The following is a 72,089-nucleotide window of genomic DNA, read 5'->3' as shown; positions in this document are numbered from 1 at the left end:
TTTTGATTCTGACAAGAACCATTGTCCTTCTCCTCCACCATATCTAGAAACTAGAATTAGTTGCTCATCACCAACAGATGGCTCTGTCTTTAGAAACAGCGCATCACCTCTCACATTTTATCCGCCTTCTCCTCGGATAAGCAATGCCTCAGCATCTCTTCGTTCTTCTCCTGTTTTCGATTCTAGTTCTACATCTTCAACTGCAGAGAAAGCAGCTGAAGCTGCCACTAGTTATCCTCGTAAAAGTCTGACTCATTTAGCCCCCTCGTATACGTGGTCAGGAGCTTACAACAGACACATGTTTGCTGAGCCGTATCGTTCACCAATCAAAAAACACTGTGTCACTAATTCCCCTCCCCCTCGACGTAAAATGGGCAGTGCCTTAGTTCTTCCAATATTCTCATCTCCTACAATCCGTCGTTCCCCTTCACCTCAGCCATCAAATTCTGGTACTATTGAACCATTAATAGAAGTTCCTTCTCCCCAAAACGATGAAGAATTTGATGAATCTGTCGAAGATACTCTCTCCTCAACCACAGAAACAGAAACTCCTACAATTTCCCAAACGACTGTCATTGCCGAAGAGAACGAACCTTTGTCTGCAGACAGCTGTGACTCACCCACAGAAAATTCAGTAGAGGAGCATCCAGTAACATCACCCATTAGTAACCCACCAAACGAAACTTTAGAGGAGAAAGTTGATCATTCTGCAAATGATCAATCCTCATCAAAACCTTCTAATACACCTTTACCTCCTGCAATTCTTCAAGACAGCAATGCTCCTATTAAAGATGATGCTAATTGCTTTTCTTGCAAAACATCTGATAAGCACAAATTCTTTTCTCCTGGCAGTTCTCTGCCCTGTCTTAGTAATCATTCTTCTGATAGTTTCCATTTGTCAGTTCCAGCTTGTAAAAGTAATTCCAGTAGTTTGAGCAGATTAAATGAAGTAGATTTAAAGCGGTTTAATTCTTTGCAAAATTGTTCGGCAATGAATTTTGATAGACAAGTCAAACATCCTAACTTAAAACTTGAACGCAATTTGAGTTTAGCTTCCTTACTCGATAACCAGCATGACCTCAAGAATCAGAGAAACCAAAGAAAGAAATACGAACGCTGGAATTCACTCAATGCTCTTCATAACCCTACATCGTTGAATACACCAGACATTTCATTGTGGCAACGACAAGAGCAAGATGATGTTTTTGAGAAGTCTTCTGGATCTCATGGAAACCTCAATGATTTGTCTGGTAAAGAATTAAAGAGAGATCTGTGTTTGACACCATCGGATTCAGCTCTTTCAATGCAAAGTGAAAATCTTGGGCAAGTTTCAAAGAACCAAGATCATTTCTCCATCAACCGACACAGTACTTCTGAGTGTTCTTCTCTTTCTTTAGACACTCTTGATTCCACTGACATGTGTAGGGACTCTGCAATTTATTGTGATATTGAACTGGAAGCAAGCCCTGTCCTGGAGTGTCCATTACCACCAAAATCTTCCATTAAAGAGTATGTTCAGTATTTAGAAGAAAAAAATAAAACTGACAGTTCCCCTAAGGTGAAAGGAATGAGAAAAAGAGCGCCAAGCCAGATGATTCGGCAGCGTCTGCACAGTCTGCAAGAGAATTCCAAGTACAAGACTTCTCGAGCCAAAAAAGAACCAGAAGAATTTAAGGAACTCTCAAAAGTAAGTGTATCTGTGACGGAGAACAAACTTTTGCTAAGCTCTAAGAAGCCGACTTGTGTAAAGGATGATAGTTGCAAAGAACTTTATAAAATTTGTTCCCGTTTACCAATGGATTCCGACATGGGCCGAGGTGCACATTCGTTAGGTAGCCTTGATCAACTCAAATGTAATTCCAATTACCAATTAAATTCAAGAGGGTGGGTCAAAAAGCTAGTAATCAAATTCCAAGCTGACCAATAATAGAGTCCAGATGTGATAAACCTAAATAAGTCTTTTTTTTTTTTTTGAAACCCTGCCCACCCCTTTCCCAATAACGGAGCACTTCCGGGTGCTGAGCTTGTATGTTAAACCTGTTCTGTTGATTTTAGATGTACTTTATAAAAAAATAAAGATGGAAACTTGTTTTTTTTTTTTTAATGTGAACCAGTCTATGTCTTTGGTTGAAAATATAATGCTTCTTTGTTACAACTGATGTTGCCACAAAATTAAATTGTTTTAAACTTGTTATCTAAAATAGTTGTTGTAACCATATTCCAGCAACATTATTTGTAGAAGACCTTGTAAAGATCCCAGCTTGCTGGTTTGGGTATTCAGAGACTAAAAATTAAGCTGAACTTATCTTCCAATAGAGTAGAATGTATTAATTAATAGTTGTTGCATTTTATAGTTGGAACTAGGATTTATTTAATACAAAGTTTTCATTTTTGTCTATTAAGAAGGAAACAATAATATCGACTCATTGGTTCATAGTGTTAAAACCTAAATACATTTACTCACCCTTACACTCTGTAGATAAATTCTGGATGTGTGTTGTGGTTGAGGTCCCAGTTTGGCCATGATTGAGCAGGGCAAAAGCAGTTTAGCCTCAACAACAGAATCTTTATTTCAGGTATTGTATGTTAGATATTACATTATCCAGTATAGTATTAAGGTGAAATTTAATGAAATTTGACTGCTATTTCTAGCAGCTTGATTGACTATGCACAGGTGCTGTTGTTGATTTTGTATGCTCAGAATTATAAGGAAGTGTAACTAAATATTCAAACCTTTTCCATCGGTTGTATTTCTAAATATTGACTAATACACAATTATGTTTAATTTGTTACCAAGAATTTTTAATTTGAAGAATTTACCTTTTTTTTTTATTGCAATTTAATTTATTAGATTGCTTTTGTGTTTCCAATATTTTATCAAATTTTTTAGTTAAGATTTCATAAATATTGACGTAAAATATCTGGTGGTATGCAACACCTTTGTTAAGAATTTCATTTATTATTTAATAACAGTTTCATTTGCTCCACAAAGTCTTGTGGGTGTGTAGGACAGGTTTATCTCATCAGCTGCTAGGTGAAGAGTTGTCTCCTTCAACCTAATGAAATGGACTGGCCTACACTTCTATGAAACTTTAAGTCATGTGGAGTTGAGTCAAACTGTTATTAAATAATATATATGACTATATATACATGAAGGCACATGATCTAGTAGTTAGGGTATTGCATTCATGATGGCTAGATTGTGGGTTCAGTTTCTGGACTGGGCAGCATGTTGTGTTCTTGTGCAACACAATTCTTTTGACATTGCTCCAGTTCATTCATCTGTTATTGGGTAATGCTGCAATAGACGAACCAGCAGGGTACCATCAACTAAAAGCTAAAACTATGCCACATGCATTGTGATCAGCAACGTATGACAACATCAGATAGTCTTGTCGGTCATGTAATACATATGTATATTGTGTACATGCATGGACAGACTCAGGCCTGACCGAGCGCTTAAGAAATTCATTCCACAATCAATAACTGGATCCAGTCTTACCATATACAGCATCTTTAGCAAGTTCGTTTTTACCAAACCCCGCTGGTTGATCTAAGTCTTGTGAGTTGGGGTTGCGGAAACCTGTAGAAGCCCATAGAATGGGTGGATTGTGTATATGATTTAAAGAACCAGCAGCTTGAGCATAGATTAGTTCATGTTGAGAATCTGCTAAAGGTTCAAAGGTTTGTGTCTGAGGGGTGCTCAGCAATTTTGACTATAACAAAATAAGTGGTCCACTAAACAACTGAAACACTTAGCATTGAAATCAACTGCAATTCATATATACATATATATATATATATATATATATATATATATATATATATATATATATATACACACATACATACATACATATAAATATACATACATACATATATATATATATATATATAATGTATACACACACACACATACTCACAACTGTGTCTGTACATTTTGTACATGTGTGTGTGAGTGTCTGGTAGGGACACCGTATTTCCTTATGCAACCACGATATACTATTAAGTATATTGAAGACTTATAAGTCAATAGTGTGCCCTACCTGTGTTAGCAGTGCAATTAAGTCTCTTTTTATAAAGTTATCTCTTCTGATTTTCTGTAGAAATTAGAGCCAACATGAAAGTCTCGATGTTTCATTTATGTAAACAGTGCAATCGAAGATAAACTTCATAACTTCCAGTGCTGGTTCTGATTTCTATAGAAAACCTATAAAAATAACTTTAAAAAATTGATATATGTATATATGATGTAAGATAAGTTAGAGTTGGGTAAACATCTCTGTGTATTCCTTAAACAGCACTCAATACAAACTCCGGTCTGTCAACACTTTAAAACTGGTATTTAAACAAGTCCATTGGTGCAGGAACTCCAAGTACTTAGCACTGATGTAATTAGTATGTAAATATTGCGTAGAGTAATATGGGAAACAATGAAGAAGATGAAGATAATAATATGGCATTGGTTTAATGGTTATGGCCGTTGCAGTACAATTCCACTTCAAAGCACATTATATATAAATGATTATATGCGATTGGTTACACAAAACTTGTATAAATTTATCCATAGTTGAATATTGTGAAGTGGCACCTCGTCATACACTTACGCTGAAATCTTACTGTTGTACAGGATATCATACGTAATCATTTATACGTAATGTGATTTGAAGTGAAATGCGGCCGAAGCACTTGTAACAGATATCGAACCCATGCCATATTGATATCTTCTTTCTTGTCATATATATATATATATATATATATATATATATACTTTATTTAAAGCAGCAGAAAATTCAACAAAACCTGTTACTCTGAGTTTCCCGTTGCCGTTCATCGGACAGTTTTTGCTAGAAAACTGTCCAATGAACGGCAACGGAAAACTCAGAGTAACAGGTTTTGTTGAATTTTCTGCTGCTTTAAATAAAGCATATTACTCTACCACTGGTATTTGAGTACTCTTTTTTCCACCTTGTTTCACATTTATGTGTTTACTCCGGTATATATGTATATATATATATATATATATATGTATGTGTGTGTATGTATAAAATACAAGGTATAAGTAATGGACATTGTATATTCCTATATTGCAGTAAAATTCGACTTATAGTTGTTTCTGATAATCATTATAGGTTTCTCCATTGATTGGTTTACTTAATCGGTCTGAGAAAAAATGAATGACCTTAAAGAACTAATACTATCCCCACCAAAATCAGAATATATATATATGTATGTAAGTAAAAAAAATTAACACTATATATTTTAGCAAATGGCTACTTCATATGTATACTACCACCTTCTGTTAAATGATGATATAATTATGAAAATATTTTCTTCAAAATGTCTTTATTGTGCTGCTGTATATTAATTGTTGGTTTTTTTTTTTTTTATGAATTAAACTCCTCAACTTAATTCTCCTGAAATTAACAATTATTTCTGAAGAAGCTGAGAAATCTCTTTCTTAAAGACCCCCCATCGCCGTCACACCGTCTCTCTCTCTCTAGCTGGTACTCTTGTTATTTTCCTCTTTTCACAAGTAGTTAGTTAATGAAGTATCATTCATGCCATCTTGTATCAACCAGTTTTGACACTTGCCTCTTAGTGACTCACTCCAGTTTTGTGATGAACAGGGATCACTGAATGTGTTGGTGGTACAAACAACAGCTGTGGCTGTACGTACATTGTGGTTGGTGACTTGTTTTGATAGTTTGTAATCCTGAGTTCAATCTTATAACCCTGGATCACAACTGAATTAATTTAATCTCTAGCTTCCATTTCAACCATTTCTGTTAATACTACTTAAATATTTTTTTTTTTGAAAGTAGACAAAAAAAATGAATCAGTATTATTTGTGAATTGATAAAATGTCAGCATGACAGTCTCTATTTAAACAATATTTTGGAATGTTAAAATGCCATCTTCATCTTCTTCGGCTTTTCTAAACCTCTCTTCTATGTCTTCTCTTGATACCAAATGATTCCTCTCCTTTTCGGTTGATGTCTTACCAAGCAATCTATATATTTTCAGTGTCATTGCTGACGATGTTGTTTAGCTCCAGTTTAACCCTGATTAAGCAGACCTATGATCAAAGGTATTCAAGATGTGACCGGACTGTCTTTTTGCTATATATGTAGAACTATATTCTTCTGTTTCTTTAACTTCTTCTGTTACCATTTTTCTGTTGAAACTAATGAAGAATTAAAATATGTTTGTCTTAAGTAAACTGGAGTTTTGGATTTTAAACTAAGAAACTTTGGATGTAAGATTTTAATTTAGATCACTTTAAAAAAGAGTTTATATGTCTTAGAAGTAGGAACTGTTTCAGGAAAGTTGATAATGAAAGCTTTTAGATGGTAGGGGCTGATTTGTTGCTGTTTCTAGCAAGTTGATTGACCACATAGAAGCTCTGTCTATGACTCGTTTTCAGCAAAGTGTTGTATAAAATACAAGAAATTCATTCGACTCAATGTGTATGAGTTTCAATCAGTGAAATTGAAATATTACAGAGGAACATTTAACACCTTTACACACAAACCTCCTCTTGTTGGTTACAAAAAAAAAAACAAAAAAAAACAATATATTATGTTTGGGTGTAGAAATAGCAGAGAAAAAAGAAAAGGATATTTGTAGTAGTTAGTGAAGGGATTAAGCTGCTTGTTCACTCCATCACTTTCTGTGAATGACCCTGCTTTTGTAGAAGTCATTCAGATGATAAAAATGGGCAAGAATCCGAATAAGAAATAATGGTGTGGATCATCAACAAAGAAATATGTATTCCTTTTGCTGGATTCAGTCATTGGATTGCAGTCATGCTTCAGTAACCACCTTCAAGCACTTTTTATAGTTGACAATAGTGACACTAGTAGTTGGATTGTTTTGGTGGTCTTGCAAGACAAATATTGCAACCAGAGCCTGAAGGGAGGCGACTGAGATGCAGGGGGGGGGGCACACGGAAGTCATTTGCATTTGGTAGGGTTTTGTTTGCCATCTGGCACTTCGTCTGATTATATATGAAAAAATAGGTGTAGGTATGGCTGTGGTTCAGAAGTTTGCTCCCAGCCATGTGTTTTGGGTTCACTTTCACTGCAGGGGCAAGTGTCTTCTTCTATCGCTCTCGGCTGACCAAAGCCTTGTGAGTGAATCTGACAAATGGAAACTGAAAAAAGCCCACCATTTATGTGTGTTTGTGTGTATCCTTGTCTTGACATCACAGGATGGTTGTAAATGAGCATCACCATTATAAAAGTGGTGTGGTTTGCTTCCAGTCTTCCATGGAAAATGCATCCGGCTATGAGATGCAAACACGGAAAAGTGGATGTAAAATCATGGTACACACAGACACATTCACTGGTTTTAGTCATTCAACCATGACATTAAATGAAGCACTACCTTCAAAGGTTTTAGCCAAAACAGTCCCTGTACTTATTTCATGAAAATAATGTGGTCTGATGGTCGAGGTGCTGTGCTCACAATCGCAAGGTAGTAGTTTTGATTTTCAGACCAGGCAGTTGTATTCTTGAGCAAAACGCTTCATCTCACCATGTTCTACATCTGGTATGTGGCCGTGCCCCTGTCTGTAGGGGCAATGCTGACCGAATGGAGGAAGTGAGTGAATGTACAGCAGAAGCGTTTGATCACTGTAAGCAAAACGTGTGTAGGTTGTTCGGCAGGAATTTGCTGAGCCCTTGTCCATCGTCTCTAACAGAAGAGTCCACAATACGTACATTGGAAATCATTTTGCAGTATCAGCCACCAGAGTATCCTATATTGGACATTAAACCATCGAATCCTTGTTAATCTAAACCTTGATTTTCTTAGTCTTTTCGAACAATTTCCCGATATGTTTAGATTGCAGGAAGATACTCTGATGCACGTTCAGTTTTGAATTCTTTCAGTTTCTAGAAACCAGAAACCAGCTTTATTGTTTGTGATGGGAAATAATACTTGTAATGGTTGGCAGAATTGGTGGAGAATCACATTAAAATGTCTTGTTTTATTTAGTTACATTCTAAGTTCAAATCCCAGCAAAACCTGCTCATCTTTTTGAAGCAGATAAAAATAGATACCAGTCATATAATGAGTCAGTATAGCACAGTCTTGATGATATTTCTAATTAAATACAATGATGGAGATTCTTCCTTGATGTCTGCTGTGGCATTTGGCAAATGTCTTTAAATTTTAGTTTAGAATACAAAATGACTTTGGAGAGTAACAGCCAACAGCAACTTTAATCTTAGTCTTTCTTTAAGTAACATCTTTGTTTGTAAAGACATGCTTAAGGGATGAGAAAATTACAAATGAACTAATGAGGGAATATGTTGTGTGGAAGCTTGACCACAAGAAATAGGAGTCAAATTGCTCTCATGGAAGGACACAGATAATATAGTTGAATAGATCCACTATGTCTGAATAAAAGATGACATGGCCTCATCTGGAATGTCTTTTGATCATAGGTCTGTTCTATCAGGACTGACCTGAAGCTAAACATCAATAACCCAAACAAGGAGGTCGCTATGTGGCTGCTCAAATTGCTAGAAATAGCAACCTAATCTTACCATCTTTTAAAAGGGAAGGAAGATATATTAGATAATGAAGTCCTTTTATGCACAATGTCTGTATACATCAGAATGTTCATAGTTAGAACATCCCTTTGATAATAGGGATAATCTTCACCACCACCACCATCACAGCAGCATTCATTCCTGAAGCAATATTAGTGGATGTCAAAGAGAACCGATTTGAATCAAGAGGTTATATATTTAAGAGATGAGGAATTATGTACATTATTTACATTTGATGGATATTTATCTTCATCTTGTTTGTTGTTAACACAACATTTCGGCTGATATACCTTCCAGCCTTCATCAGGTGTCTTGGGGAAATTTCGAACCTGGGTTCTCACTCCTAAGGTATTTTTCCAATGTTGTTGTTATTATCATTCAGGTCACTGCCTGGAATTGAACTCAGAATCTTGGAGTAAGTGCACAGGCTACTAACCCCAAGATTCCAAGTTTGATTCCAGGCAGTACACCTGAATAATAATAATAATAATAATGATGATGAAGATGACGACGACGATGACAGAAAAATACTTTAGGAATGAGAACCCAGGTTTGAAATTTCCCTAGGACGCCTGATGAGGGCTGGAGAGTACATCAGCCAAAACGTGTTAACAACAAACAAGATGAGGACAAATTTCCATCATGTGTAAATAATGTAGGTTATATATTGTATAAAATGACCAGAGTAAGATATTTAGGAAATAACATTTGTGATGGTTGGCAGAATTGGTAGAGCATCACATTAAAATGTCTTGTTTTATTTTGTTACATTCTAAGTTCAAATCCCAGCAAAACATGCTCATCTTTTTGAAGCTGATAAAAATAGATACCAGTCATATAATGAGGTATTTCATCTGTCTTCACATTCTGAGTTCAAATGCCGCCAGGGTCACCTTTGTCTTTCATCTGTTTGGAGTTGATAAATCAAGTACCAGTTATGCACTGGGGTCGATGTAATCAACTGATCCCCTCCCCCAAAATTTCAGGCCTTGTGCCTATAGTAGAAAAGGTTATTATTAGTATTAGTGTCACTATTATTGAAGGTGGAGAGCTGGCAGAATCGTTAGCACGCCAGGCGAAATGCTGAGCAGCATTTTGTCTATCTTTACATTCTGAGTTCAAATTCTGGTGAGGTCGACTCAGGGTTGATAAAATAAGTACCAGTTAAATACTGGGGGATCAATGTAATCGACTCATTCTCTCTCCCAAAATTGCTGCCTTTGTGGCAGAATTTGAAACTATTATTATTATTATTATCATTGAAGGCAGAGACCTGGCAAAATGCTTAACAGCATTTTTATCCATCTTTACGTTCTGAGTTCAAATTCCATCAAGGTTGATTTTACCTTTCATCCTTTCAGGGTTGATAAAATAATTACCAGTCAAATACTTGGGTCAATGTAATCAACATACACCCTCCTCCAAAATTTCAGGCCTTGTGCATATAGTAGAAAGGATTTATTATTATTATTATTATTATTATATGAAATTTAGACAGTGAACCGACAAAATGGTTAGTGGCATTTCATCCATCTTTTCATTCTGAATTTTACCCGAAGTTTTAGGCTGTGTGCTTAAAGTAGAAAGGTTATTTTTTTATATGAAAGTAATTAAAAATTTGGAGGAATTTAGTAAAAGAGCTAAATTTTTTTATTTGGCTCCTATTTGGAATGTAACTTAAAAAGGTTCTTACATTAAATTATGATGGATGAGTTTAAATATGAACAGCTTAAAACCTGCAAATGTGTTTCATAGAAGTAGAGATGGAGGAACCAAAGAGATTAACTGATTGTACAGCTCAGTTCAGTCACATTTCACATATGTTGGTTGTATCTGTGTGTATTGGTCAGTTATGGTGAGGTCTGACCATAAGCACTCAGGTAGAATTTGAACTTGGGAATCAAAGAGCCAGAACAGTTCCACAAGACATTGTATTTGATGAAGAACCAGCTCAACAAATTTATTATCTTGGGCTGATATTTTATTTCATAGACCCTAAAAAGATGAGAAGCAAAGTTGACCTTGGAGTACAGAGACACAACCAGAATGCTATTGCTTTAAACATTTCACAATAGTGATGTCCTATATTTTGAGTTCAAATCTTGCCTATATCTCTGCTTGGTTTATTTTTCCTTTTTGGGGGTTTGATGAAAGAGGCACCGGGTATATAGTCAATAGATATGACAAACTATAAACTCTTCGGGCGAGCTGGCTGAGACGTTAGCACGCCGGGCGAAATGCGTAGCCGTATTTTGTCTGCCGTTACGTTCTGAGTTCAAATTTCGCCGAGGTCGACTTTGCCTTTCATCCTTTCGGGGTCGATAAATTAAGTACCAGTTACGCTCTGGGGTCAATGCAATCGACTTAATCCCTTTGTCTGTCCTTGTTTGTCCTCTCTGTTTTTAGCCCCTTGTGGGCAATAAAGAAATATATAAACTCTTCCTTACAATAATTAACATCTTTCTTTAATTAGTCAAAAGAAATTAGAAAGTGTTAGTGATGAGGTGAATTTCAGTATTTAATTTGTTGTTGTTTGGCCCCATGGTCAGTCTTGATTTAAGTAGTACTATGACCATCCTGTCTTTTAGCCAGGTATTATAAATTCAATGTTACTGAAATTCAGTTCTAAATACCATTTTATTTAATATGTTACAGGACAGGAATTAAGGGAAATTTGGCTGCTATTTCTTGTAGATTGAGTGACCATGTAGAGATAGCTCTTGTTCGTTGTATTCTTGATCACCAGGATTAACTTTGTCTTTTGATGGTTAAATAATCTTAGATACACTAATTTGGGATTGTCATAGTTGGAATACCTTTGATCATGTTTGCTCAATCACAGCTAATTTAGAAACTGAAGGACAGAGATTCACCGACTTTTAGTTTTTGATCCCAACTTCATAATATTTTACAAGGACTCACCATATATTCCCTTAGGCCCCTTTTTATGTTTAAGCTATGAATTGGACAGAGATTGAACCCTTATCCCAGTTTTTGTTTCTGTAACATGAAGCAGATTAAAAGCAAATCTTTTTTTTAAATATGTTAAGTTCACATGATAACTTGGTAACAGTTTTAATTCTACCTTGGTTGACTTTATCTCTCTTTCTTCTGGGGACCAATAAAATAAAGTACCACTCAGGTATGAGGGTCAACTTGAAATTTCCCATATGCCTCCCTACAAAATACATAGCCTTAAGGCAAGGAATGTAATATGGTTTTTCCAAAGACATAATGGTTTTAATAGAAAAATGAACCAATGATGACAACAATAAATCAATCAGTCCGTTGATCACGTTAACTAAACATCAAAGACCAAATGAAGACAACATTTTCAACAACCTTTTCCAAAACAAGGTTGTGACAATTTAAAAATTCTTTTTCAATCAAAGAATTACTTTTTGGACATGACCAAAAAAAAAAAAAAAAAAAATCTAAATTTGTTGAGATTTTAATTTTTTTATTCTTTATAAAATAAAGACAGCTATTTCAACAGACAGAAACTTTTAATATCCATTCTGTAATTTATTTTCAAGTTTTATTTCAATGGAAATATTGAAATATTGTATTTGTGTGTATATGCCTATGGGCATCTTATGTTGAAGCGCGACAGGAAAATATGGTGTAAGTAGAAACAGATCCCATGTCGAGCTTGTTTGGTTTCTTCATTTATAAAATGAGATGATCTACTTTCTTTAATCGGAACATTTTTTCAGAACATTTATAAAAATAACAAAAGAAAAAAAAATATATATATATATAAAAAAAAAAGACAATCTGTTGAGTTTGAATGACTTTTCCACACCAACAACAATTGTTTTAATGACTTTTGATGAAATATGTTATTTTCTATATCTGTATCATTAAAATATCAAATATATATGCGAGACCCTGTTTGGGTTTTTATTTTCATAACTTTTGTTTTTAAATTTGAAGCCATTTGGTCATGACATGTTTTTTAAAATCACTCCATGGACATCCATTGTGTTATACTTTCCGTTCATGCTGACGAGTATTGAGTTAATTAATCTCATGCTGCCTGTTTCAAAGTGCAGGGTTGTCATTACTACTAAATAATAATAATGATATTATAGGCGCAGGAGTGGCTGTGTGGTAAGTAGCTTGCTAACTAACCACATGGTTCCGGGTTCAGTCCCACTGCGTGGCACCTTGGGCAAGTGTCTTCTGCTATAGCCCCGGGCCGACCAATGCCTTGTGAATGGATTTGGTAGACGGAAACTGAAAGAAGCCTGTCGTATACATGTATATATATATAAGTGTGTGTGTATATGTTTGTGTGTCTATGTTTGTCCCCCTAGCATTGCTTGACAACCGATGCTGGTGTGTTTACGTCCCCGTCACTTAGCGGTTTGGCAAAAGAGACCGATAGAATAAGAACTGGGCTTAGAAAGAATAAGTCCCGGGGTCGATTTGTTCGACTAAAGGCGGTGCTCCAGCATGGCCGCAGTCAAATGACTGAAACAAGTAAAAGAGTAAAAAAGACTATATACAAAAACATGAGATTGTCACTGCTTGAATACTTTTTGATCATAGGTCCTGATCAAGCCTAACCTAGGGTTAAACAACGACTGCTAAGACTGATTTTAGGGAGATTTGCCAGCTGTTTTTAGCAGGTCAAGCATAGAGCCTCCTCTAGAAAGAGACATTGAACTGATGTTTATATACAAAAAAAAAAAAAAAAAAAGTGGGAATGGTCACTAATGGATTGCCTTTGGTCATGTTTGCTTGATAAGAGCTAAACCAAGATAGCAATAAAACTCCAGCTAAAATTACCTTCGTTTTGTGTCTGTGTATGAAGGTGGGATAAAAACTACTGATGATGATATTGGAAAGATTTACTCTTGTATTTTCACCTTGGATTTCATCATCATCATCGTCGTTTAGCGTCCGCTTTCCATGCTGGCATGGGTTGGACGGTGCAACTGGGGTCTGGGAAGGCAGAAGGCTGCACCAGGCCCAGTCTGATCTGGCAATGTTTCTACGGCTGGATGCCCTTCCTAACGCCAACCACTCCATGAGTATAGTGGGTGCTTTTTATGTGCCACCGGCACAGGTGCCAGACGGGGCTGGCAAACGGCCACGATCGGATGGTGCTTTTTACGTGCCACCGGCATGGAGGCCAGGCGAGGCTGGCAACGGCCACGATCGGATGGTGCCCAGTCAGGGCGGCACTGGCAACGGCCACATTCGGATGGTTCTTTTATGTGCCACCAGCACTGGTATCACGGCTACAATTTCCATTCATGTTGATCGATTTTGATTTTTTGATTTTCACTTGCCTCAACAGGTCTTCACAAATAGGGTTTTGTGTCCCAAGAAGGAAAGCAATTCTAATATTATGATTGTTTTTAGGCGTAGGAGTGGCTCTATGGTAAGTAGCTTGCTTACCAACCACATGGTTCCGGGTTCAGTCCCACTGCGTAGCACCTTGGGCAAGTGTCTTCTAGTATAGCCTCGGGCCGACCAAAGCCTTGTGAGTGGATTTGGTTGACGGAAACTGAAAGAAGCCCGTCGTATATATATATGCGTAGGAGTGGCTGTGTGGTAAGTAGCTTGCTTACGAACCACATGGTTCCGGGTTCAGTCCCACTGCGTGGCACCTTGGGCAAGTGTCTTCTACTATAGCCTCGGGCCGACCAAAGCCTTGTGAGTGGATTTGGTAGACGGAAACTGAAAGAAGCCCGTCGTATATATGTATATATATATATATATATATATATATATATATATATGCATGTGTGTGTTTGTGTGTCTGTGTTTGTCCCCCTAGCATTGCTTGACAACCGATGCTGGTGTGTTTATGTCCCCGTCACTTAGCGGTTCGGCAAAAAGAGACCGATAGAATAAGTACTGGGCTTACAAAGAATAAGTCCCGGGGTCGAGTTGCTCGATTAAAGGCAGTGCTCCAGCATGGCCACAGTCAAATGACTGAAACAAGTAAAAGAGTAAAGGAGGGCGGCTTCTGACAAAAGTGTTCAAAGTAAAGAATGGGTGAGCCAAATTCCTGCAAATTTACCAGGTTTTCATTCAAGGAATTAACTCAGTGATCACACGATGATGATGATGATGATGATCACAAACAAAACACAAAAATAAATGGAAAAGAAAAAAAGAACTTGCAATGATGTTGTTTAACTCCAGGTCAGTCTCGATTGAACACACCTATAATCAAAGGCATTCCAGCCACGACCAACTTGCCTCTTTTGTTTTGTTTTTCTGGCAAAGTGTATCCAGTACCACATTTTCCAATGTTTCACACAAAATCACACCAAACTTTCATGAAACAAAAAAAGGGGGGGGGGGTACTGGCCCCTTGGAGACAATGTAGTTCTACAAAATGTTTGTCTTAAAAATAAATAAATAAAATACAGGATGGTCATGATTGGAATTCTTTAATAATAGGGCTGATCTGATGTGAAGCAACAATACATAGTTACTGCAAGAACTGGGGGGGGGGTGTATGTGCGTGAGAAGAATTTACAACCAAAACCAAGGAAAAAGATGCTTTTAAGGGGAAAACTGCTCCCAAATCTGTTGAAAGTTTCTGGACCAGCTCCCTATCTTGTTACTTGTCATAGAAACAGGTCACGGACACACTTGGTGTAAATAATTCAATTTTCAGATTTACTAAACTCATCAAACTCAGAGGCACTCAATTAGGGTCTCTATGAACCTTAAGGGTCCGCATAAGATTTCGTTAAAATTTTACATGCAATGAACTGGTGATACTTCTACAAAACAAAATATTAATTTTTTTTTTTGTACAATTCCTAATAATCTTTAATTATAAAAATAAAGTAAGATTTTTTTTAAATATATACATCAAACGATTATGGAAGTCCAGTTGAGTTAAATAGGGATCAAAAGGGTCCATTGGTAAAAAAATGGTTGAGCCACTGATTAAGCTCTACAGAAATGAACTTTAAAAAATTAAATATCAAAGCTATCTTCCCTGAAAACTTCATAACCTAGAAATCGATTGATACATGTTAATTAATTATGGCTAATCATGTTATTTTATTTTTTGTATAGATCTTTGATGCTTAATTTTAAAATTATATAAATGTGGTGCTAGGACTGTTAGAAACTGGTGAATCATCACAGCTGTTAATCCCCAAATTCGAGGACTAGATAAATATACTGGTAATGTGTAACCATGACCAGTTCTAAATTGGGTCGTTTGCTGGTTGTTGGGGTCACACAAATCTTTGATTGTTGTGAAGAACACCTTTTCTACCTGAAGAAGAAGAAAAAAAAGACACCAAAATAAAAGATCTTTGAATTCGTTTCTTTATTAAAAGTTACAGATTTTTTTGAAAAAAATGATTCAGTGGTTTTCCTATCAACACTAGTGTGTTACCAATCATATGACAGGTAACTTTGTATTTTTTTTATCACCATGGGTAATATCAAGTCAAATCAGACCACAATCAAATCAGACCACAATGCATGTAAAAAGCACCATCCAAATGTGGTCGATGCCAGCCCCCTCACCTCGACTGGCTCCTGTGCTGGTGGCATGTAAAAAGCATCATCTGAACATGGTCAATGCCATCGCCACTTGACTGGCTCCCTTGCCAGTGGCACATAAAATGCACCATCTGAATGTGGTTGATGCCAGCCCTCTTGCCCCATCTGGCTCCTGTGCGTGTGGCACATAAAAAGCACCCACTACACTCTTCTGGTGGTTGGTGTTAGGAAGGGCATCCAGCTGTAGAAACTCTGCCAGATAAGATTGGAGCCTGTTGCGGCCTCCTGGCTTGCCTGACCCCAGTCAAACCATCCAACCCATGCCAGCATGGAAAACGGACGTTAAACGATGATGATGATAATGATGACATACATACAATAATTATAATTAACTTTTATCTAAGTGCTTATACAAAATGATGAAATGAATGCTAATTCCCAAAAGAAAAATTTTTATTACCTTAAGATTAAAACGAATTTCATCTCATTTGTATATGTGCATTAAATATATGTTATTTTCCTAAATTTTACCAAAATAATCATATCACTCTCTTGCAAAATCTATCTCTACAAATTTCATTTTAAAAATGTGTATTTTTCAGTAAGTTATTTTCTAACAATTTTAAATATTTTCTAATAAATTATTTTTTATATTGTGACGTGATGCATATTTGCCATTTGAATCTGGCTAACCCATAAGGGTGGATGCTACTGTAGTTTGTAGCCCCAGGAAGATATCTCCTCCAGCTGGCTATAGACACACTATCTGTGTCCTCTCACAGTGTGTCTATAGCCAGCTGGAGGAGATATCTTCCTGGGGCTACAAACTACAGTAGCATCCACCCTTATGGGTTAGCCAGATTCAAATGGCAAATATGCGTCACGATGTGTTACCGCTACTGTTTATAACTCGCTCTGAGATTTATCATTATTTTTTATATTGATTACAGTAAAAGATGGAGAATGACAGGAACAAATCAAAATATAGAAACTGCTTGACCTTAACAAAGACAATATTCTAAGAAATACAATCAAGTAAAGAAAATACTAAAAATGTTTTAAAAGCGGCTTACTTCATTTGAATTTATGTGCAAAGAGTTCAAATTGATATCTCCACCAAATCCAACAACTGGCGTGACTTCTCTTGAAGCTGCCTATTATTTAAAATATAAAAGAAATAAATTAGGACATTTTTGGGTTCATGTCAGGGAGAAGCACCACTGATGCTATATTTCTGGTAAGACAGCTGCAGGAGAAATACCTAACCAAAGATAAACCTTTGTACCTGGCTTTCATTGACATGGAGAAATCCTTTGACAGAGTCCCCTGATCCCTTATCTGGTGGTCAATGTGGAAACTAGGGATAGATGAATGGTTAGTGAGAGCTGTGCAAGCCATATACAGGGATGCTGTTAGTAAGGCGAGGGTTGGCAATGAGTACAGTGAAGAATTTCGGGTGGAGGTAGGGGTCCACCAAGGTTCAGTCCCTTCCTATTTATCATAGTCCTCCAGGCAATAACAGAGGAATTCAAGACAGGATGCCCCTTGGAGCTCCTCTATGCTGATGACCTTGCTCTAATTGCTGAGTCACTATCAGAACTAGAGGAGAAGTTTCAGGTGTGGAAACAAGGATTAGAATCGAAAGGCCCTTAGAGTCAACGTAGCTAAAACCAAAGTCCTAATAAGTAGGAAGGCAGGCAAACCACAAATCCCTTCAGGTAGATGGCCCTGCTCAATCTGTAGAAAAGGCGTAATAAAATGTACCCAATGTAAGCATGGACACATAAGAGGTGCAACAATATCAAAGGAAAGCTAACTGGGAAGATAGTTTTTGCATGTGGCAGATGCTCAGGAGCAATAAACACTGAAAATGTGCAGAGAACAACTTCCACCACATTTCAGGGAGAAAAACTAGAAGTATTTGATAGCTACCGTTACCTAGGTGACCAAGTCAGTAGCAGGGGAGGGTGCACTGAAAGTGTAGCTGCTAGAATAAGAATAGCCTGGATAAAGTTCAGAGAGCTCTTACCTCTGCTGGTGACAAAGGGCCTCTCGCTCAGAGTAAAAGGTAGACTGTATGACGCATATGTTCGAATAGCCATGCCACATGGCAGTGAAACATGGGCCTTGACAACTGAGGACGTGTAAGCTCGCAAGGAATGAAGCCAGTACGATCCGATGGATGTGTAATGTCAGTGTGCATACTCGACAGAGTGTAAGTATCTTGAGAGAAAAGATGGACCTAAGAAACATCAGAAGTGGTGTGCAAGAGAGACGGCTGCACTGGTATAGTCATGTGGTGAGAATGGATGAGGATAGCTGTGCGACAAAGTGCCACACCCTAGCGGGTGAGAGAACCTGTGGAAGAGATAAATTTAGGAAGACCTGGGATGAGGTGATGCAGCACGACCTTCGAACACTAGGCTTCACCGAGGTGATGACTAGTGACCGAGACCTTTGGAAATATGGTGTGCTTGAGAAGACCCAGCAAACCAAGTGAGACCGTAACATTGTGGCCTATGCCAGGAGTGTAACCAGCCCACTTATGCGTACCTTTCCTTCATTGGACACTAAACTCTGCTTGTGAAGACCTGTTGAGGCAAGTGAAATCGAAATCAAATTCGATGACTGGCATCCGTGCTAGTGGAGCACTAAGAGCACCATCCGAGCGTGATCGTTGCCAGAGCAGCCAAATGACTTCCGTGCCGGTGGCACGTAAAAACCACCATTCGAGCGTGATCGTTACCAGCATCGCCTTACTGGCACTTGTGCCGGTGGCACATGAAAAAAACATTTAAGTGAAGTCTTTGCCAGTGCTGCTGGACTGACTCCTGCGCAGGTGGGATGTAAAAAAACACCATTTGAGCGCGTCTAATAATAATGTGTTCTCAAAAAGAGAACACATTATTATTAGACAAATCTTCAGTTTTAAAATAGTGGATGTTTACAACAAAGAAAATACGCAAATGTTTTTGAGTTTGTGTGTAATCGACGTTAAGTTAAGTTTAAAATCTTTATATATAAAAGTGAAGTTGTGTGTCTGTCTCCTACGATGCAGTTTAACCAAAACCGGGTATCTTATAGTCGTGATTCATATCGAGCCCTTCTGGGTATTAGTGCGCGTCTACGATGGGTCTACGATTTAAAAAAAAATTTACCATCATTTTTTTCCATTTTAATGCATTTTTTCGCTATTATATAAGGGAAGTAACTCTCTAAAAATGTCTACGATGAGTCAACGATTTAAAAAAAAATTTACCGTAATTTTTTTCCCATTTTTAATGCATTTTTTTGCTATTATTTGGCTATAACTCTCTAAAAATGCTTATATAGTTATTGCCCTTACAAATCCGAGCAACGCCGGGCGATACTGCTAGTATATTATAAATTGGTTACAGCAAGTATTTCTTTACGTAAAGGGACATAAATCATCGACTTAGCATATTGCCTATACAAACGCAATTATCTCCCTTACATTCTTACTTTCGCATGTTATCTACGATTCAAAGAGAAATTACGTTACATTTTAGTTTACTTCTCAATTTCTAAATTTTTAAAATAAATTCTGTTGTACATACTTAGCATTGTAAATGTATTTTATCAAACTTTTTTCTATTTTAATACTAATAAAACCATGTTTCATTTATGCCTTGAATAATAAGAAACCAGGATTCATCAAAACTTCCATGGTTTCTGAGATTCGCCATCACTACACCTGATTTTTTTTCCCCTCCATACACACGCAAGCATGTAACCGACTCGTACACTCTTTTACTCTTTTACTTGTTTCAGTCATTTGACTGCGGCCATGCTGGAGCACCGCCTTTAGTCGAGCAAATCGACCCTGGGACTTATTCTTTGTAAGCCCAGTACTTATCCTATCGGTCTCTTTTGCCAAACCGCTAAGTGACGGGGACGTAAACACACCAGCATCGGTTGTCAAGCAATTCTAGGGGGACAAACACAGACACACAAACACATACACATATATATATATACATATATACGACAGGCTTCTTTCAGTTTCCGCCTACCAAATCCACTCACAAGGCATTGGTCGGCCCGGGGTTATAGCAGAAGGCACTTGCCCACTGTTCACTTCCCAGACATTTGTACATTACTGCATATGCTTTATACGCACTTTTGACAAGTTGTGGTGCACCTGAGCACTGTATACAATAATTTCATTATTATTATCATCATCAATCCAGTGTTTTAAATCCAGGTTTTGTCTCCATTAACGAAGGTGGCTGATCTACCTCAATGCCATAGCAACCGAGGTAGGCAGGTGCAGCCCACCCCAACCTTTGGGCTGGCCAGTGCCCATTCTCCTCTGCTATCATGAGGCTTTTTTGGAGCTGAATTTTCTACGGGGTGCATGTCCTTGCTTACCTCCAACCTGTTTCTAGATATGAGTGGTTCCAAGACCAAGGCCTCTACCACGATTTTTAAGAAATGTGGTGGAAAAATAAGCGTGTAGATCACACAAGTTTGGCAGCTGTGAGTTTTGCAACAGAAAGTTAGCAGAATTTCACCGTTTTCCCCTTTTCTTCAAGCTTCCTTCATTTCTCCACCAAAACAATTACACAGGACAATATCTTCTTCATCATCTAAAAGACCATTTTTTCATAAAAATGCATCTTGTCACTAATTACATTGCTAAAATATTTAGCTAACGTAGGCACAGGAGTGGCTGCGTGGTAAGTAGCTTGCCTACCAACCACATGGTTCTGGGTTCAGTCCTGCTGCATGGCACCTTGGGCAAGTGTCTTCTACTATAGCCTCAGGCTGACCAAAGCCTTGTGAGTGGATTTGGTAGACGGAAACTGAAAGAAGCCCATCGTATATATATATATATATATATATATTCATACATATATATATATATATGTTTGTTTGCCTGTGTTTGTCCCCCATCATCGCTAGACAACTGACGTTGGTGTGTTTACGTCCCTGTAACTTAGTGGTTACGATAGAATAAGTACTAGGCTTACAAAGAATAAGTCCCAGGGTCAATTTGTTCGACTAAAAATGGTGGTGCTCCAGCATGGCAGCAGTCAAAAAACAAACAAATAAAAGAATAACATCCTAAGGTTTTCAGAAATTAAAAAGTCAACTAAAAAGTAATCTAAAGTAATCTCCCTTTAAATTGTAGATCACATGCCAAAGTAGCACCTAAACTTGTTCCCCATCCCCAAAAAGGGGGATTAAAAAGGGAATGATGCTGTTGAGGTAAACAAATTAAAAGAGATTCCTTTAGACAACATTCACCACTGTTGTTGTTGATGTTAAACCCCAGGTCACAGCTGACAGAGGAGACTTATGCAACCTTTGATCATCTCATCCCAACAGTCACAAAGTATCTAGGATTATAATGTCCAATGTCTCTTTCATTTTACAAAATTGCATGGTATTTTTAAGGGGGGAATTAGCTGCTATTTCTAGAGGACGACTGTATAAATACTGTTTTGTAGATTCATAGATTTTGTCATAGAGACAAAACATGTCCATGATGACACTTCCAATCAATTAAGATCAGAAGCCATGGGAGCCATTGCTTGGTATTGCATCAGAGCATTTATTATTATTATTATTATTATCATCATCATTATTATTGTTAAGGTGGCAAGCTGGCAGAATCGTTAGCATGCTGGGCCAAATGCTTAGTGACATTTTGTCTGCCTGCACGTTCTGAGTTCAAATTCCACTGAGGTCGACTTTGCTTTCATCCTTCCAGGGTCAATAAATTAAGTACCAGTGAAACACTGGAGTCAATGTAATTGACTAGTCCCCGACCACAAAATTTCAGGCCTTGTGCCTATTGTAGAAATAATAATTATTATCATTGTTGTTGTTGTTGTTACGTGGCAAGAAGTAAGACAGAAAACATAATGGAAAATTTTCAGAAGTTGAAAGATACACATGAAAAAAACCGATAAGGAAGCAAGTCTAATTTCAGAATAATTTATACACATACTCAACTAAATCAATAATTATAAGCTATATTTAAATTACTCAAGAAAAAAAAAATAATAAATAGGAAAATTATTTACCGAGTTTGAAAGAGGATGCATGGTACCCCAGACATCAATCAGTTTTGGATCAAGGCCAATTTCTTCATGTGTTTCTCTAAGAGCTGTGACTGTTAAATCAGCATCACTTCTGTCCATCATTCCTCCAGGAAAACTAGAAATTAATAAGGAAAAAAAAAAAAGAAGAAAAACGAAAGGCATTGGAAGGGTGATGCATACCCTGCATACACAAATTATAGTGTAGCTTACAATGAGTTGCTTACCCATACTTTTTAATTGAACTGAATTAATTTTTAAAAAATTTCACCAGAGTAGGAGTGTAGAAGTGGAGTAGGAGTGGCTACAAGGTAAGTAGCTTGCTTATTAACCACATGGTTCTGAGTTCAGTCCCACTGCGTGGCACCTTGGGCAAGTGTTTTCTTCTATAGCCTCGGGCCGACCAAAGCCTTGTGAGTGGATTTGGTAGAGGGGAAACTGATAGAAGCCTGTCGTATATATGTATATATATATATAATAAAGCCTGTCTTTGTATGAAACAATTGTACTAAAAACTAATCCATTCTTGTTGCTTCTTTCTCGTTTATAATCACCCCACATTACAGAATGGTTAACACCATATAGTTTTTTCTGGTGCATCTAAGTTAAGTACCACATTCAAGTAAATTCATTGGAATTGACTTGAATCTTAATTGCTTTTATATATATATACGTATATATATGTATGTATGTATGTGTGTGTATATGTTTGTGTGTCTGTGTTTGTCCCCCCAACATCACTTGACAACAGATGCTGGTGTGTTTATGTCCCCGTAACTTAGCAGTTCGGCAAAAATAAACCGATAGAATAAGTACTAGGCTTACAAAGAATAAGTCCTGGGGTCGATGTGCTCGACTAAAGGCGGTGCTCCAGCATGACCACAGTCAAATGACTGAAACAAGTAAAAGACAGAGTATAATGGTGATACTTAAGAAATCAACTTATAAATAAATGAAATCCTCGAATTCATCGCTGTACACACACATACATACATGCATATCTATGTATGTATTTATTGCATGTTTGAAGATAATCAAACCAAATTTTTCATCATTTTGAAACTCTCACCCAATGAGTATTTCTGACAAATTTGGTGAAAATCCGTTCAGCCATTTTCCAGGTATTTTGCAAACACACAGACGAAGATGAATGATTACAGTACCTTGCTTTTGCTTATGCATGCAGGGTAATGATAATAATAATAATAATAATAATAATAATAATAATAATAATAATATGATGGTTTCAAATTCTGGGACAAGGTCAGCAATTTTGGGGGCGGGATTAAGTCAATTACCCCAGTATGCAACTGGTACTTATTTTATCAACTCCGAAAGGATGAAAGGCAAAGTTAACCTCAGCAGAATTTGAACTCAGAATGTAAAAAACAGACAAAATGCTGCTAAGCATTTTACCCAGATTCTGACAGCTCACTGCCTTAATAATAACAGCAACAACAACAACAACAACAATAATAATAATAATAATAATAATAATAACAACAACAACAATAACAATGCTTTTCTTATTAGCCACAAAGACTTCACAGAAACACTGTGGACAATGTAGCATAGAATTATATGAGGGAGTGTGTACAAAGAGAAGAACCGTACCAATAAATTCCCCCAAACAGGGAAACTTCTGAAGGCCAATGGAAACCCCACAAAATCAAAACCACCCTGACCACTAAGGCATGTATCTTCTCCCTGTTTTCTTCCCTCATATGCTCAGAGTAGGCTCATTCACTCTATGTTCATGATGTTTGTTCACCTTTCAACAAAATTCCTAAAAGCAGCACTTTCCTCTCGACCCTTACTTTCTTTTTCAAGTGAAACTTGAAAAAAGTTAGTGAGAGCATGGCCAAAGAGGAATGTATATGTCTACAGCCCTTTCTATCTGGTCCACTACACAACCTCTTTCGCTAAGGCCACTGACCTTCCCAATCCAAAAAAGGTGGCAGGATAATCTCCACAATGGACTCAGCTGATAGCCCTATCCATCATCCTATATATGACAGTAGGGGTTCAACATAACTCCACAAGTCAGCAACACTCAGGCACTGGACAAGTGTACAGAACAGTTTCATCACTCGACATTCCTCTCAGGCACGTTCTGCTGATGGCACTGCCATACCTGTATAGTTCATCTTCAACAGGTAATACCTCCCACCTATGGCACTGCCAGGCTAAGGATTTTTGGAAATGATCCCTGGTCGTCAGCCTGAAAATCCTCTCAAACAGCCCAGCTAACTGATTTCCATTGATACTCAGAGTTCTCCCTCAAAACATCGCCCTTGCCTGCCATAAACCCTCTATAGAATGTCATACAAGAATTTCCACCAACCACACTGCCCAACAGGTAGAGGGCCAGGAGTGCTTGATAACGTTCCAGATATCAAGGACCCTGTCTTGGTCTTTTCATTAACCCAGTGGTTCTCAACTGGGGTATAGAAGGCAGCGAGCTGGCAGAAACGTTAGCGCGCCGGGCGAAATGCTTAGCGGTATTTCGTCTGCCGTCACGTTCTGAGTTCAAATTCCGCCGAGGTCGACATTACCTTTCGTCCTTTCGGGGTCGATTAAATAAGTACAGTTACGCACTGGGGTCGATATGATCGACTTAATCCGTCTGTCTGTCCTTGTTCGTCCTCTCTGTGTTTAGCTCCTTGTGGGTAGTAAAGAAATAGGTTCTCAACTGGGGTCCATATGGCCCCTGAGCATCCAGATAAGATTTTTGCAGGGTTACGCAACAAAATAGTATATCATGGATCCACAATAATACTTTAAGAACCCCTGAAAAAGTTTTGGTTCAGATGTCTGTGTTGGTATGTATTGCAAGAAAGAGGTCAGATTCTTTCTCTAGCGTTTTCCATAGTTCAACCTACACAAGTTAATGTGAGGAAAAAAAAAAATGGAATTTTGAAAGAAATTTCTATGAAACTAGTTTTTAAACATTGAATGGCTATGGGGGTCCACCAGAATAAAATGTTAATCAAAGGGGTCCATGGATAAAAAATGGTTGAGAACCCCTGCATTAACCCAAGACTGCAGCTCGTCAAAGAGCTGTGGAAATACCTGTCTCACAAACAGCAACTACACCTGATCATTGTCAAGGAATTGCTGGAGATGTGTCACCATCAGAGCCAATCAAAGGAACCCCACAGACCCAGGACTAATCAAGGGCGAGTGCTTTCTCCCAGCTGTAATCTCCAGTCTATAAGTGTATGCCAAGGGTTAGCCCATTCTTCTAGGCTATTCTTGTCTTATTTATTTTCAGCAAATTTACTGGAGAACAGCACCTCCCTCTCCATCCAATCTCTCCGTCTAAGGGAAATTTTAAGGAATTGATGACTCTTGGCTGAAGAGAAATTTGTGTATTGTGTCCTTTAAATGTCTTCTATCATACAATCTCTTTTAGCATAGCCACTGGGCAAAGAAAAACTGCCTGACCTTCTAGAACTGGCAATTTTTCATCATGATCCTCACAAAAGACTTGGCTTAGGGTCTTATCTGTATAATAACAACAACAGCCATTATCCAGTCTAATGTATAAAGACTGATTTATCAGTAACTACATTGTTTGATTGTCAAGGGACTGTGATCCCCTGATAAAACTCCAGATAATAGTAGTATTCTCTTAAAACAGTGTCAATATTTTCTTATCAATGATATAGATATAGGGTTTTAAAGGTTACATCTCAAATCAAACTTGTTTTCAGGCTGCACAACTGAAAGTCTCCGTATGTTCATTCCGAACAAAGGGAGATAATCTCTCAGGAATAATAAAGGCTGATACAAAGATTGGTCGGTTGATTTCACACACACACACACACACACATAGAGATAGAGAGAGTAAAAGGGAGATACAGAAAGAGAGAGAGAGTCATCATGGAGGGGCAGGCTTGGGAACATGCAGTGAATAAAAGAATGCTCAATATATACAAACACAAACCATAACTGGACACAGTAAGAAAGAAGGAATGAAAGAGAAACAAGAAGGGGAGGAGTAACTGATAGAATAGTTAAAGGAGGAAGTACCGTAAATCCTCGAGTATAATCCACATTTTCCCCCAAAATTTAAAGGTCAAAATCCATAGTGCGTATTATACACGAGGTTAAAAATGAAAATTATTTTCTAAGCAATGTCCGAGTCTATTTACTGTCTGGCAATGTTTATTCAGACGCATTTTGTGATGTCGGGCGCGAAAATACCTTAAGCTAAGCCTGAAAGCAATGAAGTCATAAAAGAATCATCCATAACTTGCAGTAAGCAACATTTATTAAACGTTATTACTGTTATTTCTTTATTTTCTGCAAACAAAATGCACAAAAATGCTACACATTTGCATTATGTTATATATACAATAATAATAAAGGACATTACCATATACATTTTTACAAACCAAGGACGTTATATAGACCTCCTTGACTCAAGTTACAGAAGGGGTGCGTATTATACACAAGGTTTAGGTTTTTCAGAGGTACAGCCCCCTAAAAATCCCCAGCGTATTATATTCAAGGGCGGACTATACTCGAGGATTTACGGTATGCAAATGAGAAATTTGTTTTGTTTAATTTTTAAGTAATAAATATTTTTGCTTTGGAAATATGTTTCATTTGTATAAGCACCAAGAAATACGATAAAAGTTACATTATAATTATTGATATCATCATCATCATCATCGTTTATCGTTCGTTTTCCATGCTGGCATGGGTTGGACGGTTTGACTGCGATCTGGAGAGCCAGTACCTGCACCAGGCTCCAATCTGATCTAGCAATATTTCTACAGCTGGATGCCTCTCCTAACGCTAGCCACTCCAAGAGTGTAGTGGGTGCTGGCATCGATCACATTCAGATGGTACTTTTTACATGCCACCAGCACAAGAGCCAGTCAGAGGGTACTGGCATCAGCCATGACCGGTTGGTGCTTTTTACGTGCCACTGGCATGGGATCCACTCAGACAGCCCTGGCATCAACCACGTTCGGTTGTTGCTTTTTACGTGCCACCAGCACGGGAGCCAGTCAGATGGACCTTTGGGCTGGCTGGTGCCCATTCTCCCTTGCTTTTTTGGAGCTGGATTTTCTACTGGGAGCATGCCTCAGTTTCTAGACATGAGTGGTCATGAGACCAAGGCCTCTACCAGGAAATCAGGGATGCTACTCTCTGAGTTCCCTTTTGGAGTCTCCTACCTGATATCAAAATTTAAATGGAAATTGTAGTTATGATACCCGTGCCAGTGGCACATAAAAAGCACCATCCAAACGTGGCTGATGCCAGCGCTGCCTGACTGTTGTCCATGTTGGTGACACATAAAATGCCCCAACCGATCGTGGCCATTTACCAGACCCCTCTGGCCCCTGTGCTGGTGGCATGTAAAAAGCACCCACTACACTCACGGAGTAGTTGGCGTTAGGAAGGGCATCCAGCTGTAGAAACACTGCCAGATCAGACTGGAGCCTGGTGCAGCCTCCTGGCTTCCCAGACCCCGGTCAAACTGTCCAACCCATGCTAGCATGAAAAATGGATGTTAAATGATGATGATGATGATGATGATGATCACTCACCTTACTTCTCCGCGATGATTCTTCAAGTGAATTGACCGAAGTGTAAGCAGTAAAGAAAGCTGCCCATCTATCATACACATTGGTATTAAAATTGCTGCTCTTTTAAAACCTTTCTTTAATGGCAAATTACGCACCGGTTTGACTAATTGCATGCTTTTCTGTGTTCTTTGTTTGTTGGCAGAAGAAACAAGATCATTGAATTTACAGGGGACGTCAGATAAGCAGCGGAGCTGGTTGTGTTGGGAGCCTTGCAATTGTTTTTGTTTGATAGGGAACCAATGTGGGTTTGGGAAACCATATTTGGTGAACTTGAAAGATGAAGTATTTATTGCTGCAGATGCATTGTGAATCTGTCGAAAGTTTGTGATGTGTTGATCACAGAATTGTTTAAGTCTTTTACAACAGCGTGGGTAGAGCAAAAGATATTTTTGGCAATGAACTTTCATTTCAGAAATAACAGGCAACAATCTGCAAAGAAATAAAGAATAAATGCTAAATAGAGTTTCTTGTTTTTGTCATTCTTCAAAAAGAAATATGGTTTTGATATTATGATAATAACAAGTAGAATTATAACATTGATAATAATAATAGTCCTTTCTACTATAGGCACAAGGCCTGAAATTTTTGGGGGAGGGGGATAGTCAATTGCATCAGCCCCAGTGCTTAACTGGGGCTTATTCTATCAAACCTGAAAGGATGAGGGGCAAAGTCAACCCTAACAGAATTTGAACTCAGAACATAAAGGCAGATAAAATACTGCTAAGCATTTTGCCTGGTATGCAAACAATTCTGCCGGCTCGCATTCTAAAGAGAGTATTGTCTCTTTGAGTCACAGGAGAAGGCACTACTTGAAATCTTTGGTGATTTGTTATTGCCTGCTTTCAAGTAAAGAACAACGGCAAATAGAACAGCAAGAATCAAAACATCAACAACAACAACAATAATAATAATAATGAGTTCAAAGAATGGATCTTCATTGACATAGCTATACCTGCAGACTAGAATATCGTGAAGACAGAGTATGAAAAAGTCAGGAAGTACCAAGACCTAGCTTTGGAAGTGACATGTATCCATAAAGCCCCAAAAGTGAGTGTGGTGCCTACTGTGATCAATGCACATGGGATCATCTCAAAGAAAGCAATATTCTGGCATCAAAAACTGCAAATACCAAACTTCTTAGGAAGTGCTCAATTAGCAGCAATACTTGGAACAGCTCATGTGTTGAGAAAAGTGTTGCATTTCTAGGCTAGGGGAAGATGCCAAGATGCGACATAGACATAATAATTCTTTCTACTATAGGCATAAAGCTTCAATTTGGCAGGAGGGTGCTAGTTAGTTATATTAACTCCAGGACTTAATCTATATTTTGGGCCACACGGAGGCAAGGTGGCCAATGTGGGTGGCACGTGAAAAGTACCTTTCAAGTGTTGGACCTCACGGAGACAATGACGAATGACCAAAACGTTTGGCATTATGTCATGTTTGAGAAGAAGACCCATCAAGCCAAGCTAAATCGCAGTCGTGGCAGATAACGGTGTCACGCAAATGGCACCTGTGCCGGTGGCTTGTAAAAGCATCCGTTACACTCTTCGAGTGGTTGGCATTAGAAAGGGCATCCAGCTGTAGAAACACTGCCAAATCAGACTGGAGTCTGGTGCAGCCTTCCAGCTTGCCAGCTCTGGTCAAACTGTCCAACTCATGCCAGCATGGACAATGGACATTAAATGATGATGATGATGAAGATGATGATGAACCCTTAAGAGATGAAAGGCAAAGTCAGCTTTGGTGGGATTTGAACTCAGAAACTAAAGAACTAGAAGAAATGCTGCTAAGCACTTCCTTTGGTATGATAAAAATTCTACCATCCCACCAATAATAATAATAACAACAATGATTCTTTCTACTTTAGGTACAAGGCCTGAAATTTGTGGGGAGGGGGTCTCATTGATTACATTGACCCCAGTGCTTCACTGAAACTTATTTTATCAATCCCCAAAAATGAATGGCAAAGTCGAACTGAGAGGAATTAGAACTCAAATGCAAAGCTACAAAAAATGCTACAATACATTTTATGCAGTGAGCTCATGATTCTGCCTGACGGCTGCCTTTCTTTTTCAAAAAGGATCAAAAGTCTTTCCCAAGCTGTAGGCTCCTGAAGCTGGTTTACTGGATTCTGTGCTGTATACATTTATTTCCTGGAAGGGATACCAGTCCATCGGAGGATTACACATCTTTGCCAGTCAAGGGAACTGGAGCGTTGGGAAATAAATTACTTTGTTGAAGAACACAATGCATCGCCTGATTAAGGAATCGAAACCACAATCTATATGATTGATTGATTGATAGATAGATAGATAGATAGATGGATAGAGAGAGAGAGATAGATAGGTAGATATTTAGGTAGATGGATGGGAAGATAGATAGGTAGATAGATAGATAGGTACGTAGGTAGGTAGATAGATAGGTAGATAGATAGACAGACAGACAGACAGACACAGAAAGGGAGAGAGAGAGAGAGACATACATACATGCGCGCACGCACACACACAAATGAATTCTTTCCACCTATAATTATTTGTCAATGTTTCCTCTTTACTATTTCTAATAGCAAACTCTTGTATTGTTGGACTACTTTACTCTGATTAAGAAGTTGGGAGTTTAAGAGTTCGATTGGTGCTTATCTGTTCTATGTTTGCCCTAGCATCTTCTCACCCACGTACGTACGCATCTATGAATGTATGAAAGGATCTTCAGATGCTGGGCCTCACCGAGGAAACGACACGGGACCGGGGGTTGTTGCAATATGTTGTACTTGAGAAGACGTGTCGGGTGAAGTAAAATCGCTGCCACCCATACACACAAGCTTGTCCTTTACGGGTGCCGGTGTCACGTAATGGGCACTCGTGCTGGATCTGTGTAAACGCACCCGTGCTGGTGGCACGTAAAAGGTAACCAGCACACTCTAGTCGTAGAAACTATGCCAAAACAGATGATTAAAATCTGGAAAGCTCCCCGACAGGCCAGCTCCTGTCAACCGTACAACCCATACCAGCATAGAAAACGGACGTTAAACGATAATGATGTATGTGTGTGTGTGTGTGTGTGTATGTGTGTGAGAGAGAGAGAGAGATACAGAGAGGGGGAGAGGAGATACAGAGAGAGATGGGCTTTCCCATCGACTTCGTCCAGTTATTCAATCAAACAGATGACCAACACAATGCATTGACGTATGATGTGGTTGAATATTCCCCAGACACATATACTTCTAGTAATTCTCTGAATCAACGTTACACAGTGGAACAAGAGTACATCTCTGAACAACAAGTACAATCCATCTGACGGTAACGACACTCGTTCAACACACCACATAGTGAGATCGAATCCAGGACCTCACAGCTGGAAAGCAAATCTCTTAACTATTCACTCACGCTTACGAGGACATGAACTCAGGGCTGCGGTGAAGGAAAACCAGTTTCGAACTCGGCCATCCAGTCCCACTTCTAATAGATAGATAGATATACACACACACAGAAAAACATACACGTAATGATAGTAATAATAATAAGCGTTTAAAGGTTTGAGACACGTTTGCTACTCACGTGAAGAATGAACAGATAAATGTTGGCTAATGACAAGAGGGAAAATCAGTCTTCTTGTTTCACCTTGGGTCGACACTTACAGAACCACCCCGGTCACTGTGTATATAGGGTTGGGATTCGTTATATAATGTATCCTTCTCCTTTTCGTGTCAGTAGTGTGTAATTTGGTAGATATTTGGTTGCTATTTTTCCTAATTCGAATGACCTCTCACGTTGGTTTTATAACGTAATGTCTTTCATAACGGTGTGAATAGAAATACCGGGGACTTTGATGTTAAAAGGGACTTATTTGACATAGAACCGTCTTCTTATAAACAATGTTTAATTAGCTTGTTTACTTAGTTACACATTTGCTGTAACTAAATATTATATACGTTTAATTAAGCTAATTAAACAATGTCATTGCTTATTTTTATTTTTCAGAGGCATATTTGTAAGTTTTTAAGATAGATTCCGTCGGTACGGTTTCTGACTTAGCAGTTCGGCAGGATTGAATAATAAAAAAACAAGATGCTACTCGAGAAGAGTGGTCCCGGTGCGCGCACTCGCGCTAGCTAGTCGTGACTAGTCGATCCTAGAACAACTACCTAGCTAAGTAAATAAAACACAAAATACATAATTTTTTTACACAAAGTAAATAATTTTTTTAAAAAAGTAAATAACACAAAGTAAGGATCGACTTGTCATGACTAACTAGCCCGGATGCGCGAGTTAGCGAGTGCGCGCACCGGGGCCACTCTTCTCAAGTAGTACCGAAAAACAAGTGCTGCTGCGGATAAAACTAGCAAGATAAAAAGTTGAATGAATTTTTGGATCAAAAATATTTCATACATTAGCACAAATATACAAAATTATAGGAGGAAATTAAGAGCGAATGGGCATCACAGATTAATATAGAAGAGAGTTGGTGATTAACAGTAAATGAAGAAAGCCCATTCGGGTACTTAATGTAAGAATATTTCACTTTCAAGGGATCCCGGTGATGTATAATGCGGTGCCCCAGCGTGGCCGCAAGCAAATGAGTAAAATCGGTTATAGAATAAAAGAATAAATACAAACCCAACTCATTTCATACGAAGTGGATCATAGGCGATTGTGACACAATGTGTATACAGTATTTGAGTATTTTGTTATTATATACCATAATTATTTTGATAACGAACCCTCTTCAATACAATAAGAATAATTTAGAAGTCAGTGTTCACATTTCTGTTGTCATCGTAATTATTAACGCTATCCTGTTATCACGATAATTATATTACATTACCATGAGACGTAGTTCCATTACATTTATGCAGTTAATGCTGTACAAACAGGCTGTCTCAGATTAAGATTCAAATCGTACTTTCTTCTTCTACAAGAAGGTAATATAATTAATACAGAAGAATTAATTTAAGCATGTCTCAGTCGCCATAACACTTTAATGAAACAAAAATATCACTTTTATTTTGAGTATATATTACGTAGTTCCCAAGTGGTCTAGTGGTTAGGATTCCGCGCTCTCACCGCGGCGGCCGGGGTTCGATTCCCCGCTTGGGAAAGCTACTTTTTGTTTTTCTTTTTGAATCGCCAAAAGATTGGAACAAAACACTAGAATACTAATTTTTGTATCGAGTGATAAATATTACATCTCGTATTAGTTACTCTTATTCTTTTTAGAAAGTGAAGCAAACGATTAAATATTAAAAGAAGATGCATATTTCCCAAGCGGGGAATCGAACCCCGGCCGCCGCGGTGAGAGCGCGGAATCCTAACCACTAGACTACTTGGGAAGCACAAGGACCAAGTTTATCAAATAAACATATTATTATTATTTTCTTTTCATAACTGCTTCTATCTTTTAAACTTTTTGGTCATTCTCCCGATCAAGCACACTCATGATCAAAGACGTTCCAGCATTGACCGTCTCATCTTTTGTCTCGTATAGCGTGTCAAGGACTCCTTTACTCAATTTTCTAGGGTTGTAATTGTTTTGCGAGGTGACTGAAGGAGTAAAACAAAGACATTGCGGTAAGAAAGCTAACACAAACACTCTTGTATTCACTTTTCTTTTAATATTATTTAACTAACTAGCAGTATCGCCCGGCGTTGCTCGGGTTTATAAGGGAAATAACTATAAAGCATTTTTAGAGTTATAGCCTAAAAGTAGCAAAAAAATGCATTAAAAATGGAAAAAAAATTATGGTAATTTTTTTTTAAATCGTTGACTCATCGTAGACATTTTTAGAGAATTACTTCCCTTATATAATAGCGAAAAATGCATTAAAATGGAAAAAAATTATAGTAAATTATTTTAAAAATCGTAGACTCATCGTAGACGCGCGCTAATACCCAGAAGGGCTCGATATGAATCACGACTATAAGATACCCGGTTTTGGTTAAACTGCGCCGCAAAATGTGGGAGTAGTTAGGAATCTAAATCGTAGGAGACAGACACACAACTTGACTTTTATATATAAAGATATCACACTGTCTTTAGTTGTTAATGGTAATTTTCCTTTTCTGTATCACCGTCTACGCAACGTAATAACCACGGTCCGTGGGATTATTGCTAAGTACAATAATAGACCAACTTGGAAGTAGTCAGTGGACATAGACTGGATCTTGTAAGTACAGCCGTCTCTTATTGGAGGTTTATTCATGGAACCTGGCCCCAGCAGTGACAAAAGGATTGTTCTAGTGTACCCCAGCCATCCATATATGCTAACGAACGGTATTAGGGCACAAGAAAGTAGAGGAAGTATTACGTGAAGATACTGGGTTAGTCTCAGTTGTTATCAAAATAGTTGCAACAGAGCAGACTTCACTAATCTCTCTCAAAGAGTTACGATGTGGTTGCTTAGATTTATCTTTACTTTCTTTATTATTTTCTTATCATCCTCTAGTCTTCTTCTTATGCTTCTTCTATCTCTTTATTTCTGTCTGGCCCTCCGTCTACTTGCATACCTGCCTGTCTACGTACCACGAGGCGCAATGGCCCAGTGGTTAGGGCAGCGGACTCGCGGTCGTAGGATCGCGGTTTTGATTCCCAGACCGGGCATTGTGAGTGTTTATTGAGCGAAAACACCTAAAGCTCCACGAGGCTCCGGCAGGGGACGGTGGTGATCCCTGCTGTACTCTTTCACCACAACTTTCTCTCACTCTTTCTTCCTGTTTCTGTTGTACCTGTATTTCAAAGGGCCGGCCTTGTCACTCTCTGTGTCACGCTGAATATCCCCGAGAACTACGTTAAGGGTACACGTGTCTGTGGAGTGCTCAGCCACTTACACGTTAGTTTCACGAGCAGGCTGTTCCGTTGATTCGGATCAACCGGAACCCTCGTCGTCGTAACCGACGGAGTGCTTCCATTCCATCTACGTACCATTCTATCCATCTACCCGTGCTAAGCTGTGATCTCTTCACCCCTTTTATTTAATTTTCCTTCCGTTAAATTTTCTTTTCATGATTTGATCAAGGACCCGAAGGTAGCAAAAAAAAAAAGGAGATAAAAAGAAAAAGGAATACAATGAAAAGGAAAAAGAGAGAGCGGGAGCAAGAAACAAAAAGAAAATGGAGGTGAGGAGTAAGGAAGATAGATGAGGAGAGGAATAAACCATTCCGAGACAGCGATGGCTTTCAGGCACTTAAGTTTTGGTGGGGGTGGAGGGGCGAATCGTTGTACCATACTCGAACCCTCTCCTCAAATGCTTTCTGGTTTTCTTTCCCCCACAGTTCTTAACCTGTACGTTAATGGAGTGACAGTGGTTATCAGAATGAGTTTCAACTACACCAATTTGTTTATTTGTTACTTCGAAACCCTGATCTTCACCCCAAAACTGGGCTGGGACCGCGCACAGAGGAGGTACCAAGTTCTAAAGTTAGCGGCGAGCGAGCACATAAGCACCATGACACATACTAAACAATTTTAGCTCATTTCTTTTATATTACGCGAAATATTTCATTAGTTAGATTATACTTAATTGTATTCTACATTCACTAATCTCAATTTCCGTAACAATGTCATGTATGAAACTTATAATTACCGATATTTGTTTTTCCATAATACAAGTTTTTACAAAAGAATGACAAAGAAAAGGGGGTACTTTTTCGTTATCTCGCCCCCATTCTCTCAGTAAGAGAGAAGGTCCCGCGACTTTACCGCCTTGCATGGCAGGCTTATCGGGAGCCCTCCTACCTCTCTTTCGGTGTCCAAATCATCACCTCTGCCTCAGGAGTCCAACAGGATGACCCACTTGGTCCCACTCTGTTTGCATTGGGAATTGATGACATTACCAAGATGGGGGTTGAGCAAAACCTCAACGTCTGGAATCTCGACGATGCTTGTTTGTAGGGACCTCCGGACAGGGTTCTCGCTATTGCAAACGTGATGGTTGGGGAGCTTGGTCGCCGGGGTCTCCAAGTAAACAGCTCCAAATAGGAGTTCTGTATCCTTAACCACCCGGCTTCTCAGCATTAACCAACTATTGACCTTTTTGCAGAGTCCTTCCCTTCCATTGCAGTCCCTCCCTTATCGGATTGGTGCTCTCTAGGTGCCCCAATCACTGACCTTGCCTTTGAATCCATCTTCCAGTCGAAGGTGGATGCCCTTGAGCAATTGCTGAAAAATATTGAAGCTATCGAACCCCATCAAGGTTTTTTCATACTTAGGAATTACCTCTCGATCCCTAAGCTTCTATATTTACTCAGAGTCAGTTCATCTTACCGACTCCCATCGTGCTTCCAACGCTTCGACAACCTAATCTTTGAGAGACTCGAATACTTAGTCAATGTCAGACTTTCTCCAACGTCCCGCTATCAGGCTGTATTGCCCAAGCGATTTGGAGGCCTTGGTCTTCGTAAGTGTTCATCCCTCTCTCTCCCCTGCTTCCTTTCCTCTACCCACACTTGCTCCACCCTGATGAGCAACATCCTCTACTCGGACCAGTTCCAACAGGGAGTTGGATAAAGCTCTCCAACACTGGAGTGAATTAGACTTGACTGCTCCTGAGAAAGTGTAGGACTGTTGGAGTCAGAGAGCTTAAGAACAACATAATTTCGAAGGCCACCTTCGACTCCCTCTTCATCCAGTCAGACCAGTTTTCAAGGTGCCGCTTACTGTCTGCTAGCGCCAAATACTCAGGTGACTGGATCGATGCCATCCCTGTGGCTAACGTTGGTGGCCTACTCAGCTTGGACGAACTTTGTGTCTCCGTTGCCCTCAGAGTGGGAGTTGACGCATGGTTTGATCTGTCGTTGTGACTGGCTCCTCAACTCCACAGGCTTCCACAGTCTTTCTTGCTGCATGAATGCTGGTTGCTTCGCACGTCACACAGAGTTAAACCTGATACTCAAGAGGAGTTTGGCCCGGACAAACACCCCCTCCATCTTGGAACCATTTGGATTGTCCATATATGATGGGAAGAGACCTGATGGCCTCATTCTGTGCCCCTGGACACAAGGCAGGTGCCTTGTCTGGGATGTCACAGTAAGCGACTCCTTTGCTTCTTCTCACATCCTGGATGCTGCGATCAGGGCGAGATCCACGGCTTCTGCGGCCAAGCTGAACAAAATCCTGAAATACCGCGATCTGTCGGCCAACTGCATCTTCCATCCTGTGGTGTTCAAGACGTTTGGTGGGGTCGGACCATTAACTGTGAGATTCCTGTCTTTACTGGGCAACTCGCCTCGCAGAGGTAACTGGTGAGGCTCGTGTGGGCACTTGGCTGTTCCAGCGCCTCAGCCTCGCCATCATCTGTGGCAACACTGCAAACGTGCCGGCGAGCCTCAATAGTCATTAGAAAGGTTTAAGGCAGCGAGCTGGCAGAATCGTTAGCACGCCGGGCGAAATGCTTCGCGGTATTTCGTCTGCGGCTACGTTCTGAGTTCAAATTCCGCCGAGGTCGACTTTGCCTTTCATCCTTTCGGGGTTGATTAATTAAGTACCAGTTACGCACTGGGGTCGATGTAATCGACTTAATCCGTTTGTCTGTCCTTGTTTGTCCCCTCTGTGTTTAACCCCTTGTGGGTAGTAAAGAAATAAATAGTCATTAGAAAGGGTTCCCAGCACCCCCAACTTTTCAACCCAAGGTGGTGAATTGTTTTGTTTTTTTCTTCCTTTTTTTCTCTATTTTCTTTTTCACTTTTTCTTTTCTCTTTTCTTCTTAATTTTTTTCATTTGTGTTCTCTGTTTTGTCCAGTTTTCTAGTTTGATTTTGTAAAACTATAAACACTGTCAGGCAATAAAATATATCTTACGGGTAAGAAAATAAAGATAAAATAGCCCTAAACCCTAACCCTAAACACCGGGTGTACGTATTCTTTACTTTCACCGATATAATGTGATATTATTCGTTCGGGGTTTTTGTAGCGACAACCTAGTCCAAGTCGAGTACTTATACGTGTTTCTTTCTCTAAATCTTCCAATATTTTGTGAATGTATTTGGTAAACGGTAACTATGTGGAAGCTCGCTGTGTGTGTGTGTGTATGAGCACGCGCGTGTCTGTGATTGTTCCCCATTGCTTGACAACCCGTGTTGTTTTGTTTACGTTCCCGTAACCAAGCGGTTCGGCAAAGGATACGATACGATAAATACCAAACCTTAAAATTAAGTACTGGGGACGATCTGTTCGATTAAGCACTTCAAGGTCTCTACGGCCCCAGCATGGCCGCAGTCCAAAGCCTGAAACTTCCCTGGGCATGGACACATTGAAACTCCGACGTCTGGCAGCTGACTTGGCAGACACCCATAAAATTATTAACCATCTTACAAACAATAACTCTGAGCACCTTTTCAAACTCCACCCGTCTAACACCCGTGGACATATTTACAAAATCAGAAAACAGCACAGCTCCCATGACTTTAGGAAACATTTTTTCAGGCTAAGAGTTGTTGAAGCATGGAACAAACTGCCGGCATCCGTTGTTAGTTGTCGGAGCACTGCATCCTTCAAAACTTCCATGCTTTCTGAGATTCGCCAACACCACACCTAATTTTCTCCCCTCCATACACACGCAAGAATGTATCTGACTCATACATTGTTCGCTTTCCAGACATTTTTACATTACTGCATGTACTTTATATGCACTTTCTGACAAGTTGTGGTGCACCTGAGCACTGTATACAATAATTTCATTATTATTATTATTATTATTATTATTATTATTATTAAATTAATGTCTTACACTTTCGAGTGTTGTTTGTACTTTTTTTTGTATCTCCATAGTTATTTCCCTTTAATTATTTTGGCGGACGAAGAGGCGAGGTGAGGCTCCGTCCTCTCAAATATTGTTAAGTTCACGCAAAATAAAGCTCATTCCTATTCTTTCGTGTCCGAATTTATCTCAGCCCCTGGTCCCCTACTACTCTACGTGCCTTCTCTCGAGACTCGAGTACACATTCGTTCCCACCACAGTTTGTATTTTCTTTTACAGCTGTTTAACGGTTTTTGTATTCCTGTAGAATAGAGGCTGGAAATTTTCCAGGGCTCTAAAAACCGTATTTCCTTTGGATACGTGTTTCTAGCATTATCGATTACGAACCAAGACAAAAAAATTTTTTGTTGTTGTTGATGGGGGGCAGGATGGGTGAGCAAGGATCCCTAATTATTTCTTCAGTTTTTACATTTTGTGAAAAAAAAATATATATATATATATATATTTACAAGTTTATGTTTTAATCATCTAAGAATGAAATTCTTCGAAAATAAGTGGAACAGAAATCTGAAAAGTTTTTCACAAAATATACTAAAAGTTGATCGAGAGAGTGCAAAATGGTATGCAAAGCTTGTATTATTTAGAAAATCGACGGAAAGTGAACCGTGAAATTGTCGTGAGAAGTGGAAAAAATCTAGTGTTTCAAATAGGGATGAAAATCTTTGCTGCTCCTCTTCAATTTCACTGCTCTTCTCTCTTTTACTTGTTTCAGTCATTTGACTGCGGCCATGCTGGAGCACCGCCTTTTAATCAAGCAAATCGACCCCGGGACTTATTCTTTGTAAGCCCAGTACTTATTCTATCGGTCTCTTTTGCCGAACCGCTAAGTGACGGGGACGTAAACACACCAGCATCGGTTGTCAAGCAATGCTAGGGGGACAAGCACAGACACACAAACACACACACACACACACACAACACACACACACACACATATATATATATATATATATATATATATATATATACGACAGGCTTCTTTCAGTTTCCGTCTACCAAATCCAATCACAAGGCTTTGGTCAGCCCAGAGCTATAGCACTTTTCCCCTCAATAAGGATTCTGTCTAAAATATTAGACAAAATCTTAAGTCTTTCTTGACCTTATTTATTTACTCATTTCACTCTATAGACTGTGGCCATGCTGGGGCACAGCCTTGAATCTGTATTTTTTATTTTATTTAATTTTTTTTTATTTTGTAGAGAATCATAAATTTTAACTGGTATTCCGTCGGTTACGACGATGAGTGTTCCAGTTGATCCGATCGACGAAAACAGCCAGCTGACTTGCAAGTGGCTGAGCACTCCACAGATACTTGTATCCTCAGCGTAATTCTCTGGGAGATTCAGAATGACACAGAATAGAAAAGGCTGGCCCATTGAATTACAGGTACACCTCAGTTTTGTTAGCTAAGTAGATTGGAACAATATGAAAGAAGTGTCTTGCTTAAGGACACAATGCAACACTGGAAATTGAACTCACAATCCTACAATTGTGAGCCGAATACTCTAACTGCTAAGTCACGCGCCTTCACAGAATCATTAGCTCCGATCCTCGAAACACCCATCCAAAGAAAGAACATTTTTTCTTTTTCTTGGAGAATGATTTGCTAAATACATCCACACACTAGTGTCCAGATTTTCAGGTTCCTAATATGTTCTTTGTTTGGCGATTTTTCGAAGTTTGTACATATACAGGCACAGGAGTGGCTGTGTGGGAAGTAGCTCGCTTACCAACCACATGGTTCCGGGTTCAGTCCCACTGCGTGGCACCTTGGGCAAGTGTCTTCTACTATAGCCTTGGGCCGACCAATGCCTTGTGAGTGGATTTGGTGGATGGAAACTGAAAGAAACCTGTCGTATATATGTGTGTGTGTGTGTGTGTTTGTGTGTCTGTATTTGTCCCCCCAACATCATTTGACAACCGATGCTGGTGTGTTTACGTCCCTGTAACTTAATGGTTCGGCAAAAGAGACCGATAGAATAAGTACTAGGCTTACAAAGAATAAGTCTTGGGGTTGATTTGCTTGACTAAAGGCGGTGCTCCAGCATGGCCACAGTCAAATGACTGAAACAAGTAAGTAAAGAGTAAAGAGTATACTGGGATTTGCAAAAGTTTTGTTACACTTGTTACGATGCTCTCAAGAAAGGACACAGTGACAGTTTTGTTGCAGTTAGACATGATTTTATTGTTTTAACATAGAAATATGTGTTTAAATACTAATATCAATCAATGTGGCCGTCCTCAGCGGCGAGCACGGGCTCCAGGCGAGACCTGAAAGCTGTGCACACATTATGGACAAAGTCCTTCCTCATGCTGGCCCACATGTGGTTGACAGTGAAATTCAGCTCTTCGACATTGCTGTGGCGGATCTTGACATGCACCCACATGCTGTAGTAGAGGGGTTGAGGTCGGGCGACTGCAGCTGTCAAAAGTCCTTCAACCAGATGTTCATGTTTGACCATAACTACTCTTGCGTGGCATTGACCATGTGGGCTGGGACACCAACCTGCTGAAAGATGTAGACCGCTTTCTCCGTGATCTTTCTCACCCAGGGCAGGACTTTTGTGTCCGAGATGTCCCTGTAGTTGGCCGCAGTGCAGTGAGCCTGTAACCAGCTGTGAACCACAGCAGAGGAATCTTCTCGCCATTCGAACCTTTGATGCCAAGCATCATCACAGAAGCCAGGTACTTGGTCATGGACACATAGCGGACCTCAGAGACATCCTGGCTGAAACTGACCATGCAGTTGTTCTGCTTGTTGATGACTGGATTGACCACAAAAGTTTTTTCATCTGAAAAAATGAAAATTTGATTTCCATGACACTTCAAATCATTAAGAAGGCGACAAAAGCACACTTAACATTGTTTTTGAATACAGTGAGTGAGCAGAGGCCTTTCCATGCACCCTAAGCGCTTGCCGACCTCCTCCTTGACCGCCTTGGACACCATAGTCACAGAGATGTTGTTTTTCATGAGTGCAGTCATTCTAGGTATTTGGTGGGGATACTCCATATCCAGCTGTTGACATGATTGATCCCTTCTAGGGTTTTTGTTCTGCATGCCAGGTACTCATACTCTTTTACTCTTTTACTTGTTTCAGTCATTTGACTGCGGCCATGCTGGAGCACCGCCTTTAATCGAGCAACTCGACCCTGGGACTTATTCTTTTGTAAGCCCAGTACTTATTCTATCGGTCTCTTTTGCCGAACCGCTAAGTAACGGGGACATAAACACACCAGCATCGGTTGTCAAGCAATGCTGGGGGGGGGGGGGCAAACACAGACACACAAACACACACACGCATATATATATATATATATATATATATATATATATACACATATATACGACGAGCTTCTTTCAGTTTCCGTCTACCAAATCCACTCACAAGGCTTTGGTCGACCTGAGGCTATAGTAGAAGACACTATCCCAAGGTGCCACACAGTGGGACTGAACCCGGATCCATGTGGTTGGTAATCAAGCTACTTACCACACAGCCACTCCTGCGCCTATAATACTCATGTATCATCTTCTCAGTGAACTGGTTCAATTTTGTCCCCTGTTGTTCTGATAAAAGATTTTACCAATGCTCCTTCGGGAGAAATCTCTATCAATTCTCATTTCGTCTCTCTCCTCAAGTATGTTGTTGATTTCATGGTCTCAGACTTGGGCAAAATAGCTTTTGGTAGCTTTCCTCTACTCCAGATGTTGTTTCAGTGTCACAATCTGCGCTTCACATGACATCAGTGCTGTGTGCATATGTGTGTGTGCGCGCATGCGTTTGTATGTGTGTGTGTATGCATGAAAACTTAGAAATTTGGGGATTGGTACCCAATGGGGCATTTAATCTAAAAGAGTGTGTTTTAGACTCTAAGCCCTGACAAAAGCAACTGTTACAGGTGATGGAAGCCTTAGGTGTGTTGTTAACTGAGTTTGTGGCAAGCATTTGCACCAAATTTTTTCTATCAGAATTTCCAAGAAGTGTGGCTGAGCCTCCAAAAGCCTTCACCACTGAAACAAATCATCACTGTGCCTGGTCTAATAGCCATTGGACTCCTCTTATGTCAAAGTCAACAGGAGAATTTATTATATATGTTTTAGTACATATTCATTTTTCTGTCTTTTTTTTTTCAATCACTTTCTCCAAATGGCATTGACAACCATTGCTGAGAGAAACAATAGTGAATTCAAATCATATAAGTTATGGGATGGAAGCACTCCGTCGGTTACGACGATGAGGGTTCCGGTTGATCCGATCAACGAAACAACCTGCTCGTGAAATTAACGTGTAAGTGGCTGAGCACTCCACAGACACGTGTACCCTTAACGTAGTTCTCAGGGATATTCAGCGTGACACAGAGAGTGACAAGGCTGGCCCTTTGAAATACAGGTACAACAGAAACAGGAAGTAAGAGTGAGAGAAAGTTGTGGTGAAAGAGTACAGCAGGGATCACCACCATCCTTGCCGGAGCCTCGTGGAGCTTTAGGTGTTTTTGCTCAATAAACACTCACAATGCCCGGTCTGGGAATCGAAACCACGATCCTACGACCGCGAGTCTGCTGCCCTAACCACTGGGCCATTGCGCCTCCACCATATAAGTTATATTAGTGTTGTGTTTCAAGAGAAAGTAGTTAGCTTGTATTTTGGTTAAATAACAATGTTGTCTATAAGTGAATGAATTCACATAATATTGTGGATTGAGCTTTTGTATTGTAAGACTTGGTTTAAAACAAAATCTGTAGAGACAGGGTCCAATTCAGTAAATTTTGCTGCAGGATAAGTTTTGGTTTAAGCATTGTTAAAGTCAGAATCTAAAAGAGAAGGCTTTTAAGTTTCTGGTTTATCAAGAGGGGAGGATTTTAAATTTCTGGTATACCAAAGTTGCTGTTTGTTTGTTCCTTCTTGAGCCATGTCTGGCTCATAGGGCTGGTTTCCTGGTTTCCATGGCGTATGGGTTCCCCACATGGATGAGACACTGGTCTGTCGCAGGTGAGCTGCAAGATGCAGGAGGAAAGAGCGAGAGAAAGTTGTGACGAAATAGTCAGCAGAAGTTCGCCATTACCTTCTGCCGAAGTCGCGTGGAGCTTAGGTGTTTTTGCTCATAAACACACACATCACCCAGTCTGAGATTCGAACCCGCATTCCCTCAACCACAAGTCCGCTGCTCTAACCACTAGGCTATGTGCCTCCACTAACATTGCTGACAGTTATAAAATATTTGTTAACAGATGCCAAGGATTCCAACATCACCATCAAAATACAGGTCCAGATACTGCAACAGCTTGGGTTTCAGAGGACCACAGCTCTTTAACATCCTCCCTAAATGTCTCAGAGACTTACATGGTGTGGATGTGGGTTTCTTTAAAGCTAAACTGGATCTCTTCTTGTTGGGAGTCCCAGATGAACCTACCTCACAACAGGAGACGCAGATGCGGGCAGCAGCATCAAACTCCCTTGTTGATCAAGTGCCACGTATCAGATGTGGATTCACAAATTAGTGTAGTTCATTCAGCGGTGGTGCCCCAGCATGGCCGCGGCCTTCGGGCTAGAACATTTTTTAAGGATTTAAGATGTTTTAGTGAGTTCAGTCCATTAAGTCCTCATTGGCAATACACAATATTAGGTCCACTGCATATGGGGATAAGAATGGCCATACCAGTATTTCTGTTTCCATGTCTTTTTATGGCCTGGAACATTTGTATCTATATATGCACAACAATTATTTTGAACAGATCAGTATAAAGTAGATAGTGAATGGTGTTACGAGTTTAGTAAATGACCCTTTTTCTGTACACTCTTTTGACCAAGACTTGAACTCAGCATGTGCAGTCCATGGATTCTTCCAAGGATATCAAGCTATGTGGTCGACTTTTTCAGACATTGAGCAAATACACAAAGAGCTGATTGAAGGTGGAGATTATCAGCAATAATTTTGAAGAGAACAAAAACAGAATTGGCCAGCATCATTATTTCCATGCTTATAACACTCTTTAACCATTTGTTGAATCTCAGACAGAAGAAGTTAAACAAACAGAACATTTCTTGCCATTATTAATAGTTTTCTTTTTTTTGCTCTGCAAAAAAAAAAAAAGTTAAAAAGAATAGGTGTAGGAGTGGCTGTGTGGTAAGTAGCTTGCTTACCAACCACATGGTTCCGGGTTCAGTCCCACTGCGTGGCACCTTGGGCAAGTGTCTTCTACTATAGCCTCGGCCGACCAAAGCCTTGTGAGTGGATTTGGTAGACGGAAACTGAAAGAAGCCCATCGTATATATGTATATATATGTATATGTGTGTGTGTGCGTGTATGTTTGTGTTTGTCCTCCTAGCATCCCTTGACAACTGATGCTGGTGTGTTTATGTCCCCATCACTTAGCGGTTCAGCAAAAGAGACCGATAGAATAAGTACTGGACTTACAAAGAATAAGTCCCGGGGTCGAGTTGCTCGATTAAAGGTGGTGCTCCAGCATGACCGCAGTCAAATGACTGAAACAAGTAAAAGAGTAAAGAGTATAAAAATGTGAATGGTGTGTTTGGATTCTTTGCTTGGTTCCAGTTGTTTACAATCAAAGAAACTGTAGAGAAATAATCAAATCTTGTCAAACCATTCCCAGAAATTTGGAACACAGCATTGATGAAGAATTTGGGCAGTTTATAGAACTGTTTAAAACTTAGGTTTCTTCTCATGTTAGCACCAAACAAAAACATGTTGAATTTTTGTTTTTGTTGTTTGATAAACAAACCTTGTTCTCCTGTGTAGAAAATGCTTTCAACATCTATTTGTCACTCATATCTACCAACAGCACTGAAAGACATTTTATTCCAAAACTGAAAATATTCATTCATTAAACTTGAATTGCTACATGAAATGAATATTTCCAGTTTCTTCAATACATTTGCTCAGACGAAGTCTAGAAAAAGTTTAAATTTTACAAGAGGAAGTCTAAAATTATCTGCACTTTTGCCATAACATCATCATCATTTAACGTCCGCTTTCCATGCTAGCATGGGTTGGACGATTTGACTGAGGGCTGGTGAACCAGATGGCTGCACCAGGCTCTAGTCTGATTGGGCAAGGTTTCTACAGCTGGATGCCTTTTCTAATGCCAACCACTCCGAGAGTGTAGTGGGTGCTTTTTACGTGCCACCAGCACAGGGGCTGCTATATTATTGTCACACTGCCTCCTGTGCATGCATGCATATAGTTGGTACTATTGTAGTCATGTGATCGAAGTTTGAGCCTCATCACACCATTTTTCTTAGTGGCTTTACAGTGTAAGTGTGGCTGCTCCACCAGCATCGTCTACCAAAGAAGAACAAAGAACAGTGATGCAAGAAATGGTAATGGGGAACCGGTTCACCCTTGCCACCTCTCAAGCTTGCTGAATCTTCTTGTCCTGCTCCCTCTTCATGCATCATGCTTGTCTGGTCACTTTTAAACATCTTGATCCACTCATACACACTTCTCCACGGTAGTGCACTGTCCCTGTATTGTACTAAAAACCTCCGATAAATTTCAGCACCTCACACACATTCCGACCAGAGAAATTGGATCACAGTTCTTTGTTCTTCTTTGGTGCACATTGCTAGTGGGGTGGCTGTGGAGGCGCAATGGCCCAGTGGTTAGGGCAGCGGACTCGCGGTCGTAGGATCGCGGTTTCGATTCCCAGACCAGGCGATGTGAGTGTTTATTGAACGAAAACACCTAAAAAGCTCCACGAGGCTCCGGCAGGGGATGGTGGTGATCCCTGCTGTACTCTTTCACCACAACTTTCTCTCACTCTTACTTCCTGTTTCTGTTGTACCTGTATTTCAAAGGGCCGGCCTTGTCACTCTCTGTGTCACGCTGAATATCCCCGAGAACTACGTTAAGGGTACACGTGTCTGTGGAGTGCTCAGCCACTTACACGTTAATTTCACGAGCAGGCTGTTCCGTTGATCGGATCAACCAGAACCCTCGTCATTGTAACCGACAGAGTGCTTCCATCCAGTGGGGTAGCCATGTTTACACTGTAAAAGCCAGAAAGTAAAATGGTGTGACCAGGCTCAAACTTTGATCATGTAACCACAATACTACCAACTATAAGCATGCATGCGCAGAAGGCAATGTGACAATAATAAAGATAAGTCATGGCGAAAGTCCGAACAATTTTGACTTCCCCTTGTAGTTTACTGGATGGATGGAAGCACTCCGTCGGTTACGACGACGAGGGTTCCGGTTGATCCGAATCAACGGAACAGCCTGCTCGTGAAATTAACGTGTAAGTGGCTGAGCACTCCACAGACACATGTACCCTTAACGTAGTTCTCGGGGATATTCAGCGTGACACAGAGAGTGACAAGGCCGGCCCCTTGAAATACAGGTACAACAGAAACAGGAAGTAAGAGTGAGAGAAAGTTGTGGTGAAAGAGTACAGCAGGGATCGCAACCACCCCCTGCCGGAGCCGCGTGGAGCTTTAGGTGTTTTCGCTCAATAAACACTCACAACGCCCGGTCTGGGAATCGAAACCGCGATCCTATGACCGCGAGTCCGCTGCCCTAACCACTGGGCCATTGCGCCTCCACTGTAGTTTACTATACAAGTAAAAAAGATTTGTTTTAATATTTTGTGTTGCTGTTTAAAATTTAGTTATAAGACTCATTATTCAGATCTTTACATTGAGAGTCTATCTGCAATGTTTTGTTGCTGTCGAAGGACATAAAAGATAATTTGAATCAACAAGCAGAAGTTATATACAAAACTACATCTTGCAAGCCATATGGCAAGGGCTAAGTTGAATGACACATTAAGATTATTCTGAAAGCTGTTAAATTTGGCAGTATTTTCTACTGTAATATCATCAACAACAACATACCCATTCGGCTTAGCTGCAAGCTATACATTGAATGAATTCTTCCCCCATTCCTTTTCCAACACCATTCTCCCAATTACAACTGATTACCATTTTGACTTTCATCTTTTGGTAAAAGTTCTATTTTGTCAGTTTATTCGAGCAAACAAAATGGAATTAACTGATGCAAGTCCACTGCATCTATGCGTTTTTGAATTTTCTAAATGGTTGAAAATCGACACTGCGTCCACTGTCGAGAAATACTGTGGTGGAAGGAAGACCGGAAAGGGGAGAGATGATGTCATGTCAATGAGTGAAAAGAAAAGTTTCCCTCTTTTTCATGCCATCTGCAAAAGAGATGAGACATGGTGGTAGAGAGGCCATGATAACACTTAATTTGGCGGTACCAGATTTACTATCAAATCACCTATTGGCAGTGAATTATTATTATGGGGACACTATATTCCCATTTCTTTACTACCCACAAGGGGCTAAACACAGAGGAGACAAACACGAACAGACAAACAGATTAAGCCGATTATATCAACCTCCAGTGCGTAACTGATACTTATTTCATCGACCCCGAAAGGATGAAAGGCAAAGTCAACCTCAGCGGAATTTGAACCCAGAATGTAGCGGCAGACGAAATACTGCAAAACATTTCGCCCGGCGTGCTAACTAATAGCGCCTTAATAGTGGGGCCACTATATTCCAACTAGGTTTTCACCACAACAAATGCACTTCTTCCTCTTCTTCTTCACTAGTTGTGCCACTCTAGCGAAACAGGGTAACTGAAATTCCAAACTCGACTTGGGGCTCTAGGTTTCCTGACAGATATGATTGGTTATGGTCTTTCTACAACAAAGGTAGAATGAACTCGTATATGCTCATTCAGTATTTATAATTGTTACATGTCTTGTATAAGACTCGGTTCTTGTAAAACATATTTAATTATAGTTAGGATATTGCTGTATTTCTTCCTTTAATTTTGTGAATTTTTTGAATGAATTAAAACCATTTTTAATTTCTATTCCAACATACAAACAAAACCTGGCAGACTATGACAGCCCGGTGATGACATAAAGTCTTACAACATCAGATTACAAACACTTCAAAGATTTTTACCCCAGAATGAGACAGACTGGGTGCAGTTTGAACGCTGATTATTTGGACATTCAGCTTATTTTGGTGACAGTTGTTTTGGTGCAAGAAGCACACACACACAGCGAGAGAGAGAGAGAGAGAGAGAGAGAATTGTCTACTCTCAAGTAAGCTGCCGAATCAGAGACGCCAAATGCGCAATGCCATAATGGCTAAGCTGAAATACCCATTTGTTCATTTTTATTTTCCAGTATTCTAAATAGATTAAATAGAGTATGTTCTAAATATTCGAGTCTCGTTATTTTAATAGGGGTTGTCGTTGTTGTTTCGATATAAGTCACCTCCAACTGAGTTGTGGCCTGTGTTCACCAGTTGCTCCCCGACTGGTTCGATTCGAACCTAAACCGGTAGAAATTTAGAAAAGCTGGCTTATTGGGTCCCTGAATCACTTCCTCAAGCAAGAATCTAATCTGGAGGAGAGCGATTACCGTCTGTAGAAATGAATCCTACGACGGGGAACGGCCCTTTCCCGCGTCCATTCCTCACCATTCTTCAGGGTAACCTCTTTCATTTTTCATGTTGGGACAACGAAACATTTACAAAACTCACTATAGCATTGTCATATAATACAGATCCAGTTTAGTTTTCTTTTAGTATTAAATTATTTTCCTAACTATGATTTATAAACCAGATGATTACTCTTTACTCTTTTCTCTTTTACTTGTTTCAGTCATTTGACTGCAGCCATGCTGGAGCACCACCTTTAGTTGAGAAAATCGACCCTGGGACTTATTTCTTTGTAAGCCCAGTACTTATTCTATCGGTCTCTTTTGCCGAACCGCTAAGTGACGGGGACGTAAACACACACCAGCATCAGTTGTCAAGCAATGCGAGGGGGACAAACACATACACACATATATATATATACATATATACGACGGGCTCCTTTCAGTTTCCGTCTACTAAATCCACTCGCAAGGCATTAGTCGGCCCGGGGCTATAGCAGAAGACACTTGCCCAAGATGCCACGCAGTGGGATTGAACCCAGAACCACGTGGTTGGTTAGCAAGCTACATACCACACAGCCACTACTGCGCCTACATTTCTTCAAAGAATTTATTTTTCTTTATGTTTACGCTTAAAGCGTACCAGTGAAGTGTTACTTTTCATACGAAATACGCCAGCTTTTGTTAATTTTTTTTGTTTTTTTTTTACACTTGATCTCCAATGCGTGACGAAATGAAAAAAGCTTGGGAGCTGTTGTTATATGCTGTAATTTAATTACAAGAAACACAACTGGCACCATAAGAAGAACGAGAGAAAAATAGATTGTATTGAGGAAGCTTTGAATCAGTGACTTGATAGGTGGTTTGGTGAGTTCGTTTTACCGAGATCGAATCCTCCCACCCGAAAACAAGTACATTAATTAATTCCTGCTGTACAACCAGCTTCCGACAGACGCCTACTGCGTTTCCACAGCAACTGACAAACCATCTGCGATTGCTGTTTATTTCCATTCTGTCCATCCGTACAACGTATTCAAACCTCGTTACGTTTCTCTCATTCATAGATCTCTCCTTCACATTTCATCCTGCGCATTTCAGCAGCACCTTGCTCCACGAATTATTATACTCGGATTTATTATCTTTTTACTATTATTATTAGCTGCTGCTACGACGGGAAGATGGGCGAGTAAGTATTTTATATATATGACTGTAAAGACTAAAATGTTATTTATTTATTTTTTTACTTGTCGACCAGAAAACCAACATAAAACATGTTAATTGCATGAATAAGCCAGGCGACACATTTTATATGCAGACTTAGAAAAATTACGCCAAACAAATGAAATGCATTTTTGTTTTATCTAAAGCACTTGCTTTATTCATAAACTCACCACTCCCATAATTATATCGTATACACACACACACATATGTATATATGTTAAACTAATTAATTTCTGTGTATATTTTTTGGGCCAAGAATTTATATAGCATATAATATATATATATATATATATATATATATATATATATACACATATATCGTTCTGTGAATATATGTATACCTGTATCAATGTGAATACTTATGTCATACTATATATATATATATACATACACATACACATATTGAATCATTATAATAATTTTACCAGTGGAAGTCTGAACAATATCTTGTTTTTCCGACTCATTGCTGTGATATTTACTTTTTATTTTCTTTAAGTCGAACTCGAGATAAAAGAAATGTCAAAATATTAAATACTTCTGTCTTCGCCACATTTTAAAAATTCTTGTTATCCTACAACAACAATATTTATCCGTGGCAAACTTTACACTGTCTTCGTTCAAATTTCATCTTCAGTTTCCTATCAACTTCGTCAGTTTCTTATTTTTTGTTGTTGCAAATTCCAGTTTTACTAAGATAACATTAGTAACTAACATTTACTTATAAAACAGACATCAGATTAATTTGCTTTATATTATTGTTGTTGTTATTTTATTTAGTAAGTCTCTCTCTCTCGTATGTATTTCAACATACTTTACTCTCTCTGCTGTGTCAAAATCTTTTATCGTTGCTGTACTTACTCCCACACGTACACAAGTATGTGTGTGCGAATATGTACTTTTACTTTTTAATTTCATTCTGGATTCCTTTTGATAATGTGTCAGTGTTTTTTTGTTTGTTTCGCTCCGTCTGTCAACTCGTCATTAATAACTTCCAAGTGTCGTGTCTTTATAGAACAACGGGTCGTATTCCAAGGGTCCTGCTTTCGTCGATGCATACTAGACCTAATGATAAATTTATTGTTCATCCTACAAACTAACGAGTGGGGTGCATTTCCCCCCAGATTGCTCCCTACCGTCTTAAATAAAGAAATGATAGTGTAGTGCTTACAACCAACAGACAAGATGAGCATGGCTGGAATGGTTTTGATTACAGGCCTGTTTGCTCATGTTTTGCCTATGGTTAAACAACAACAACATATTCGTCAGATACCGACCTACGCACTGACGTAGTACAACACAAATTAGTTTAATGACCAATGTTTTTCTTTTTCTTTTTTTGGTGGGGTGGGCATGGGAAGTTAAGTGCTATGGACATGATACTGACCGTCTCTCTGAATTACGATACCATGCTAATAATCGATTACTTAGGAAGGCACGCAGTCTGCATTTTATGAGAAAAACAATAGCGTGACATACTTGGTTTGTCTTTGTTGATCAGACACGTGATCAAAATCGTTCCAGCCGCGACCATCCTATCTTATTTTCTAATAGAAGATATTTAAAACTACATCATTCAAAGACGAATGAGTGTGATTTGGGGGTATTTGACTATTATTACTGGCAAGTTGTGTGTCTACGTCGAGGCTCCCTAGTTTTAAAGGGTGTTTTGCAATGTAATGTCGTGCGTGGGCGATTCTAATAACGGGGGGTTTCTGTTGTTGAAATCCGCGAAGACAGAGGTCAGTTAACAACTGAACTGTACAGAGGGAAAGGCGGGCGCACTCGCTCTTTGTTGAATGTATTATATCATACGGCAAGGGCAGCCGCTATAAAGGAAAGTATTACGCGACCCCAGGTGATATAAAAGTGCAAATAACGAGCTGAAATATCAATGAATGTAGACTCCATTGTTTTACAAGACAGGTGCACGAATCACGACTGCAAACAACTCACAACTAGTTTAATAATCCGCCAAACTCAACCAATGCATCAAGCGTATTTTGTCATTGTCACGCGGCGGCTCTAGTTTGAACATATGTTTCATTCATCAACGTCTGTTCATTGTTCTGTTGCTTCGCTAATTTCTATACATTTGCCGCAATTTTGTTTTATGCTCCTGTTAACTCCGCACCCATCATATTAGCCTTGATCAACTGACTTACGATTAGACATTCCAACCGTGACACCTATTTTTTAAGACAATTTTTGGAGACTACATTATTCCCAGTGCGTGCTATTTCATAATCAAGGTGTGATTTGAAGGAGATTTGGTTGTTATTTCTAGCTGACCTAGGAAACAGAAATACTACATAGACCTCGATCGGTTTGATATTGGCCAGTTCTTATTCTTTAGACCCAGTCAAAGTGTTCTAGGATCAAAGATAGTTGTGATGATCCCATCTTTAATTCAAACCTACTGTCTTTGGGACTACATTACCCAACGTCTCCTTTATTGAGCTGGTAGGGTGTGTGTGATTTGCGGCAGATTTAGCTGTTCTAGATTAAGCGACTGTCTAGAAGGTTCTCTAGGAAGAAAGAAAACAAAATTACAGGTGTGGTAAGACGTTCGCTTCCTAACCACACGGATCCAAGTTTAGTCCCACTGCATGACCCCTTGGGCAAGTGTCTTCTATTATAGTCTCAGACCAGCCAAAACCTTGTGAGTGAATTTGGTAGATGGAAACTGAAAGAAGCGTGTATGTATATATATATATATATATACATACACCATGTTGATTCGCTAGCTTCTGCACGCATTTTTTCCCCTCTCCTTGTTTCTCTCCGTGTTTCTTTTCTGTGTATCTTTCTGTTGAAGAGCGTAGGCTCGAAACGTAAAAGACTTGTTTTATTTATATTCCTGAGCGCCATACTAATACAATTGTTTGTTTGTATTCCACCTGCCTTCGTCTTTTGTTTATTTTCATAAAGCTTCCCGCTATACATATATATATATATATATGTGTGTGTGTATGTGTGTCTGTCTGTCATCCCCCTCCACCTCTTGAGAACCGGTGTTGGTGTGTTTACAACCCTGTGGCTGAACTCTTTTGCGAAAGAGACCAACAGAATAATTCCCAGGCTTGTTAAAAAAAAAGTATTGGGTCTTCAAGGTGGTGCTCTAGCATGGCCGCAGTCTAATGACTGAAACAAGTAAAAAACAAAAGGACGCCCAAGGTGTCAGCAACGTATAATTAGATGACAACGATTTCTTCAAGTAACGTTGTCCAGTGATTGAAATAACTGTTCAAGCTGAGCCTATTTAACTCTACCAAGGCAGCGAGTTGGCAGAAACGTTAGCACAGCTGGTGAAATGCCTAGCGGTATATATGTCTGTCTTTATGTTCTGAGTTCAAATTTCGCCATAGTCAACTTTGCCTGTCATCCTTTCGGGGTCGATAAATTAAGTACCAGTTACGCACTGGGGTCGATGTAATCGACTTAATACCTATGTCTGTCCTTGTTTGTCCCCTCTGTGTTTAGCCCCTTGTGGGTAATAAAGAAATAGGTATTTCGTCTGTCTTTATGTTCTGAGTTCAAATTCCGCCATGGTCAACTTTGCCTGTCATCCTTTCGGGGTCGATAAATTAAGTACCAGTTACGCACTGGGGTCGATGTAATCGACTTAATACCTATGTCTGTCCTTGTTTGTCCCCTCTGTGTTTAGCCCCTTGTGGGTAATAAAGAAATAGGCATTTCGTCTGTCTTTAAGTTCTGAGTTCAAATTTCGCCACAGTCAACTTTGCCTGTCATCCTTTCAAGGTCGATAAATTAAGTACCAGTTGCGTACTGGGGTCAATCTAATTGACTGGCCCCCTCCCCCAAAATTTCAGGCCTTGTGCCTAGAGTGGAGAAGGATATTTATCTCAATTATCCGACTCCATCAATTATATGTCAAGATTTATGAAAGGATATTTCCTTTAAGTGACCAGTTATTTCACTGAGAAATCAATATCCCTTAATGAGTTCTACTCAGATCACATATTGGGAGTCTATGATTTAGTATCTCTTTACTCTTTTACTTGTTTCAGTCATTTGACTGTGGCCCTGCTGGAGCACCACCTTTTAGTCAAGCACATCAACCCCAGGACTTACTCTTTGTAAGCCTAGTACTTATTCTATTGGTCTCTTTTTGCCGAACTGCTAAGTTACGGGGACGTAAACACACCGGCATCGGTTGTCAAGTGATGTTGGGGGGGGGGGCAAACACAGACATGCAAACATATACACACACATACATACATATACATATATATATATATGTGTGTGTGTGTGTGTATATATATGTATATATATATATATATATATACATACATACATACATACATATATATGACGGGCTTCTTTCAGTTTCTGTCTACCAAATCCACTCACAAGGCTTTGGTCCACCTGAGGCTATAGTAGAAGACACTTGCCCAAGGTGCCACACAGTGGGACTGAACCTGGAACCATGTGGTTCATAAGCAAGCTGCTTACCACACAGCCACTCCTATGCCTATATCTTTTAATGATATTTTATAATTAATTTGGGAAAAGCATGTGGCTTAGTGGTTACGGTATTTGGCTTACAATCGAAAGGTTGTGAGTTCAATTCCCAGCAGTGTATTGTCCTTGAGCAAGACACTTTATTTCATGTCTCTCCAATCTACTCAGTTGACAAAAATGAATTGTACCAGTAATTCAAAGGGGCCAGCCTTGTCATATTCTGTGTCATGCTGAATCTCCCTGAGAATTATATTAACCCTTTCGTTACCGTATTTCTGTTGAGATGCTCTGTGTTTCTTTCAATTAATTTTAAATATACAAAGAATTTAGTAAAAATATCATTCAGCTAGTGTCAGGAACATAAATTGTGACTAAGGTTTGGTGGAAGATTTTAATTCAAAACTTATGGAAACAAGACATTTGTACTCAGAGCCAGAGCTGGTTTCAGCCAGGTTGGTAACAAAAGGGTTAAGAATTGTTTCTCTATTATATATTTTAACCCTTTTGTAACCATGTTTCTGTTGAGATGCTCTGTGGTGTTTCTTTCTATTGATTTTAAATATAACAAAGAATTTAGTAAAATAGCTTAGTTATCATTAAGCTGGTGTTAGGAACATAAATTGTGAGTAAGGTTTTGTGGAAGATTTTAATTCAAAACTTATGGAAACAAGACATTTGTACTCAGAAGCCAGAGCCGGTTTCAGCTGGGTTGGTAATAAAAGGGTTAAGGGTATTACACAACCGTGGAGTGCTCAGCCACTTGCACATTAATTTCATGAGGAGGTTGTTCCGTTGATTGGATCAACTAGAATATTCCTCGTTTTACGCGATGAGGTACCATTTTTTTTTTAACTTGGGGAAAATTTAGTCTCAATGGTATTCTCAGCTGGAACTACATTCATTTAATTTCATTCAGTGCTGATAGAATTTGTGGTTAACAAAAAACAAACCTGTTTTGGTTTGAATATGGATTTAATTCCTGCACTGTACTGTTCTACATCACTTTGTCCAAAACTGATAAAGATCATCTCCTTCAGGCATGTCAACGCTTCCAACCTTGTTTGAAGCAGCCATTGATGCTAACAGCGGATTCATTGAATAGGTGTGATTAAAGGATCCTCAAGATTATTTCTCGCAACTTGTTTCAAATACAGCTTTTCTTTGATAAGCATTTTTTTTCTAAATTCATACAAATGACCTCAAAAAACCTAATAAACATAACCACAGGCCATTTCTGTTTCTCCCTCGCTCTTACTTTCACCCTGCCACAACACACACACACACACACACATTGTCAGGAATCAACTCACAACTGATTACTATTCTCTCTAAGTTTTGGGCAATCCAAGAGGAAAAGATAGCTGAGACTACCATAAAGTTATCTAAGCAAGAATGTCCAATGAGAATTTCACAGTGTTGGCTCATACCTTCATCTTGAGTGGCTTGAAACTATTTGGGCGTCGACTTAGAAACAGCCATTTAAAGTCTTTCAGACACACACACATCATTAAATAATGCGGGTGGATGTGTGTGAGTGAAATGTTTTTTGATATATTCCTCGCATCCACACACATGGAAAATATCCTCCAGCATAGAATCTTCACCAGACACAAGAGGTTTGCTTTCGTTTGGTTTCGTATTTCAGATGGAAATACACCATCCATGTATTTCAAAGAATTTGTAAGATTTTGGAAAGTAACCTTTTAACTAAGCTGATGTTTGGAACAATTTAATGAGTGCTTCTTTCTTAGAATTATGATGTAAGGTTTTACTTTAGATATTCTTTTATGTGTTCCAGTCATTTGACTGTGGCCATACTGGAGTGCCACCTTAAAGGGTGTTAATCAAAGAAATTGATCCCGGGACTTATTCTTTGTAAGCCTAGTATTAATCTATCACTCTCTTTTGCTAAAATGCTAAGTTACAGGGACATAAACACACCAGCATTGGTTGTCAAGTGATGGTTGCGACACACACACACAAAATAAATAAATATATATATATATATATGATGGGCTTCTAGTTTCCGTCTACCAAATCCACTCACAAGGCTTTGGTTGGCCTGAGACTATAGTAGAAGATACTTGCCCAAGGTGTTACACAGTGGGACTGAACCCGGAACCATGTGGTTGGTAAGCAAGTTACTTACCACACAGCCACACCAAACAAGAAACTCTAAAATTAGAGATTTTTGTATTACAAAACCAGTGGCAATTTCAGGTGGGTTCGTATAAAAGACTAGGAGAGATCAAAATTTGTGAGTCTCAGATCTTTTGTGTCTCCTTCCCTGTGCAGTAGACTAGCATCAGAGAGAGAGAGAGAGAGTGTGTGTGTGTTGTCTGTTCTGTTTGATGGCTACAACATCATCATCATCATTTAGCGTCCATTTTCCATGCTAGCATGGGTTGGACGGACATAGGTATTAAGGACAGACATAGGTATTAAGTCGATTACATCGATCCCAGTGCGTAACTGGTACTTAATTTATCGACCCCGAAAGGATGACAGGCAAAGTTGACTATGGCGGAATTTGAACTCAGAACTTAAAGACAGACGAAATACCGCTAGGCATTTCACCCACTGTGCTAACGTTTCTGCCAACTCGCCTTTGTAGGAAAATAAATACTGTAGGACGTTGTGCTAAAAGGTTGCTCTGTTTAAAGTGGTGTTGAGTATTACTAGAGTTGTAGATTAAACAATTACCATTTTATAGTTCTGCCTCTCTCCTGAGTTAAAATCCTGATGCTGGAGGCCAACTTTATCTGTCCAAGGTCAACAAGATGAATAAATAGCTAACAGACGGTCTATACCCTCCCTTATGAAAGTGTAACCATTGTGTCACTCTAAAAAACCAAGATTATCTTATAAAATGGTAGAATCTAAGGAAATTGGTTGTGTTTTGTGAGAGAAAATGGTAATACAGAGAGGTGAAGAATTTTGGTACTATGTATAGCAGCCTTTGTTTGAGATATAGTGCCTACTGGTGTTGAAAGATAAAACTTTCTTCCAGTATATTTATCCAACATTAGTAGACCATTTATTTTTACCTGATATTCTCTTCTTTCTCACAGTATAGCATTTATTCCATTATTTGAACTGTTAACATTCATCACCATGATTTTACTTCTACTTTTTCATACTGGCATGGATTAGATGGGCAGTCACTTTCTGAGTCAGTTCCCACATGGAGTTATTTCCCTAATAGATTGTTCAGAGCCTCACCTCTTGCTTCAACATTCTACTTTACTATGATTTCTATGACTGGATGTCCTTTCTAACATCAAACACTTTACAGAGTGTATTAATGTATTAGATTATGGCACCAGAATTGTTTCTCTATTATATATTTTAACCCTTTTGTTACCATATTTCTATTGAGATGCTCTGTATTTCTTTCAATTAATTTTAGATATAGCAAAGAATTTAGTAAAATAACTTAGTTATGATTGAGCTAGTGTTAGGAACATAAATTGTGACCAAGGTTTAATGGAACGTTTTAATTCAGAACTTTTGAAAACAAGACATTTGTACTACAGAGCCAGAGCTGGCTTCAGCCAGGTTGGTACCGAAAGGGTTAAATGAGGAAGGGTCTGTGAGAACAATGGAATGGAAGATGGAGTTGTTTAACCTGAGGTCCGTGATAATCAAGAAGATCAATAACCCTGAGATAGTAAACTGAACAGTGACCCAGAACAACCTACTGACCATTCCTCTGCCTAGCTCTGATATTCAATGTTGAATCTTACATTGAGAGAATGGTTTCCAACATGAGGGGTTTTTGCAAAGAATGTAGAAATCACAGATTTACAAGTGCTTGCTGCATTGTTTTAACCCTTTAGCATTCAGATTATTCTGTTAAATATAATATTTATTTCTTCACATTCTTTTGAATTAATCATGCATTGTCTTGTAACTTTGAGATTTCAATGAAGTGATTGTTTGCTTTTAGTATGACATTGTATGAAAGCTGTTAGAAACTAGATTTGGCCAATTTGAACATAAATCATGTAGAATATTTTGGCCGGATATGGCCGGTTTAAATGCTAAAGGGTTAATTGTATTTTAATTAAGCAAAAATCAACACATTCCAATAAATTAACCCCTTTATTACCATATTTCTGTTGGAATGCACTTTTTCTATCAAGCTGAAGAACATCATTGTCTCCCTCATTTTACACCCACCCCTCATATGTTTAATTTTTGAACATATAGTCCCAACATTAAAATGGACTAAGGATTTGTGTGTGGAGGACACAGAATTGGTTGGCAGAATTCTAACAGTAAGAAACTTACAACTGAAGAATGTTGTTGCCTTAGGTTAGACTTGTTGGATTGGAAGCACTCCGTCGGTTACGACGACGAGGGTTCCGGTTGATCCAAATCAACGGAACAGCCTGCTTGTGAAATTAACGTGTAAGTGGCTGAGCACTCCACAGACACGTGTACCCTTAACGTAGTTCTCGAGGATATTCAGTGTGACACAGAGAGTGACAAGGCCGGCCCTTTGAAATACAGGCACAACAGAAACAGGAAGTAAGAGTGAGAGAAAGTTGTGGTGAAAGAGTACAGCAGGGATCACCACCATCCCCTGCCGGAGCCTCATGGAGCTTTAGGTGTTTTCTCTCAATAAACACTCACAACGCCCGGTCTGGGAATCGAAACCGCGATCCTACGACCGCGAGTCCGCTGCCCTAACCACTGGGCCATTGCGCCTCCTGACTTGTTGGATTAGTCCTTTGGTCAAAGAATTCTAGCTTTGACTATCCTGTCTTTTACTTCCAGGCTCAGCATATTTGAACCATATTTTATATAATGGTAGAGTAGTATTGAAGTGAGATGTAACTGCCGTTTCTAGCAGATTGAACTACCCTCACAAGGTTTGGCAAGTTATTTATATCGTATACTCACTCCTACTCACTGACGTCTTTCTGCATTTTAACATAGGAATATTCCGACCTCAGGACAAACATGTCTCTCTCGAATTCATAATAGTTCCAACATATAACATGAACAGGTTTTGTACAAATTATTTCGAAGATTGATTATTGCAGTTGTTGTTTTAGTTTCAGGTCAGCCATGCTCAGGTAGACCTTTTATAATCAAAAACACCAGCTGTGACCATTCCTGTTTTATTTTCAGACCTAGCTTAGATTAATCTGAATTATACAGTACTCTCTCTCTCTCTCTCTTTTACTTGTTTCAGTCATTTGACTGCAGCCATGCTGGAGCACCGCCTTTAATCGAGCAACTCGACCCTGGGACTTATTCTTTTGTAAGCCCAGTACTTATTCTATTGGTCTCTTTTGCCGAACCGCTAAGCAACGGGGACATAAACACACCAGCATCGGTTGTCAAGCAATGCTAGGGTGACAAACACAGACATACAAACACACACACGCATACATATATATACATATATACGACGGGCTTCTTTCAGTTTCCGTCTACCAAATCCACTCACAAGGCTTTGGTCGGCCCGTGGCTATAGTAGTAGACACTTTCCCAAGGTGCCACGCAGTGGGACTGAACCCGGAACCATGCGGTTGGTAAATAAGCTACTTACCACACAGCCACTCCTGCGCCTATAAGTGTGGATTTAAAAAAAAAAAAAAAAGGAAATTTGACTGCTATTTCTAGCTGATTGAATGACTGCATAGAGCAGCGCTGATTGTCCCCTTAGGGCTGCTGCAAGTTCACAGAGTTGTAGAAATTGGAAATGTTGAATGTTTAAGCCCTTTCCTTACCATTTTTCTGTAGAAATCCACTACTTTTGTTTCAGTTAATTTTTAAAATAATGAAGACTTTGGTAAAATAATTCAGTTATTATTAAGTTGGCATCTGGAAGATGTCTTCTACTATAGCAAGTGTCTTCTACTATAGCCTCAGGTCGACCAAAGCCTTGTGAGTGGATTTGGTAGACGCAACCTGAAAGAAGCCTGTCATGAAATTATGAGGGACTGTTTTATTTTCGATCACTTTAAAAGAAGGTTCTATCATAGAACTAGGAGCAGTTTCCAGAAGGGATTTGTATCAAAAGGGTTTAAAGGCTCATAGGTTTTCTTAGAATATTCAAACCAGGTAAAATATTTATAGATTAAACACATCCCCTCACCCCCAAAAAACAAACTTTTCTTGGGTTGAAATGTGAGGCACGTTTAAACAATTGTGAAGATCTCTTCACTTGAAACCATCGGTTCCCTCATTCACCACAAACAAAAATATATTTATCCACCAATGCAGTGTTGAGCACTCATTCTCACTGTTCAATATTAGCATGTGTGTATGTATGTATGTGTGTATATACACACACACACATACACCTGCTAATATTGAACAGTGAGAAAGGTTGGATATAAGAAGCCTCAGATGTGGTGTGCAAGTGAGATGACTGCGCTTGTATGGTCATGCGATGCGTATGGATGAGGACAGAGGTATAGAGAAGTGTCACACCCTAACTGTGGAGGGAACCTGTGGAAGAGGTAGACCCAGGAAAACATGGGTTGGGGTGGTGAACATTGGGACTCACAGAGGCAATGACAAGCGACTGACTTTTGGAGATATGCTGTGCTTTAGAAGAACCGGCAAACCAAATAAGACCGTAACTGTGACTGATGCCAGTGTTGCATAACTGGGCCATTTAAAAACACCCTTCAAACGTTGGGCAATATGCTGTGCTTGTGAAGACCTGTTGAACCAAGTGAAATCATAGTCATGGTCAATGCCAGTGCCACCTGACTGGCTCCCGTGCTGGTGGCATGTAAAAGCACCCACTACGCTCTTGGAGTGGTTGGCATTAGGAAGGGCATCAAGCTGTGGAAACCTTGCCAGATCAGATTGGAGCCTGGTGTAGCCTCCCAGTTTGCCAGTCCTCAGTCAAACTGTCCAACCCATGCTGGCATGGAAAGCAGATGTGAAACGACGACAACAACAAAGATGGTGATGCCGGCACAGGAGTGGCTGTGGTAAGAAGCTTGCTTACCAACCACATGGTTCTGGGTTCAGTCCCACTGCACGGCACCTTGGGCAAGTGTCTTCTACTATAGCCTCAGGCTGACCAAAGCCTTGCGAGTGGATTTGGTAGACAGAAACTGAAAGAAGCCCGTTGTAAATATGTATATATATACATTATATATATATATATATATATATATATATATATATATATATATATATATATATGATGTGAGTGTTTCTATGTCTGTGTTTGTTCCCCCAACATTGCTTGACATTCGATGCTGGTGTGTTTACGTCCTCGTAGCTTAGCGGTTTGGCAAAGAGAGACCAATGGAATAAATACTAGGCTTACAAAGAATAAGTCCTGGGGTTGATTTGCTCGACTAAAAAGGTGTTGCTCCAGCATGGTCGCAGTCAAATGACTGAAACAAGTAAAAGAGTAAAAGAATGATATATATACACACACACACACAGATACACACTCTGTAAAGTGGTTGATATTAGGAAGGGCATTAATCAGGTATAGAAGCCATAACAAAGCAAAGAGCTGAGCCTGAAGTAGATCTTCCCAACTTTCATATCATTTATTGACATAATGGAACTGCAGGAGTGTTCTCTTGACACCAACTTACATTCATAAATAAATTGCTTTGTTTTAGCTTTTTATTTCTTTATTCAAAGTTCCATTTACAGTCATAGTTTGGGTGAGGTGGGGGTGTGTGGTGGGGGGTGGGGTAGAGTATCACCAAAAGGAATTTCTACTTTGATTTATTTTTCGTTTTGTTTCAAGTGATTGGAGCATGACTGTATTACAAAACTACCCTTCTAGAGATTTCCATGAATTCTATTGACTCCACCAAATACTTAGTGTAAGTTCTTTATTGGTATTAGAAAGGAGAAAGGTAAAAACCAACCGAGCTATACATATATATACGAATATGTATATGTATGTATGTATGTATATAAATATATGTGTAGGTGCAGAAGTGGCCGTGTGGTAAGAAGCTTGCTTCCTAACTACATGGTTCTGGGTTCAGTCCCACTGCATGGCACCTTGGGCAAGTGTCTTCTGCTATAATCTCGGGCTGACCAAAGCATTGCGAGTGGGTTTGATAGACGGAAACTGAAAGAAGCCCATCGTATATATATATGTGTGTGTGTGTGTATATGTGTGTGTATAATTAATTAAAAAAAACAAAAAAGAAAAAATCAACAATGTGAAGACGTGGTACATGCAAAGTATTAATGAGATGCTCAGAGAAAGAAAGAAAGAGTGGTTGTTTTACATTTCGAGCAAAGCTCTTCTTCAGAAACAGGAGACTGAGGAATGTCCAAGAGAAAAGGAAGAAGGAGGGAAAAAAAAATCGCCAACAATATTTATATATATTCTTTTATTCTTTTACTTGTTTCAGTCATTTTGACTGCAGCCATGCTGGAGCACCACCTTCAGTTGAACAACTTGACCCCAGGACTTATTCTTTGTAAGCCTAGTACTTATTCTATCAGTTTCTTTTGCCGAACCGCTAAGTTACGGGGACGTAAACACACCAGCATTGGTGTCAAGCAATGTTGGGTGGACAAACACACATACAAAAACATATACATACATATATATATATATATATATATATATATATATATATATATATATATATATACATACATATATATATATATATATATATATATATATATATATATATATATATACGATGGGCTTCTTTCAGTTTCCGTCTACCAAATCCACTCACAAGGCTTTGGTCAGCCCGAGGTTATAGTAGAAGACACTTGCACAAGGTGCCACACTGTGGGACTGAACCCGGAACCATGTTTTTGGTAAACACACCAGCATTGGTTGTCAAGTGATGTTGGGGGACAAACACAGACACGCAAACATATACACGCACGCACATACGTACATACATACATATATATACATATGCATGTGTTTGTGTTTGTCCCCCACCACCACCACCATAGCTTGACAACTGATGTTGGTGTGTTTACATCCCCGTAACTTAGTGGTTCAGCAAAAGAGACCAATAGAATAAGTGATATACTTACAAAGAATAACTCCAGGGGTTAATTTCTATAACTAAAACACTGTGCTCCAGCATGGCCGCAGTTAAATGACTGAAACAAAAGAATGATGGTTTCTACAAATGAATGAACTGACCTGCAGTATAGAGACCAGTTCAACATTTGTACAACCCTGGGCCGTCTTTCAGCATTGATCTAAAGAAAGAGTGGGTGGGAAGTATTGGAATGTTGTGTGGGAGTGCAGACTGTACATTGGTGTTACCAGTCAGGTGTGTGGATGTACAGGTGTGTATAGCCAGGAATCAATTGACTATGGTTCACTTGAATGAACAAGGTATGTTAAAGTTGTCAGTTTGTATAGAACTGCTACTATTTTAATAGATCTAGAATTATATGTTTTAGATTTTATTGTAAATATATATATTTATATTTCTTTTATTAACTCCGCCTTAGTGCAAGCAGAGGTTTTGTTTTCGGTCACGTTTGTTTGTCCTTGGACAAGATATCTCAAGAACCGCTGGATGGATTTGGATGAAATTTCCAGGGCTATTTGACCTCATGACTGGCACGAAGTGATTAGATTTTGGGATTGATCCGGTACCAGACAAGGATTCTGGATTATTTTTCCTGTTTTTTTTACTTAATTTTTGAGAGCTGTTGAGTTCATTTTTAGTATTCTCGATTGTGAGAGCAGTTGAGTTTATTTCAGATATTCTCATTTTAAAAATCATCTCTGGCTAATCATTGAGAGGGCATTGATGTTGCCTTGGTGGAGGTTTGCACTCTCCGAGTGCTCTTGTTATTATTATTATTATTATTGTTATTATTATTTATTATTATTGTTGAGATTAACCATGGCTTTCATCCTTTTGGAGGTCAATAAAATAAATACCAGTTAAACACTGAGGTTCATGTAATCAATTAGCCCCCCCTCCCCTTTAAAATTTCAAGCCTTGTGCCTATGCAGAAAAGATTGCTATCATTATTAGCTATGATAATATTCCGCCAAGGTCAACTTTGCCTTTCATCCTTTCGGGGTCGATAAATTAAGTACCAGTTGCATACTGAGGTTGATCTACTTGACTGGCCCCCTCCCCACAAGTTTCTGGTCTTGTGTCTATAGTAGAAAGGATTATTAGTTATGAGAATGAAACGAAGACGCAGGAGTGGCTGTGTGGTAAGTAGCTTGCTAACCAACCACATGGTACCGGGTTCAGTCCCACTGCGTGGCATCTTGGGCAAGTGTCTTCTGCTATAGCCCCGGGCTAGCCTTGTGAGTGGATTTGGTAGACGGAAACTGAAAGAAGCCTGTCGTATATATGTATATATATATAAGTGTGTGTGTATATGTTTGTGTGTCTGTGTTTGTCCCCCTAGCATTGCTTGACAACCGATGCTGGTGTGTTACGTCCCCATCACTTAGCGGTTCGGCAAAAGAGACCGATAGAATAAGAACTGGGCTTACAAAGAATAAGTCCCGGGGTCGATTTGCTCGACTAAAGGCGGTGCTCCAGCATGGCTGCAGTCAAATGACTGAAACAAGTAAAAGAGTAAAGAGTAAAGATGGCTGAGGTAGAAGAGAGCTGTATTTTTTGTTTTTCCAAATGTCCTCTGCCTTGAGTATTACTGGTATTTTGTAAATATGATATTAAAAAAATAACAAACAACAAATTAACAGTTGCTCTCTCTCACCCCCTCCCCCCCCCTGCTGCACATAACACTTGAGTTGTTATCAGTCCTACTCAACAACAAGTACTACTTAACTGATTATCAACAGAGATAATAATAGATTATTCAAATACCAAAGCAGAAATAATTCATGAGGTTTACAAAATATAAACAATGATGTATCCATTTTTAATACTCTCTGGCAGATTTGAATGTGAATATCTGATCGCTGTTGTAATTTCGTCATCAGAGAACACCTCCTCCCCTTAGATGATATGTGCCCATAACACGTGATTCATTAGCTAAAGGCAACTTTGAGATGCCATGGAATTTTGATAACATTATTGTTTGGACTTTTGCTGTTCTTCCTGCACCCCATAATTTATTTTCTGTTTGGCACATATCAGCCCCCCCCCCATTTTTTTTTTTTTTTTTTTTCTATAAACAAGTCCCACTGTTCTTATTTAGATTCCTATAGGCACAGGAGTCGCTGTGTGGTAAGTAGTTTGCTTACCAACCACATGGTTCCAGGTTCAGTCCCAGTGCGTGGCACCTTGGGCAAGTGTCTTCTACTATAACCTCAGGCTGACCAAAGCCTTGTGAGTGGATTTGGTAGACGGAAACTGAAAGAAGCCCATCGTATATATATATATGTATGTATATGTTTTTGTGTAAGTGTTTGTCCACCCAACATCGCTTGACACCAATGCTGGTGTGTTTACGTCCCTGTCACTTAGTGGTTTGGCAAGGGAGACCGATAGAATAAGTACTAGGCTTACAAAGAATAAGTCTTAGGGTCGATATGCTCGACTAAAGGCGGTGCTCCAGGATGGCTGCAGTCAAATGACTGAAACAAACGAATAAAAGAATTCATCGATCTGGGGGTAGCTTTGACTGAGGGTGAAACCCCATGGTGTCTCGCCCCACTCCTACGTCAGTGAATCACGTGTTATGCACACATGTTGTTTAAAAGGAAGAAATGTACTTCAGTGAGAAACGATGATGATCAGATATTCATGCTTGATTCTGCCAGAACCAAAAGGTAAACTGAAGCAGCAACAAAGAATTATGCAGAGGCCCAAATGCATACTAAGTTCCCAGAAACTCTAATGGTTCTGGGAGATGTCATGCCTCCCCATCACAGTTTTTCACAGGGCTTAAGAGGCAATGCTGCTGTCTACACAGACGTGTTAGAGAAAGTTGTGAGGCATTGGATAGACAAAGTATGCAATGGAGGACCGTGTGTCTTCCAACAAGTCTCTGTGCGGTCTCATAATGCTAGGAGAACCCAAGTGTAGATGTGTGCTAATTTCCATGATCCTGTTCTTCCAGACACATGACCTCTAAGCTCGCCAGACCTCAATCCACAGGACTCTATTACATATGGAATCTAGTCAAAAGAGAGGACAACAACCCTTTAGTATTTAAACCAGCCATATCCGGCCAAAATAGTTAATCTGTTTTATGTTCAAACTGACCAGATCCAGGCTCTCACACCTACCCTACAATGTTATTCTACATTAGATAATTACACCATCAAGATCTTGAAGATATGAGATAATGCATAATTAATTCAAATCAATGTGAATCAATAAGCATTATGCTTGATAGAATAATCTGAACACTAAAGGGATAATCCCCCCCCCCCCATTCCACCACATAATCTCTCAAGTCTGCTATAACCAACATTTTGTCCAAAATTGATAAAGATCATCTCCTTCAGACATGTCAACGCTTCCAACCTTGTTTTGAAGCAGCCATTGATGCTAGCAGTGGATTCATTGAATAGGTGTGATTAAAGGATCCTCAAGATTATTTCTAGCAACTTGTTTCCAAACACAGCTTTTCTTTGATAAGCATTTCTTGTCTAAATTCATACAAATGACCTCAAAAAACCTGATACACCCCGTACACCTCTAAACACAACCACAGGCCATTTCTGTTTCTCCCTCGCTCTTACTTTCACCCAGCCACAACACACACACACACACATTGTCAGGAATCAACTCACAACTGATTACTATTCTCTAAGTTTTGGGCAATCCAAGAGGAAAAGATAGCTGAGACTACCATAAAGTTATCTAAGCAAGAATGTCCAATGAGAATTTCACAGTGTTGGCTCATACCTTCATCTTGTGTGGCTTGAAACTATTTGGGCAGCGTCTTAGAACAGCCATTTAAAGATTTACTGACAGACAGACAGACATATTCACAGTTCTCTTTTAAATAGTTGAATGTTTGAAAATATTTGCAATGGTTATATGACAACTCTTGAAAATGTCTTCTTGCTCAGTCTCTTCTCCTTCATCTACAAGAAACAATCACTCGACATTTCCCTATATCCTACTTAGACATGAACACCTAAAACCCTGAAAAGTTGCTGTAAATACTAACCCTAACCATCACTGAATGATCTGAGATGGCAAACAGCAGACTTACACATGATTTGTTGTAAGATCTGCAGCTTAAAGATTCCTCTTAAAGCTCAGAAACTAGTTCAGTTTTCATTGCTCAATGCTGATTCCCTCCAAATCTCAAGTGGAACCATATTAGAGCATGGCTCTCTTGTTTGTTCCTTCTCGAGCCATGCCTGGCTCATAAGGGCCGGTTTCCCGGTTTCCTTGGCGTATAGGTTCTCCACCTGGACGGGACGCTGGTCCGTCGCAGGTGACCTGCAAGATGCAGGAGGAAAGAGTGAGAGAAAGTTGTGAAAGAGTCAGCAGAAGTTCGCCATTACCTTCTGCCAGAACTGCATGCGGCTTAGGTGTTTTGCTCATAAACACACACATCACCCGGTCTGAGATTCGAACCTGCAATCCCTCGACTGCTAGTCCGCTGCTCTAACCATTAGGCCATGTTCCTCCACATGGCTCTCTTATATGAGATGGAACTGCCACTATGTCCACATTAAAGTTGTGGTCAACTCAGAAACGTTGTAGCCACATGAGATAAGGAGGAAGCTTGTACATTGTCATTTGATCTACAAGTGATAGCAGCCAAAACTACCTTAAACCACAATGTATCCCCGTCTAAAAAGGAGGACATATTAGATAGTACAGTTTGGAAAGACAGGTTGGTCATGGCTAGAATGTCATTGCCAACAATTGATCTGACCAATCAAGCATGATCTATTACTAAACAGTAATAAAAATTTGGTTCAATTACAAGAACAGTGAAGTGTGTGTGTGTAGTCCTACTGCATGGCACCTTAAGCATGGTCTTTTACTATAATCCTGAGCTGGCTAAAGTCTTGTGAATAGATTTGATGGATGGAAACTGAAAGAAGCTTGTCATAAATGTTATATATGTATGTATATAGATGTCTGTCTGTGTGTGTGTCCTTGTCTTGACATGATAGTTGTATCATTGTTATACAAGCAGTGTCGTTCGTTTCCAGTAGTCTTCTGTGAAAATCTGTCTGGCCTTGGGAGAAATATTATCTTGCCTGGAAACAAGTGAAGGTTGGCAACAGGAAAGGCATCTAGCCACAGAAAATCTACCTCAATGAACTCTGTCGGAGCCATGCGAGCATGGAGAAGTGGATGTTAGAACAATGATGATATATTGGTCAGCAGGTGACCAGTTTCATTTGAGCTGAGAATCACCAAATTAAGGAAGATAATCATCATCATCATCATCATCATTTAGCGTCCACTTTCCATGCTAGCATGGGTTGGACGGTTCAACTGGGGTCTGTGAAGCCAGAAGGCTGCATCAGGCCCAGTCTGATCTGTCAGTGTTTCTACGACTGGATGCCCTTCCTAACGCCAACCACTCCGTGAGTGTAGTGGGTGCTTTTTACGTGCCACCCGCACAGGTGCCAGACGGAGCTGGCAAACGGCCACGGATGGATGGTGCTTTTTATGTGCCACCTGCACGGGGGCCAGGCGAGGTAGGCAACGGCCACGAACGGATGGTGCTTTTTACGTGCCACTGGCACGGAGGCCAGTTGGGGCGACGCTGGCAACGGCCACAATCGGATGATTCGCTTACTTGTCACCGGCACTGGTATCACAGCTGCAATTTCCATTGATGTTGATCGACTTCGATTTTGGTTCTGCTTTCTGATATCTGATTTGATTTGATTTGATTTTGATTTGTTTCTTTATAATCAGTTGGTTGTCTGTGTTGTGTAGTGATGGGGGAAGGAGGTGAAATTTGTTTCCTAATTGGGGAAAGGAGTAATGTTTAAAAAAAATAGTCAGCAGGTGGGTTTCTTTGTGTAGAAGCAAATACTTTAAAAATACTTTGAGTAGTTTAAAAATTGGATTGAAAGACAGAAATATTTAGGTGAATAAAAGCCATTAGTATAAAAATTGGATGAGAAAATACAAAGTAAAATGATATAAAATAGATACAGAATTTAGTTATAGAAGAGGAGAATAATTTGATGCGAGACATGAAGGGTTTGGTAAAACGGTAACAACAGGGGTTGTGAGAGAAAGGAAGTGGGGTGCGGAATTATTAGTAATTTGTATTTTGGTTGAATTATAAGAACTCTGTGTGTGTGTGTATACAGTCCTACTGCATGGCACCTTGAGCATGGTCTTCTACTATAATCCTGAGCTGACTAAAGTCTTGTGAATAAATTTGATGGATGGAAACTGAAAGAAGCTGGTCGTAAATGTTATATATGTATGTATATAGATGTGTGTGTGTGTGTCCTTGACTTGATATCTCATGATAGTTGTAAATGAATGTCACTGTTATATAAGTAGTGTCGTTTATTTCCAGTAGTCTTCTGTGAAAATCTGTCTGGCCTGGGTGGGAAATATTATCTTGCCTAGAAACAAGTGAGTTTCATACGTGTGTGTTGTGTGTGTATAAAACTGGCATTCTGTTGGTTATGATGAATAGAATTGCAGTTGATCCAATGAAGGTAACACCCTGCTCGTGAAATTAATGTATTTTGGTTGAATCCTGTTGGTGTGTATGTGTGTGTGTGTGTTGTGTTCCCTACAACCCATTGAAAACTGGTTGGTTGTTTACATCCTCATAACTTAACAGTCCAGCAAAAGAGCCTGATATAAGTACTGGGGGCAGTTTGACTAGAATTCTTCACAGTGTTGCCCCCGCATGGAAAGCATCTCCAAGTTACCAGCAGTAGGATGTTAAACATCTCTTTCTTCTCTCTTTCTCCCCCTCTCTCTTTCTCCTTCTCTCTTTCTCCCTCTCTCTCTTTCTCCCTCTCTCTCTTTCTCCCTCTCTCTCTTCTCCCTCTCTCTTTCTCCCTCTCTCTCTTTCTCCCTCTCTCTCTTTCTCCCTCTCTCTTTCTCCCTCTCTCTTTCTCCTCTCTTTCACCCTCTTTCTTTCTCCCTCTCTCTTTCTCCTTCTCTCTTTCTCCTCTCGTTCTCCCTCTCTCTTTCTCCCTCTCTCTCTTTCTCCTTCTCTCTCTTTCTCCTTCTCTCTCTTTCTCCCTCTCTCTTTATCCCTCTCTCTTTCTCCTTCTCTCTTTCTCCTTCTCTCGTTCTCCCTCTCTCTTTCTCCTCTCTTTCTCCCACTCTCTCTCTTTCTCCCTCTCTCTCTCTTTCTCCCTCTCTCTCTTTCTCCCTCTCTCTCTTCTTTCTCTCCTCTCTCTCTTTCTCCTTCTCTCTCGCTCCTTCTCTTCTCCTCTCTCTCTTTCTCCCTCTCTCTCTCTTTCTCCCTCTCTCTCTTTCTCTCTCTCTCTCTCTCTCTCTACTGTGGCAATACTATCTAATTCAACAGTGATGTCGGCGTAATTCCTCACCTCTCCATCTCACATCTATACAACACATTTCTTTACTGTGTCAGTTATTAGTACACTAATTTTTGTCATAGAAAATTATGCCAGGCTTATTATCTGCTATTTCTTCACTCTTCATATGTTAAAATTCCATTGTCATTTTCTCATTATGGTTAATATGTAATTAGTCTATCCATGTCATCAATAATGATGTTAAATACTTCAAATTATTAACAATATTAAAATAACATAAATTTGCAATATCACTGGAATGTCCTTTCATTTACCATTTCTTCAGAAGTAGAACCAGTTAGCTGCAAATGTGAGGTTCTGGGATATATTTGTTATCGTATTTGTTAGGCGCAGGAGTGGCTGTGTGGTAAGTAGCTTGCTAATCAACCACATGTTTCTGGGTTCAGTCCCACTGCGTGGCATCTTGGGCAAGTGTCTTCTGCTATAGCCCCGGGCCGACCAATGCCTTGTGAGCGGATTTGGTAGATGGAAACTGAAAGAAGCCTGTCGTATATATGTATATATATGTATATATGTGTGTGTGTGTGTGTGTGTGTGTGTGTGTGTGTGTGTTTGTCCCCCTAGCATTGCTTGACAACCGATGCTGGTGTATTTACGTCCCCGTCACTTAGCGGTTTCGCAAAAGAGACCGATAGAATAAGTACTGGGCTTACAAAGAATAAGTCCCAGGGTCAATTTGCTCGATTAAAGGCAGTGCTCCAGCATGGCCACAGTCAAATGACTGAAACAAGTAAAAGAGTAAAAGAGTACCCTCAAACAGCAGAGACCTCTGCTAATTGTATGACTTGATGTTTTCTGAGAGGTTTAGGATGGAGATGCTGAGCATCACTCACGAGACATTTGACTTTAACCATTTTGCCATTGCTGATTCACTACTGACATCAGACAGTTTAACATTTCTCACTACCTCTCCTTCCCTCACTCCTGTTTTTATGTGAGTATATTTCAATTTATGCGTATGAGGAGAGGGAAAACGTTTATATCAATTATGTTCAGTTAAATTGTAATCACTCTCTCTCTCTCTCTCTCTCTTTCTTACTTCTTTACTGCCCACAAGGGGCTATACACAGAGGG

The 72,089-nt window shown here is 39.4% G+C and overlaps 3 protein-coding genes and 2 non-coding genes across 9 annotated transcripts in view; 3 read left to right on the top strand and 2 right to left on the bottom strand.

Annotated features, from left to right (window-relative positions):
• LOC115212949 (flocculation protein FLO11-like) overlaps positions 1-6,603 on the top strand; it is a 7,332-nt gene extending 729 nt beyond the window's left edge. The window contains exons 1-2 of the mRNA XM_029781800.2: positions 1-1,687; positions 6,028-6,603. The exon at positions 1-1,687 is cut by the window's left edge and continues 729 nt beyond it. Of these exons, the coding sequence (XP_029637660.1) occupies positions 1-1,687; positions 6,028-6,039 (1,699 nt within the window). The 3' untranslated portion in view covers positions 6,040-6,603. The remainder of the gene's footprint in view (positions 1,688-6,027) is intronic.
• Positions 6,604-14,955: 8,352 nt separating this feature from the next.
• Positions 14,956-32,618, bottom strand: LOC115213086 (nucleoside diphosphate-linked moiety X motif 8-like). 3 transcript variants are annotated; one of them, XM_029782006.2, is made up of 5 exons: positions 32,343-32,618; positions 27,685-28,152; positions 22,106-22,238; positions 17,126-17,206; positions 14,956-15,819 (listed from the first exon to the last, which is right to left on the bottom strand). In XM_029782006.2, the coding sequence occupies exons 2-5, from the start codon at positions 28,128-28,130 to the stop codon at positions 15,595-15,597; spliced, it is 885 nt and encodes a 294-aa protein (XP_029637866.1). In that variant the 5' UTR covers positions 28,131-28,152; positions 32,343-32,618; the 3' UTR covers positions 14,956-15,594. The 3 variants fall into 3 exon arrangements, with proteins under 3 accessions (XP_029637866.1, XP_029637867.1, XP_036360097.1); XM_029782007.2 differs by lacking the exon at positions 32,343-32,618 and adding an exon at positions 31,284-31,340; XM_036504204.1 differs by lacking the exon at positions 32,343-32,618 and adding an exon at positions 29,751-29,887.
• A 133-nt stretch (positions 32,619-32,751) lies between these two features.
• On the top strand, positions 32,752-32,823 carry Trnae-cuc. The gene has a single exon. It is a non-coding gene; the product is annotated as a tRNA-Glu (tRNA).
• Positions 32,824-32,983: 160 nt separating this feature from the next.
• Trnae-cuc lies at positions 32,984-33,055 on the bottom strand. The gene has a single exon. It is a non-coding gene; the product is annotated as a tRNA-Glu (tRNA).
• Positions 33,056-49,685: 16,630 nt separating this feature from the next.
• Positions 49,686-72,089, top strand: part of LOC115212936 (CSC1-like protein 2) — a 154,919-nt gene continuing 132,515 nt past the window's right edge. For 2 of the 3 annotated variants that reach the window (XM_029781781.2, XM_029781779.2), the window contains exon 1: positions 49,686-50,099. The gene's annotated coding sequence lies outside the window, so the exon portion shown is untranslated. The remainder of the gene's footprint in view (positions 50,100-72,089) is intronic. The other variant, XM_029781782.2, reaches the window with a different exon arrangement.

This window comes from Octopus sinensis, linkage group LG6, assembly GCF_006345805.1.
Source record: "Octopus sinensis linkage group LG6, ASM634580v1, whole genome shotgun sequence".
NCBI classification, from domain to species: domain Eukaryota; kingdom Metazoa; phylum Mollusca; class Cephalopoda; order Octopoda; family Octopodidae; genus Octopus; species Octopus sinensis.
The sequence above is the reverse complement of the archived record's forward strand: the minus strand, read 5'-3'. Positions and strand labels throughout refer to the sequence as shown.

Excerpts from the sequence above, each read along its gene's own strand:
- LOC115213086 (XM_036504204.1), bottom strand. The coding sequence starts at position 29,872 with ATGTATACAGCACAGAATCCAGTAAACCAGCTTCAGGAGCCTACAGCT. Across the intron at positions 22,239-27,684 it reads AATCATCGCGGAGAAGTAAG|TTTTCCTGGAGGAATGATGG; the intron begins GTGAGTGATCAT and ends ATTAATTTCTAG. Across the intron at positions 17,207-22,105 it reads TGCATCCTCTTTCAAACTCG|GCAGCTTCAAGAGAAGTCAC; the intron begins GTAAATAATTTT and ends TTTAAATAATAG.